This window comes from Lynx canadensis, chromosome C1, assembly GCF_007474595.2.
Source record: "Lynx canadensis isolate LIC74 chromosome C1, mLynCan4.pri.v2, whole genome shotgun sequence".
Lineage (NCBI taxonomy): Eukaryota > Metazoa > Chordata > Mammalia > Carnivora > Felidae > Lynx > Lynx canadensis.
The window spans coordinates 91,997,537-92,069,625 of NC_044310.1; the positions used below are offsets into that span (position 1 = coordinate 91,997,537).

General features: G+C 36.3%; 1 protein-coding gene across 1 annotated transcript; it reads right to left on the bottom strand.

The window, feature by feature from the left end:
* Positions 1-7,096: 7,096 nt before the first annotated feature.
* On the bottom strand, positions 7,097-50,839 carry LOC115519771 (calcium-binding mitochondrial carrier protein SCaMC-1-like). Its single transcript, XM_030323659.1, is given in 11 exon segments — positions 7,097-7,275; positions 8,445-8,595; positions 10,901-11,068; positions 13,817-13,924; positions 20,086-20,238; positions 23,105-23,263; positions 30,775-30,886; positions 32,141-32,184; positions 32,186-32,229; positions 38,430-38,556; positions 50,657-50,839. Coding segments are annotated over 11 exon segments (1,428 nt in total).
* Between the last annotated feature and the right edge of the window lie 21,250 nt (positions 50,840-72,089).

The window sequence follows — 72,089 nt, forward strand, 5'->3', positions numbered from 1 at the left end:
TAGAGTCAAAACTTAGTTATTTGTGATAAGTGAGCTCAGACTAACAATTTATTTCCCTCAGTCTTTGGGACATTTTAGGACCTCTGTCCAAACTAACTGCTGTCTTGATACATGAGAAGAAACAAAAGAAAAACAGGGGGCCCCTAAGCCAAGACTTAGACCTCAGCTGGAAAGAACCTTGCAGAAGCTGAAAGAGACACAAAGGTCAGGCTTGAATACTCTGCCGGCAGAGCAGTCCTGATGACACTGGGACCTTCAGAGTGCTCTGACTCCAGTACAGGTCTCCCCTGGGAACCCCAGACTCCTTCCTTGCTAGACAACAGCACACCAGGGGGAGACCACCTTTGTACATTATATAAATGATCTGGATTGTAACCAACATTACAGTTTCCTATTTTTGAAGTCTAAGCATATCTTACAAAGTCCACATGTATTCTCTCCAAACTGAATGGACTAATAAACTAAGGCTATTTATAATGGCTGTTCATATATTATGAAGCAGTTTCATATCCCTTATCTCATTTGGTTCTGACAACAATCTTGTAAATTAGGTTTACAAAACGCAATATTATTGTCCCCACTTTAAAAATACAGAAACTGAGACTCCAAGATTAACTGACCATCCACAAATTTCAAATACAATGAATGCTAAAGACAGAACTGGAGGTCTTTCTGAATCAAAGTACCCTTACTCTCTACCTTACCACAAACATACTATTTACCCTAAAAATTATAATACTCTCACATAAAGCTTGTGGTTTTTAGAATACTTTCACATCCATCGTCTCATTTGAGCTTCATAATAGCAGGCAATGGTCACACGGGAAAAGGATATGAGACCTTGGATCTAGATTGGGTAAAGGGCCAGAACTGTGACTTGTGCATAAAATTGTAAACCTCACAGGGCTGTATTTGAAGATGCAGAGACAGGTTCAACTTATACCTATCTCTCTCAGATAAAGTCAGAAGTTTAAGAGGAGAAAGAAAGGCTATCTGATTTTCTACAAGCACAGTAGGTCCCAGGTAGTTAGCTGAAGCACAGGACTGGTCTCTTCCCAGCTGCCAGAGCAGAGGGGAGATACATAGGCAGACTACTCCCTCATGTTGCACCACTCCCATGGTGGTACATGGTGAATAGCTGTCAGCTTAGAGAACTATTGTGTAAACGCTAAGACTTCTGTGGCTCTTTAGACACCTGGCTTAGCATAGTACCTGGCACATACATGTTGAACTATAAACCGAATGTGAGCCCTGGTGGGAGCCTGGTGTTATTGGGTAAAATATTTCAGTTGTTCTGCTAGTCATTCTGCCAGTCTGGACTCCTTTTGTTCTGGGGCACAATGAGACCACTCATACAAGGCCAATGATCACTTGACAACACGTAAGGTGGGATTAGAACATGGCAGAGATGGACACTCTAAGAACAGCTTCATGGAAAGTTCACTACTCCATTTCTATCAGTCCACTATGATCATCCTTAAGGATACCATTCCTATATGAAAAACGGAGGTAAAGAAGTGTGCACTGATTAGTGGATTCATTAGTTCCCTCTACAATTAAAGTGCTTTATTCAAGATTTTTTCTACACACCTGCAACAGATTAATTAATATCTGAAAATTTATCATTGAGAAAATTATACACTAATCTAGAAATGAGAGGAATAGAAATAGTCTGTTTCCTGAAATATTAGGAACCCTGAGAACCCACAGATGCTTGTTGGTTTTTGCAAAGATTATAACCAGCCTTCAGCATGTTATGATTAACATGCTGGGATTTTCTCAACTGCTCTCTCCAAAGTGAATAGATTAATAAACTGGTTTTTGAATATGCAGTCTGGGCAATAAGAATATCCAGAAGTTCTGCACTGCCCTCAGGAACACAGGGTTTGCATGCAGCTAGAGAAATGAGTGCTCTACAAGAGGCCTCTGGAGATCTGAGGGCTTACTGTTTTGCTCCAGTGGACTGCCAACTAAATTTCTGAAAGGCCTCTGTGATTTCTGGAGAATCCTTTACCTTTCTGTGTGAAGTCCAGAGATTTCTTGGGGTCAAAAATTCAATAGGCACTTAATCCCAAGTGTCTCCAGATCATCACTTCTGCTATGGTCCTTCTTTATCTTTAATTCATCACACTAAGTGTTTTCTAGAACCCACTCTAACCTATCCAAAAATCTTAGTTATATGGTGTAACATGCTACTAACCCTCTGGAGACCATGAATTTCACTAGTTTGTATCACAGTTCTGCAAGGTAACCCACAAAGGGTGTGATCTTTAAGCTCTAACGGTATCTGAAAAACTACGCAGAGGGTGCCTTGGTGTTAAATTGAATTTCTGACACCACAGATCTTATAATATTGTCCAGTTATTTCTCCTATGGCATTCAGACAGGGTCTCTGGTGTTTCTTCAAGATTAACTCCAACTCCCAAGTTTCAATGTTCAAGTAACATTATGATAACCACTTCTAAATAAAAGTTACCATTCAGACATCTCAGTACCTAAGAGCAGGCTTAGATCCAATCTCAGAAAATTGAGAGGCTGTACCCCAAGGACAGAGAGCTAAATTATCACTTTAAGATATTTTACAAAATATCCGTGACTTCTCCAAGGATCTGGCTGAAGGTAGGCCTTCATGTAGAATGGAGGCCCTGAAGGTCAGGGATGAGCACAATCTTTACCGAGAGAGGAAAGTGTTAGATCTGTTCAAGGCGCTTCTCTCTATAAACTTAATTTCCTCATTTGGAAATTGGGAAAATCTCAACCTTCTAACTCCAAATAGCCGAAGCAATCTTGAGAAAGAAGAACAAAGTTAGAGGCATCACACTCCCTGATTTCAAACTATATTACAAAGCTTTTATAATTAAAGCACTGTGATATTTGGCATAAAAACAGACATATAACGAAACAGATTAGACAGCCCAGAAATCAATCCATGCATATATGGTCAATTAACGTACAACACAGGAGCCAACAATATACAACAGGGAAAGGACAGTCTCTTCAGTAAATGGTGTTGGAGGGGTGCCTGAGTAGCTCAGTTGGTTAAGTATCCGATTTTGGTTCAGGTCATGATCTCACAGTTCATGGGTTCGAGCCCCACATCAGGCTCTGTGCTGACAGCTTAGAGCCTGGAGCCTACTTCAGATTCTGTGTCTCTGTCTCTCTCTGCCCCTCCCCCACTCATTCTGTTTCTGTCTCTCAAGAATAAATAAACAACATTAAAATTTTTAAAAATTAATAAATAAATGGTGTTGGAAAAACTAGACAGCTACATTCAAAAGAGTGAAATTGGACCACTACCTTACACCATACATAAAAATTAACTCAAACTGTATTAAAGACTTGAATGTAAGACCAGAAACCATAAAACAGAAGCAGTAAGCTCCCTGACACAGGTCTTGGCAATTATTTTTTTTAAACCTGACACCAAAAGCAAAACCAACAAAAGCGAAAACAAACAAGTAAGATTATATCAAACCACAAGTTTCTACACAGATACATGAAAAGATGGTCAACATTAATCATCATCAGGGAAACGCAAATCAAAACTACAATAAGATATCACTTCACACCTGTCAGAACGACTAAAATCAGTAACACAAGAAACAACAATACAAGGTGTTGATGGGGATAAGGAGAAAGGGGAACTTTCTTGCACTGTTGGTGGAAATGCAAACAGGTGTAGCCACTGTGGAAACCAGTATAGAGGTTCCTCAAAAACTTAAAAACAGAACTACCCTATGACCCAGCAGTAGCACTACCAGGTATTTACCCAAAGAATACAAAAATACTAATTCAAAGGGATACATGCACCCTGGTGTTTATAGCAGCATTATCTACAATAGCCAATGGAAATAGCCCAAGTGTCCACTGATTAATGAATGGATAAAGAAGATGTGGGTATATGTACACAATGAAATATTACTCAGCTGTAAAAAATGATAAAATCCTGCCATTTGCAACAATACAGATGGAGATGGAGAGTATTACGGTAAGTGAACGAAGTCAGAGAAAGACAAATACCATATGATTTCACTCATATGTGGAATTTAAGAAACAAAAGAACTGAGTAAAGGGGAAGAAGAGAGAGAGAGAGGGAAGAGACAAACCAAGAAACAGACTCTTAACTATAGAGAACAAACTGATGGTTACCAGAGGGGAGATAGGTAGGGGGATGGGTGAAATAGGTGATGGGGATTAAGGAATGCACTTGTGATGAGGACCAGGTGTTGCCTGTAAGTGCTGAATCACTAAATTGTACACCTGATATGGGAGGGGGTGGGGGGAGAGGGAAGCAAACCATGAGACTCTTAAATATAGATGAGGGCTGATGGAGGGAGGTGGGTTGGAGATGGGCTAGAGGGGTGATGGGTATTAAGGAGGGCACTTGTTATGATGAGCACTAGGTGTTGTACCTAAGTGATGAATCACTGAATTATTCTCCTGACACCAATATTGCCCTGTATATTAACTAGAATTTAAATAAAAATTTGAAAAAAAGAAAATAAATAAATAAAATAAAATAAATTGTACATTGAAACTAGTATTAAACTGTATGTTAACTAACTGGAATTTAAATAAAAACTTTAAAAAATTTTTTAAGTTTCTGCACAGCAAAGAAATCATCAACAAAAAGAAAAGACAACTTACATAATGTGAAAAAATAATTGTAAACCATGTATCTGATAATGGACTAATATCCAAAACATATAAAGAGGTCATACAACTCAACAAAATTAAAAAACTCCAATTAAAAAAGGGGCAGAAGATCTGAATAGACATTTTTCCAAAGAAGACATGCAGATGCCCAACAAGTATGTGAAAGATGCTCAACATCATTAATCATCAGGGAAATGTAAATCAAAACCACAATGAGATACCACCTCACACCTGTCAGAATGGCTAGTATCAAAAAGATAAGAGATAGCAAGTTTTGCTGAGGTTTGGAGAAAAGGGAACTATTATGCACTGTTAGTGGGACTGTAAATTGGTGTAACCTCTGTGGAAAGTTCCTCAAAAAATTAAAAGTATAACTGCCATATAATTTAGCAATTCCACTTCTGGCTATTTATCCAAATAAAACAAAAACACTAATTCAAAAAGATATATACTCCCCATGCTTATTGCAGCCTTATTTACAATAAATAAATATTGTAAATAAATATTGTAAATATTGTTCTATTTACATAAATTGAATAAAAATTTTAAAAAATAATCTCAACTTCCTGTTAGAATTAAGAGAACCTTTAAAAGTGTCCTGAAATAATTCCTGGCACATAGCAGGAACTTGATAAAATAAATTGTACTTTGACTTGTATACCTATTCTAAAGAAAAGCTTACTCAGAAGCCAGCATTTAATAATTATGGCTATGGGAAAAACCCTAATTGGTCTCACTGGCTCTATTATCTCCTCTTTCAATGGTTTCTTCTGTTGTCAAAGTTGCCTTCTTATACCAGAGCATGTCAGCATCACGTATAATTCAAAGCTCTCCATGACCCGTCACCAGCCTATAGCAGTAGCCTTATATTTCACTGTATCTTCCTATTCACCACACATTTCCAAATGACCAGGCTACTTGTGATTTCCCTAATGCTCCACAAACCCTCTCCCACAACCCCACCACCATTTCCATGTTACCACTCAAGCTATCTCATCGATTTGGAATGCTTTGTAAAAGTCTATCTACACAATTATCACCATTACTTGCTGTTCACACACCCTCCTGGACTTCAGATGAGATTTGCCTTCCTCCCCTCTGGTGATCTGTGGTTTTAGTTTAGCTAAAGTTTCACAATCCTCTCCTCTCTCCCACTCCTCAGCCACTCTTCCTTGTTCACAAGCTCCTACCTCTTCCCACCTTAACTGGGATAGGTCTGAGTAAAACAGTCCTCTCTTTGTTCTCATTCTACATCAATCTTCTCATGATTTATTTGGTTTCCCAGGTACCCTGATACCAGGAGACTGTGCCCAGGAGAAGGGATGAAAGTATTCTGGTCAGTGGAAAGTATAAAGTCCACTACACACTAATACTTTTGCATTGTGATACCTCTAGATCTCGTGAGTAATTTTAATTAATCTATCACCAAGGAACTGATCACCTTGACAAAATTAATAAAGTCAAATTTTGGAATCAGCAAGACCAGGTCTCCAAGCCTGGATCAGTCAGTCTAGTGAGGCAGTTCTTCATTCGAAGCTTGTTGTGGCCAACCGGCCCCTTGCCATTGTCTTGCCACACTCTCATTCAGTTTCAGCAGGGAACAGGATTCGTTGTTCCATAAAAGCAAGGAGAAGTATTCAGGATTTTCCAGGGTTGACTCAATCAACTCATAAGCTAAAATAAGAATTGCTTCAACAAGTATGAAATAATGGATTTAATCTTTAAAATTCTTCCTCTCAAATGTTTTTCAACCAGAAGGCAAAAAGAAAATTTGTCCAATGCCAACCGGTTCTCAATACTGACCTCCTTATAACAGCTGAAAATATCAAGAATAAAAATGAATGAAGAGTGTTTGTATTTACAAATAAAATAGCTGGAGAAATCAGAAATATGTTGTTGTGTTATTATTATTCCATCTACCATCTGATAGAAGGAACTATGAAGGAATTAGGAAACCAATGTTCCATTTTGGCTTAAAAAAGAGAAATAAACCATGATCATTTGCTGCAACATTAGTTCTAAATGCAGTGATTTTTGTTAAAGTGTATAAAATATTTTCAAGCTCAGATTTGCAAACAATTGTTTAAATAGAAAAAGGTTAACACAAGCTTCTACCAAATGTAGAACATATAAACATATAAATGTTAAAACCAAATACCATGGTATGTATACCCAAACCCAATAAAAACAAGTTTAAAGTTAGGATTCAATGGAGAGTAGTAGAAAACACAAATAGATTTCTGTGGATATTGAGGATTTTAAATTATTAAAGAACTTTACCAAAATGATTATTTAATTTATAGATTTTATAATAAAAAAATGTTTTAACAATTATTTGGTATATCTTTCCTTTTAGAAAAGGACAGATTTCTCTTTACCACCCAGGTATTATCTTACAATTAAGTGATTTTGGTTATGACAATAATTTGACATTTCACTTTTAAATTAATCCCATATGTTGTGTCACTTTTTCATAAGCTGCACAGCTGATGATTACTGCAGGAAGCACCTTTATGATGTTTGGGGTGAGACCCCTGAAAAATCCCTTTTTTCCTTCATTGTTATGTATCTCTTGAATGAGGTGAATCATAGAAGTTGTTGTTCCTTTTTCCTCCAGTGCTATAAATTGAAAAAAAAATCAGTGTAATTCAATATTTAGTCTTTATACATTAAGATAATCCAATGATTAATGAGAATTTACAGAAGCTAAAATTACTCTAGAATTTACACAAGCTAAAATATAACTCTCTCCCTACCTCTAGAATAGTCTTGTGCTATCCGGTACAGTAGACCCCAGAAACCTGTGTCTATTTAAACTTAAATTAATTAAAATTAATTAAAACTAAAAATCCAGTTTCTTAGTTGCATTAGCAATATTTCAAGTGCCTGACTAGTGGCTTTCATACTGGACAACACAGAGATAAAATATTTCTGTCACTGCAGAAAGTTCTTTTGGGCAGCACTTGAATGTCTTTCATAAGGGACCTCAACAAAGCATTTGGAATTGGGTATGACACAGTTTGATAGGGCAATGGATGGGTGATTGGATGGATAGAGAGATTCCCCACCTGGATTGCAATCTAAATTAAATCTGAAAATTTTACCAACAAGAGGAGAAAACAAATGTAAAAGAATATCACTTGCCACATGATTCCTTAAATTTACTGAGGAATATAAAAATAGAATTAGATAAGGTTTCTTTTTCTTTTCGTAAAGTGATAAAGGTATTTTCTTAAAATCTAAATTGCTAACATTTCACTTGAGAGGAAAAAACCAGACAACCTCCCTTCCACCCAATCTCTCCTTGCTAAGGGGATTATAACGCAAATGCAATTCCACAAATGTATTAGGTTCCTGATGCAGAATAAAACAATGATAGCAGAACTAGGGGAAAATTGCATGTTTGCATTGAGTAACTGTTGGCTTAATTTGAAGAAAAAAATGTTTTCTATTGTTAGGCACGGTACTTCCTAATTATAAACTCCTTAAGGAGATCATCGGTAACTAAAAGAAATGTGGGCAGTCCCAAACAGAACTTTGGAGAATAAAAAAAATCTAAAATTGACAAAGTCTCTACAATAAAAGAATAAATTCAAGACATGTGCCTTAAGAGTCTGCTTTTGATTTATCAATTCTTCAGTTTTTCTGCTTTTGAAATCACTAATTTCTACTCATTTAAAACAACCTCATTTTTTAAAACTGTTTTTAACTTAGTTTTTATTATTGCCTCATTAAAGTTATCTTAAATCACTTTTTAACTTATTACTCCATTAAAAAAAAAAACTCACCTTGAGCCTGCATGCGAGTTCTGACAAGGTTCAGAGGGAAGCTGGCTATCTGACCACAAGTGTGAGACAGTGCACTACATCCCAGCAAAATTATTATCCCAGGGTCTACAGAATTTGTTGCATAATGTTCTAGCCAATAATTCTTCAAAAGCTGACAGAGAAGAGAGTAGTAAATATCCTTTAACCATTATGCAAGACTAAGTACAAAAAAGCGTGCTGCTTGCTCAATTTCAATAAACATACTGGGTAGCTTCTCTTCTATAATGTTTAAGTTCATTTATTTATTTTGAGAGAGAGAGAGAGATCATGTGTGAGAGGGGAAGAAAGAGAGGGAGAGAGAGAGAATCCCAAGCAGGCTCCAAACTATCAGCACAGAGTCCCATGCAGGGGTAAAACTCACAAAACATGAGGTCATGACCTGAGCTGAAATCAAGAGTTAGACGCTTAACCAACGGAGCCACCCAGCCCCTTGAGTGGCTTCTTGATTTGAGAATTACACTGAGCATTTTCACTTAAACCCTTCAGAAACTTGACAAGTCAATACTGTCATCTCCATTTTATAAATTGTATAAATGAAGAACTAATTCAGAGAAACTAAGTTATCAAGTCACAACGCTGATAAATGGGAGGCAACCTTAATCACTTGGTTTTAGTAACTGTTCTTTCCAAAGTCTTTACAAAAGATCGTTCCTACTCCTTGTATAGAGGAGGCTATCCCTACTGTCCTATCATGGACAGGGCATACTGATGTTTTCAAATAAATGTATTCACACAACCTCAGTTTGAGTTTTCCTATGTTCTGTGTCTCTCTGCATGTGTCTTGCTTATTTTGTTTTTGTTTGTTTTGTTTTGTCTAATTGCTTTGGTTTGTAATGACATTCAAAGACCCAAGCAAAATTCTGAAGATTCTCAGAGGGATTAACAGAATAATGTAGAGAAGACTGCATAATCCACTCTAGGCTAACAAAACCACATTTTCTGAACTTTTAAGAAAGATCCTTTTTTCCAAATTTGCTTTTCCTTGAATAAAAGTGGCTAGAAAAGTTATTTTAAAATGGTGGGTTTTACTTTATTTTTTTTTAATGTTTATTTATTTTTGAGAGAGACGGAGACAGAATGTGAGTGGGTTGGGGCAGAAAGAGAGGAAGGCAAAGAATCTGAAGCAGGCTCCAGGCTCTGAGCTGTCAGCACAGAGGCTGACGCAGGGCTTGAACTCACAAGCTGTGAGATCATGACCTGAGCTGAAGTCGGACGCTCAACTGACTGAACCACACAGGTACCCCTAAAAACAGTGGGTTTTAAATATCACTAAGTGCTTTTAGAACTGTTCATTTATTAAAGGATAGCTTTACCATTATACTGAGGCAACTATTATGAAATGTATAATTTGATGCTTCTGACAAAAATACATTTCAAAATGTCTTTACTCAGTGCATTTATTAGTCATGCAACAATAAAAAGAGAAATATGCAATGTCAATCTGGCAAGAAAGCAAAAGATATTGAACTATAAAAATAAAAGGATGGAGGGAGCCCAACATAAACAGGAGCAATAAAGGCATTTTAATAAGACGCAAGACAACAAAGAAGAAAAGAAATACATGCTATCGTATTCAATACTTTAAGCTTCTATAAAAGGTATGTACATTTTTTTAATTGCTAAACAAAATTGGCTATCTTTTGTATGATGGTGGTACCACCTGCCAAAAATACCACTGGGCCTGTGGCTACAGAGCTGTCCTTCCTGCACTGAGAATGAATTGAAGTTCTGCTAGTCACTTACTCTCACCTGGTTCTTATGACCAAATGGTATATATTGTTAAGAGAGTCTATCTAAAACACATGTATGGTCATAAAAATGAAATGATTGGTTGGAAGGGGAATAACCTGGAACCCTACCTGATCAGCAAGCACTACACTATTAGGATATTTGGCCTGTCTCCATGCTGTCTGCCCCCCCGCTGCCCCCACTGGAGCCCCCTATTACTCCTTCCCTCGATTCTCATTTTCATAATGGGGCAGTAACATCTCAGCTTTCTCAATTTTAACTGTACATCAGATTCTTCTAGAGAGTAAAAAACCTAAACCCTAGGCCTCCCCCCAGAATAGTTATCAGAAGATCTTAGATGTAGCCCAAGAATCTTATTTTTTAAAGAGGTGATTCTGATATGCATCTAGAGTTGAGAACCAATATTTTATCAGCATTTAGGTCTATAATTATTATCACTGAAACCAAATTAACAAAGAAATACCAAACAAAAAGTTATTATTAGAATACAAGACAACTAATATATAAAATGAAAAGCAAGCCAAATAAAAGCATTCAATTCAACCAAACTTCTATCAGAAGCTATTCCATGTGAAGTCATTTATAATCTGATTTTTAGAATGAAGACTATTATTATACCAAATTTTCAAATCTAACACATAACGTTATAGTAATGAGAATAAATTCACCTCATAAACAGCCAAATCTATGCCTGCATAAGGTAGAATACCTAGAAAGTTAGGAATATAACCTTTGAAAAAGGTTCTAACACCTTCTTGTTTCAGAAGCTTCTTGCCACAATCAATAATCCCAGAATACTGTCCAGTTTCACCAAGAATCATTCTGGTCTTTAGAACCTAAATGTGAATAATATTATAAAAATATATTATATTCACTCAACTCATCTAGAAATTCAGTAAACTGTATTATATTACAGTGTATACTATCATAGAAATACAAAAAGAAAGCAATTTTAAATAATGATTTTAACCTCTCCCTAATTGACTATTTTTTTAATGTTTACTTATTTTTGATACAGAGGGACAGAGACAGTACATAAGTGGGGGAGGTGCAGAGAGACAGGGAGACAGAATCCCAAGCAGGCTCTGCGCTTATCTGCACAGAGCCCCATACAGAGTTTGAACTCATGAGTCATGAGATCATAACCTGAGCCAAAACCAAGAGTTGGATGCTTAACCAACTGAGCCACCCAGGTGCCCTGGCTATTTTTTTTAAATATTTATTTATTTACTTAAGAGAGGCAGGAAGGGCAGAGAGAGGGATAGTGAGAGAGAATCTCAAGTAGGTTTCATACTGTCCACACCGTCTGCTCAGAAACCTCACAAACCATGAGATCACAAACCATGAGATCTCACAAACCATGAGATCATGACCAAACCTGAAATAGAGTCAGATGCTTAATGGACTGAGCCACCCAGCCACCCCCTCTCTAACTGACTTTTAATTATAAACAGCTGACACAGTACAGAGTTTTTAAAAATCATTTAAATAGAAAAATACAATTAATCACTGTGGTTTTGATGGATAACATCTGCCCAAACCTCTTTAATGTGCTGTAAGGTAACATATTCTAAAACAAACTCGCTTGAGGTAACATTATTGCTTCAAAATAAAGCAACTGTAGACAAATTCCAAGTTTAACAAAAGTAAATGGTCATGTTAAAGTGAAGAACCAATATGGAAAAAAAAATTTTTTGGGTATACTTAAAATACATACTCTAAGAACTCTTGTAACAGTGAAGTGTATTAACTATAATTATTAGATATGACAGGCTCATTTTGTGCCCATAAAGTAATAACATAACAGGAGCTATGGGGCAATAGTAGGCTTCAGGAGTCTGTCTGTGATCAACATTCCTATGCAGTTCTCCTTATAGAACACTCCTGTTCTCTTAAATTCCATTAATTTAATGTAAGGGAGCTCCATATATACTTAGAGAAATGGCTTTCCAAAACAGCCAAGACAAAAAACAGCATAAACTTTTTCTTGATTGGGCAAATTGTGTTATCTTGTTGGAGCTGCCTCTGAGCCATGAGTTGGAAGGCTTTGCTTGAAGAAGTTCTCTGCAGGAGGCACACTTTGGATAATCCCATTCTGAAAACTCTCTGCCCTCTCCAGGGCAGTGAACTCACTCCTTTCTTACCCAAGTAAATCTTTTCTGTATGCTTCACTGGTAGGTTTTTTTCCCCACTCACTCTCTAAATTAAGGTCTTCTCCAAAGTTTTCTTCTCAGTGTAAAAAAAAAAGTAAAGAAAAGAAAAGAAAAGTAAAAAAAAGAAAAGAAAAGAAAAAAGCACCACACTCTACTTTTTTCTAAGTAATCTCATGGTTTTAACTAGCACTTCTTTGCAGATGACACATCAAGACTTGAAATCTCTCAAGTCTCAGTATCACATTTGCAACTGCCCGCTGAAAATCATAACCTGGTTGTCCAACAAAAACTCAAATATGTGGAAACCTGAACTCATCATCTCTCACCACCTGGGCCACTTCTACCACTCTCAAACTCCATTAGAGGTGTAACTCAGATGTAACTCTCCTAAACACTTAAGCACAGAACCCAGACAAAGCTTCACCTTCTTCCTTTCCCTCTCTCCTTCCTGCCACATCTCACACTGTCAGTTCTTGTGACAGCTCTAAAAGGACTCAGTTTCCTCCAGTCAATGTCATACTCCAAGCTTTTACCATCACTCCCCAAAAGATAGCAGTATCTTGTTTATCGTCATCTCATGTCTCCCTCACTCTAGAAAACTTTACCAAGATTATATTTCAGCTTCCAAAGTCTTTAATGGCTTCTTATTTTTTAAGAAATTAAAATTATATTTCTTACATTGCATTCAAGAGCCTTTCTGATCTGCCTCCAACCCATTATCCATGGTATTATCCAGTGTCCAGTCCAAACCTAAAAATCTGCTCCTTTGCCTCCATTCCTTTAAGTCATTATTTCCACCTAAAATGCTCTTCCTCATTATCTCTAAATGTCCAAAATTTAAGCCAAACTCACATATTCTATTTATGTCTTTCATGAAATCACTAACTGGAAATCATTTCTCCCCCCCCAAATTACCATAGTACTTCATATTGATCTCTCTTCTAGAATTCAAATTTTCTATTATGGATCATTGTTATTGATGTACATTTTTAGCTCCTCTTCTATTCTGACCAAATGACCAAATCATGATTATTGATGCACATTTTTATCTCCTCTTATAGACTGACTAAAATGCCTATCTGACTTATCTCTGGATCTAGAAAAATGCCTTAAACTTAGTGACTATGCAATACAAATTTGACATGATTAATGATTCAGTGATTCTATCAATCAAGCAAGCAATCAATGAAATTTTTTTCTTCTTGATACATGTATGTATCTTCTTGATAGGTCTACAACACTACCTTGATCCTAAATAAACAAAAGAAAACATTTACTAGGTCCAACTAACACTCACTAGTGTGAGATTTAAATCCTGTAGCTAGAAAGCTGTTTATTGTACAAAATCCTGATCAGGGATTCATTTACTTTAAAAAGTTATAATTTGCACTGAAAACATTACTTTACTTACAGTTTTATAATAATACATACCTCCATGGGGTAAATACAGGTCTGGGCAGTTGCACCAGCCAATGAGCCAGATACAAATCTCTCAGTAATTCCTATTTTAGCACCATCAAAACTAAGCCATTTTTTATACTGTATAAATAAAAGCATTGAAATATATAATATTACTGAAATGGAATATATATTGTTTCTAAGTTTATAATGTTAATTAGTAATATAAAATTATTTGAGAAAGTATTCCAGACACCTAACATTAGCATCTAGAGAAATACTTGGTTTTAATTTTTACACAATTAGTTGTCTAAAATAATAAGTAAGACTTCTCTATTTGGCCTCCTTTTTCCTTTTTCTTCCCCACAGAATGAGTTAGCAACATTAAATCACGTAAGCATATTAATGAATGTACTATTTCATAAAGGGCATGCAAATGACAAAAAGGGACAGAAATTGCATCTGTTACCTCTTTTTAGCCCCATGTCTTAGATATGCAAGGTACTTAATATTGCTTGGTTACTGGATAATCAAGAATAGTAACTTAACATGAGAGGCTCCTTTTGTTACAAGGAACAATGGTTTACTCTGGTTAGCTTAAACAGCAGGGAGGTTATTGCAATAACACATGTGGAAATAAGGAAAACAATAGCGTAAAGGTCAGGCTTCGCAGGAAGTAAAGTAAGTCAATTTCATGGAGACTGAAACTAAACTCATTTAGGATCCAAGACAGCCTTAGCAAACTGATTATCTTGTCACCTGTTAGGTAAGATGTCTTCCTGTTTGCTTTTCCTAGAGGTCTATCATCAATATAATTCAACTAACTCTGGTTCTCAAATCAGTAACTCCATCAGAAAGTGTGATTGATTTAGTGAAGGCAGAGACTGCTACATGTTCCCAGCACCTAGCACCTACCACCTTCTTCTTCCTTTTAGTAGCACAGCTGACTTAGTTGCCAACTACATTTCCCTCTTCTTTCTTGCAATTAGGTTGTGTGGCTAAGTGGCTAATTTTAACCAAAGAGATATGAGGAGAAGCTGAGTGTGCAAATTCTGACATCTTCTTCAAGTTGCCTGTCCTGGACACCTCTTTCCTCCACCTCAGGAATGGCAAAGATGGAAGCAACCTCTGAAGCCAGGCATTGAAGATGGCAGAGATGTGCTGTTAGCCACGGACCAATTGCCTCTATCTCATTTAAGTTGTTGTGTTTTGGAATCTGTTTGTTAAAACAGCTTAGAATGAACCTCAACAAGAATGGAAATTGGTTACTAGATGTAGGGTACTACCATAACTAAAACCTAAAATATGTGGCACTGGCTTTATTGTTAGGACACAGATATTACAGTCTAAGCAGATGATGATCTTTCTATGCTTTGTGGAAATGCTTGGTAAAGCGTCTGCTGTGATAATGTGGGAGGCAGACGGTGTGCTTTTTGAGCCTGAAGTTCTAGGAAAACTGATTGTAAAATCTCAGAATATTGGTCAGTGTTGCATGCTCCTTGCTGCTTTTGGCACAATCTATAAGATATGAGGTAATGTATCTCTCTGCTTTTTTGCTTTCCAAAGCCAGTTTGCAAGCAGAAATGGGAGGGAATGGAGCTCTGCTAAGGGAGTTTTCTTAGCCTGGCTTTGTATTCAAGAATGGTGGGTTTCCAAGTTGGAAAGGCCACCTGCTTCTGTACCCCAACAGAAGGAAATAAGATTGTCCTAAAGCACTTGCCTATCTGAAAAAAATCATATTAGGGGCTCTGTCATTTGATTTCAGTTTATTGTTTCAGTTCACATCAACATAGGCTACTATAAAAATGAGAGAGAAGGGGAATGACTAAGCACAGGAGCTAGAAAATAAAATATCAGAGAAGAGATTTTTGGATGTGGTTATGCTATGTGGTATTGACTGAAAACAAACAGAGAAGAAGTCTAAGAAACTTCTAAAACAATTGTATGCTAGAAAACCCATAAGCAAAGCCTACAAGACCCTATGTTCCATTGATCTCTAAAGCAATTCTCAGGCCCCCAAATGCAAGCAGGCAGACACCTGGCCGTGGCAGACACTTCCAGAGCTCTGCATCACATCTGGACAGTTCTGTACAGACTCACAGACTCACTTCACTGACAGAACACCATCAAAAACAAAAGCCTTTCATCTCTCTGTTTTGCTGCCTCAGGGCCTTCTCTGAAGCTGTAGGAGACTGTCCAGCCCAGAAGTCTGGGGAAGTTAAAGTCATAAGAGCAATCCTCATATAATATGGGATATAAACTGGCAGATAAATAGCTCAGCTCTCTTCTTTCAGGCAGATAATTCTGAGAACCATTCTGTATACTTCCTAGAAGTTCCCTCAGAATCAAGCCCCTATTTCCTATAGCTGAAACCTCATTTATGTACCCTTATATTGGCTTTTCTTCCTTCCATGTCTCACTGTCCCTGCTTCTTCACAAATAAGCTAGCTGTACCCAGACTCTGTTTGGGGGGAGAGGGGGAACCCAAATTAAAACAGTTGGTATTACTTCAAAAGTGGCCCTATGCACCAATTGAAAGCCAGAAATTGTCAGAGTAGATCAAAAAAACAAGACCCAACTATATGTTATCTATAAGAAATCCACTTTAAATATAAAGACACATACAAATTAAATGTGAATGGAGAAAAATATACCATGCTGACACCAACCAAAAGAAAGCGGGGTAACTATATTAATTTCAGACAGACCAAACTTCAGACCAAGGAAAGTTACCAGGGATAAAGAAGGGCATTACATAATAATAAAGGGGTTAATTATCTAAGAAGACAAAACAATCTTTAACACGTATGTGCCTTACAACAGAGGATCAAACTACATGAGGCCAAAACTGATTGAAGTGCAAAGAGTAGTAGATGAATCCACTATCACAGCTGGAGATTTCAATATCCTTTACTAGAAATGGGCAGATCCAGCAAAAAAAAAAAAAAAAAAAATCAGTAATGACATAACTGAACTCAACACCACCATCAATCAACTGTATATAACTGACATCCAGATTGTCTCATCCAAGAATAGCAGAGTACACATTCTTCTCAAGCTCACATGGAACATTCACCAATAAAGACCACATTCTGGGCCATTACACACACCTTAACAAATTTAAAAGAATGGGGATGCCTGGATAGCTCAGTTGGTTAAGCATCCGGTTAAGCGTCCAACTTCGGCTTAGGTCATGATCTCACAGCTTCTGAGTTCAAGCCCCCATGGGTCTCTGTGCTGACACCTCAGAGCTTGGAGCCTGCTTCGGATTCTATGTCTCCCTCTCCCACCTGAGATCTGTCTCTCTCTGTCTCTCTCTCTCAAAACTAAACATTAAAAACAAAAATTTTAAAGAATGGAAAGCATACAATGGCTGCTCTGAGATCACAGTGGAATAAAGTTAGAAATCAGTAACAGAAAAATTATTTTTAAAATATCTACCAAATTTACCAAAATATGTGGAGATTTAAAAACACACTTCTAAATAACACACAAGCCGAAAAGGAAACCTCAGGAGGAATTTTAAAGTATTTTGAACCAAATGAAAATAAAAACACAATTTATCAAAAGGAGTCGGAAGCAGTACTAGAGGGAAATTTATAGCATTGAATACATATATTAAAAAACAACAAAGACCTAAAAATCAATAATCTAAGTTTCCACCTTAGAAAACTAGAAAAAGAAGAGAAAATTAAATCCAAAGCAAGCATAAGAAAATATGTAATAAGAATTAGAACAGAAAGCAATGAAATTGAAAATAGGAAATCAATAGAGAAAATCAATAAAATCAAAAGCTGGTTCTTTGAAAAGTGGTCCTAGAAAGTAGACGTAGAGAGTGGATCATTCACCAGTTACTGGACAATTATGGGATCTTGGTTGGTAAATGGGATGATGATAATCTATGGTAACCTATGGCATTACAATTACTAAGATTCATAGTCATGGTGGGTTGGGATGAGATATTCATAGGCAGCAAAGCATTATATTATGCAGTTGCCCTAATACTTGAACAGCACGGGGAAAATTACAAGATTGTAGAGGTGGCTGGCTCTAATTCACTGTCTTAGAAACTTTGTTTTTTGGGGTTTTTGTTTGTTTTTTCTTATTTTCTTTTTCCTTCCAAGATTTTACTTAAATTCAAGTTAGCTAACATATAGTGTGGTATTATTTTCAGGTGTAGAGTTTAGTGATTCATCATGTCTTAGATCCTTTTTTTTTTTTTTTAATTATTTATTTTTGAGAGAGAGACAGAGAGAGACAGAGTGCAAGTGTGGGAGGGGCAGAGAGACAGGGCAACACAGAATCCAGCACAGAGCCTGATACGGGGCTCAAACCCACAAACCATGAGATCATGACCTGAGCTGAAGTCGGATGCTTAATCGTCTGAGCCACCCAGGCACCCCATGTCTTAGATACTTTGAAGGCAGATAATGTCAAGGTTAGATCAGCTGATTATCACCTTAAATCATATTATGAACACCGTAAGGCCTTCATATAAGCATTTAAAGAGAGTCTCATGGATAACTACAAATCAGGCCCAGGATATAAATGTAAAGGTAACAGTTACTAAGGAAACCATGTAGAGTCTCAAAAGGTCTCCTATGGTAAAGTGAAGACCCTCGCTGGGGAGGAGTAAGACCCTGACACATGGGATGGGGACATTTGGATGTATATGCCTAGAAAATGTAGTCTCTAGCACCCTCCAATTTGGCAAAAAGTTGCCTCCTTCCTAATTCTAGAGCAGAGAAGCTTCTCTTTGTCCAGAGGCAATGTAAAGGCCTCAAAAAGGCAGATACCTAACAAGAGGATGTTTGCTTTTCCCACAGTCTGTCCCACCTATGACTGCCTCTTACTGCCTTTCAACCAATAACTTATATAGGGTCAGTCCTCAGACAGCCCAAGGACCTGGCTACTATGGGCTGGAAGGAACCAAGGGAATGGTGTGAGAGTGGATCACAAGAGTACTGACCGGGGGGATATGAGAGGTGGGATGTAATGCTGGATAGAGAAGACTTTACTGATGTGGAACACTCTCTCATGACACAGGACTCCTAAAGCCGGTTGGAATATGCTACTGGGACTGCTCTTTAAAGCTTGGACACAACTACAGCTGGCAGCAAATGAGATAGAGATGTTAAAGTCTTGACAGATTGTTGAGGAAGGGGTCAGCAGACTCAGGAAGGTAGAAATATTACAATGAATTTTATCATGCCTGGAGAACCTACCAGTAGACTATGTTTTTAAGAGAAGAAGGGAGTCCTTGTTGAAAGACCCAAAGATGACTGTCTCAGTGTTGACAGCAGGGGACTATAGCTGCCATAGATTCCTCTGACAGATCTACAGAAAGTAAACAGAAAACCTTCGGGAAAGGATTCACCTTTCTAGATGTCATTAAGAATTTTCATGATTCATGGGAAGAGGTCAAAATATCAATTAATCAATTAATAGGAGTTTGGAAGAAGGGGCCCCAGACTTCAGTGCAGGAAGTAACTGCAGATGTGATGGAAACAGCAAGAAAACTAGAATCAGAAGTGGAGCCTGAAGATGGGACTGAACTGCTGTAATTTCATTAGAAAACTTTCACAGATAAAGTTTCTTCTGATAGAAGAACAAAAAAAGTGTTTCCTTGCGATGAAATCTACTCCTGGTGAAGATGCTGTGAAGTCTGTTAAAATGACAACAAAGGATTTAGACTATTATATAAAGTTAGTTGATAAAGCAGTGGCAAGTTTGACAGGATTGACTCTAATTTCGAAAAAAGTTCTACTGTGGGTAAAATGCTAATAAACAGCATCACATGCTACATAGAAAATGTTCATGAAAAGAAGAGTTCATCAATGGGGCAAACTTCATTGCTGTCTTATTTCAAGAAATTGCCACAGCCACCCCAACCTTCAGCAACCACCACCCTAATCAGTTAGTAACCATACCCATGAAAGCAAGACCTTCCATTTGCAAAAAGATTAGAACTCACTAAAAGTTCAGATGATGCTTATAAAGTACTTTTACTTAGAGTAAATACATAGTTGGGTTTTTTTTTTTATTTTTGTTTTAGATACAATGCTATTGCACACTAAATAGACCACATAACTTTCATATGCACTGGGAAACCAAAAACATATTTGACTCCCTTTATTGCAGTGATCCAGAACCAAACCCACAATATCTTCAAGGTATCATTTACACAATGATATCTACTGCTTGTGCACATGCCAGTTTTCTCTCTCATGAAAGTCTAAATTTTTTAATTAAATTTAAAACCTGATCTTTATCATAAAATTCCACAAGAAGTAACATTTTACCTGTTCATAGGCCCCAATCTTGAGTGTTGCCTCAGGTGCAATTTTAAAAACATTTACACCATTCCCCTGCCAAAGAGAATGAATTCCTCCTTCTTTTACCATCTGCTCAAACCCACCAATCAATCTCGGTCTCCTTGACTTTAAACTATGAACCTAGAAATGAACAGGAAATTTATTTTTTAATTGATTTTGTTGGTAATATGACAATGATGTTATTATTGCTAATAAAATAATGATACATAAATATAAATATCAATATCTATGATATTCAACACCATTTTCATTTTTGTTTGGAGACATATAAAATTGATATATTAATTCTTTTGTTTTACCAAATACATACTTTAATCTCATATATCAAAGAAAAGAACAACTTAAAGAAAACAGGAATGACTTACCAGAAAATTTTTACACACACAAAATGTGTTGCTGCTAATATATCACAAGATTATTAAAAAGTACACTGAAATATGCACTGAAAAAGGAATGGATGAGAATATGTCAAACTTTCAAAAGTGGATACTTCTGGGTAGCAAGGTATTGTGGGATGAACTGCGTCCCCCTAAAATTTATATGTTGAAGTCCTAATGCCCATTACCTCAGAATGTGACCTTATTTGAAGACAGAGTCTTTATACAGATAATCAAATTAAAGTAAGGTCTTAAAGTGGGCTCTAAAATCTAATATGATTAGGGGCGCCTGGGTGGCGCAGTCGGTTAAGCGTCTGACTTCAGCCAGGTCACGATCTTGCGGTCCGTGAGTTAGAGCCCCGCGTCAGGCTCTGAGCTGATGGCTCGGAGCCTGGAGCCTGTTTCCGATTCTGTGTCTCCCTCTCTCTGCCCCTCCCCCGTTCATGCTCTGTCTCTCTCTGTCCCAAAAATAAATAAAAACGTTGAAAAAAAAATTTTTAACTCTAATATGATTAGTATCCTTATAAAATGAGGAAATTTGGACAAGGAAATACGTAGAGAGGGAAGACAATGTGAAGAGACGCAGAGAAAAGACAGTCATCTCCAAGCCAAGGAGAAAGGCCTGGAATAGATCCTTTCCTCAGTGCCCTCAGAAGGTGCCAACACCTTGATCTCAGATTTCTAGCCTCCAAAACTGTGAGACAATAAAATTTGGTTGTGTAAGCCAGTCAGTATGTGATATTTTGTTACAGCATCCCTGGCAAACTAATACACAAGGATTACAGGTCATTTTAATGTCCCCCTTTATACTTTTCTTTATTTTCCCATTTTCCTAATGTTTTATTTTATAATAAGAAAAATGTTATTTTTAATAGAGTGAAAACTAAAACAGTAAAATACCCTCCTGGCTATGATATAAGAGAATAATAATGGGAGAGCAGGGTGAAATGGGTATTCTCACCTCCTATGGGAAGAAGTCTGGAAAAGAATTTAACACTAAGCCCGTGCACCCACACAGCTTTTTAAATGTTCAAATCATTACTTAATTTCTAGGAACTATTTCTAAATAAATAATCCTAAATATGATAAAAATATTCATAAATAATGATGTTAATCATTATGAACTATTATGAATTATAATTTTAAAAGAATTTTAAAACCACCTACATGTCCAAGAATAGAAAAAAAAAAACAAAAATAATAGGACATATCCACTTGAAATAATACAGTCATTAAAACCTGTATTTGAAGAATACACAAATATTTGAAATATTTGAAGAATATCTGAAATAACATGAAAACATGCTCACATTATCCTGTTCATTACAAGAACAAAAAACAGTATATAAATTATTCATATATACTGCTACTTAGTAAGAGGCATTCCTGCTATAGATGCAGAAGAGCTGGAGAAAGAAAGTGCAAATATGTTCAGGGTTGCATTGTGGATACAGATCTGAGTGTTCTCAACTTGGTTATTGTAAAAAAATGGGAGAAGGATATTCCTAGGCTGCTACTACTGTGCCTCATCACCTAGCACCCATAAGAGGTAGCAGGATCTGCAAACTTTTCATTCTGTCTGTAGAAGATGATGTCCCCCAACATGTTGTCAGAAAGCCCCTGAACAAAGAAGGCATGAAACCCAGGACCCAAGTGCCCGAGATTCAGCATCTCATTGTTCCACGTGTCCTGTAACACAAATGATGGCTCTGAAGAGATAGCATACTAAGAAAAATAAGGAAGAGGCCATAGACTATGGTAAACATTTGGCAAGAGAAGGAAGGAAGCCAAAGGAAAATAGCAGGAATAGATTGTCAGGAGATGGGAGCTATCCCCTCTGAGAGCTCCCAACGTGTACATCTGAGTCTGTCAGAAATAAGATTTTCTAAGAGTAACAAGTAAGATCATCCATCAACCAAAAAACACTATTCATAATCCATTACCAAATGTCACCAATGTTACCAAAAAAACAAAAGACAAAACAACATACAGTATGTAAGTTTAATTACAAATTTAAACTCACTAGACTGTGAATTATAAATTTTTATATCCTTGCAAAGAAAGTATTCTGCAAATATTAAATTTGAATTATGATAGTTAACAGACTAAACTATGCACTATTTTAAAACTATCATTGACAATCCTTACTGGGTAAAATAAAAATAATTTGACATTACCTCTAGTGAAGTATCAGCCACTAGTAAACTTTAAGTAACTTATTTTCCAGTTCTTAGAAATATGCTTAACACTTCATTAGTAGAATACAACCGTGTTATTATGTAGGTGCTAGAGTCTAAAGATAACCAATAAATAAGACTAGTGGTGTCTTATCACTTCTTTGGTAGATTTAGTTATATTTCTGGGGAAAAAAAAAACCTCTAACAAAGCGTTCTATTATTATTTCCAATAAAAACTAATTCAAATAGCACATAAGCATCTGTAAGAAAATTAAGAAATCTTTTAATATTGAAATAAGAAAATTTACATTTTCAGAAAAAGTAAAACTTTAATGGGAAATAGGATGAAATGTGTCAAAATATTTCCTTTTGAAAATTAAGGAGGGTTTTTCAAGTTATGTTAATGCTTAAGGGGTAAAGTGTGCAATCTACCTGCATCATGACTTTCAAGCGGTCAAAAGGTGCCGTGCATGTCCTTGCAACTGCCCCGGCTATACCTGCTGCCACCAAACGCCTCCACCAATCTCCAGAACGCTTCTCTTGCTCAGTAAATTCATCTGGAATAGATATACTCTCCCCTATGTCAATTATCTGATACGATATAAATATGAATTACATAATAAGGAAAAGTATAACCACTTGATAAATTAAAAAGATAACTTTTTACAAAGACCAAAAACCCAAAGATTTTTTTTTCATATCTCACTGCCTGTTAATGAAGACTGACAATTTTCTCAGCGCTTGTACTAGACCAAATGATTTTTAATAATACATTCACATATAGGTTTAAAATCTGTAAAATCAATTACCATTAGTTATTAATTTTAAATTATCAAACTATTTAATCTCTTCCATGAAAAATGTAAATAATCAGTGCAGTGACCACGTCCTAGTCACACACCACAGTGCCTGCCACACAATAGGTAAGGAATAAATGCTTAATTAAGTTTCTTTACTTTATTTAAAATTCTCTCAAATTCCACTGTGTACTTATCTAAGTCAGAATTCAAGAGCAGCATTTTATATGCTTTAATTTCTTTATTACTGACATCAATTCTTTCCTCAAACGACAATTTTCTTTTTAAAAATCTGAACTCTGACAAGTTTTGCATTTCACTTTCTTTTCAGTAATCATACATGCTTTTGCTAAGCTTATCCGTTTTTGCTAAATGTTGAGGCAGTGTGACTCTCTGGAAAGAGCATCACACTGGACTCAGGGGATCTAGGTTCCATTACTTGTCAATCATGGTGGACAAGTCACTTCTCTGGTTCTTAGTTTTCCCACCTCCAGTTTATTCATTCATTGAATGCCCCTTTCCAAACACCATTCCACCTCAAAACCATTGTACTTGATCTCCCCTCTACCTAGAACAATCCTCCTTCGCTCTTTCCACGAATTCTTCTCTAACACTTAGCACAATTTTAATTCGTTCATTTCTATCTATTGGTTGCTTCCTCCTTTAGAAATTAATCCTGATAAGAGCTGCAAACTAGTCTTTCTTGCTCACTGTTGTCAACCTTGCACCTTGGTCTATGGAGATAAGTGTGCTCAGTAAATAGGTGTTGAATTAATAAATTAACATGCCATGTGCTGGGCTGTGTATTCATAATATTATGGTTCAAAAGTTACTTTCTTCCCTCTGGGAGTTTATAGTATAATGAGAAAAATAGGAAAGGAAACAAGCAATTATAATACAGAGGAATAAGTACAATAATAAGGGTAGCAAAAAAAATGTCTTAAGAACATAATACAGTGGTGCCTGGGTAGCTCAGTCAGTTAAGTGTCCAACTTCAGCTCAGGTCATGATCTCACAGTTTGTGGGTTTAAGCCCCATGTTGGACTCTGTGCTGACAGCTCAGAGCCTGAAGCCTGCTTCAGATTCTGTGTCTCCACTCCCCTGCTCATACACACTCTCTCTCTCAAAATAAATAAATAAACATTAAAAAAATAACATAATATAGAGACACTGAATGGAGTATAGAATTTTTTTTGGCAGGGGGGAGAGATGAGTGGAACTGTCAGGGAACATTTTCCACACAAAGTGACTTAGAAGTAGCAAAGCAATATGAATCCAGGTATTCTGACCTCAAAGGTTAACTTCTTGTCTATCACACTCTACTATCTCCCTATAGAAGTAGGCATTAACCAAGGGAATGTTCTAGGCAAAGGAAATAATTTCTTCAAAGATACTGCATATTCTAAGAACTGCAAGACTGTATACAGGGATGGAAGGAGGATAAAGAAAAGCTCAAGACCTCAGAATAATGTTGACATTTCTGGCTTGGGCAACTAGGAAGTTAATGACACCATTCAGCGAAATGGAAAAAGAAGGTCTAGGGAACAGATGATGTTGTGTTTATGTTTGAGGTGTCTCAATTGATGTCCAATGAATGCTTGTACATGCAGAAGGAAGGTATGCTCTAGATGGAAGAGTAAGTGGGACCGCCTAGGAAAGAAAATGTACAGAATGAGACGTAAAGAAAGCTTAAAATAGAATATAGAAGAAAACATATAAGAAACAAACTGTGGAAGAAGATCCTCAAGAGATATGGAAAAGTAACAACAGAGAAGTGGGAAGAAAACCAGGAGAATGCAGTGTCAAGGAAGCCAGCTGAAGAGAACATTTAAAAAGAGAGGGTGGTAAGATCTAGAAAATATACATTGAACTAACATTTGGGAGACTGTCTTGGTAAAATAATTTTTATAAAGTGGTAAAAGCAAAGCCAGTTAGTTGAGAAGTAAATGGAAAGTATAGCCATGAAGACTGTAAAAAAGATAAGGTAGTTAGAGGGGACATCAGTAGGATTATACTTTTTTAAATGATACTTACTTAAATATGTTAAATGTTTAAATGCAGGATATTTAAATACAAAAAATAAAGGTGATAAGGAAGAGAATAAGGCCTCTGAATGGGTCAAAGATTAAAACAAAGGGGAAATCAAAACAGTATCTTGAGACAAATGAAAATGGAAACACAACATACCAAAACTTATGGCATGCAACGGAAGCAGTTCTTAGAGGGAAGTTCATAGTGATACAGGCCTACCTCAAGAAACAGGAAAAACCTCAATGTAAATTTATACCTTAAGGAACTAGAAAAAGAAAAACAAAGTAAGACAAAAGTTATAAGAAGGAAAGAAATAATAAAGACCATAGCAGAAATGAAGGAAATAGAGACCAAAAACAAAGCAAAAAAAAAAAAAAAAAAAAAATCACCAAAACTAATAGCTGGTTCTTTTGAAAAGATAAACAAAATTGGGAAACCTTTAGCTAAACTAAAAAAAGAGAGAAAACTCAAATAAAACCAGAAGCAAAAGAGGAGATAATATAAAGGATACCACAGAAATACAATGGGTCGTAAGACACTACTCTGCACAATTATACACCTATAAATTGCATAATCTAGCAGAAACGGATAAATCTCTAGGTACATACAATGTACCACACACGACTGAATCATGAAGAAAAAGAAAATGTGAACAGACCAATGAGAAAGCAGACTGAATCAGTAATCAAAAATCTCCCAACAAATAAAAGCCCACGATCAGATGGTATCCCTAGTGAATTCTACGAACATTTAAAGAAAAAGTACTACCATTTTCAAACTCTACTAAAAACCTGAAGAGTATAGAACCTTCCAAACTAATTTTTACAATACCAGCATTACCCTGATACCAAAGCCAGACAAGGACACTACAAAAAAAGAACACTATAGGCCAATATTCCTGATGAATATAAATTCAAAAATCTCAACAAAATATTAGCAAATAAAATTCAATAGCACATTAAAAGGATCATGATAAATGGGATTTATTTCTGGGATGCAAAGATGGTTCAACATATACAAATCAAAAAATGTGATATCACATTAATAGAATTAGGGATAAAAATCATATGATCATATCAATAGATGCAGAAAAAGCATTTCACAAAATTCAACATCCTTTCATGATTAAAAAAAAAACTATCAAAAAATTGGGTAGAGAATGAATATAACTCAACATATTAAAGACCATATATGACAAGCCCACAGCTAACATAATACTTGATGGTTAAAGGTTGAAAGCTTTTCCTTGAAGATCAGGAATGAGACAATGTTGACCATTCTTCCCACCAACCCTATTCAACACAGTACTGAAAAGTTCTAGCTATAGCAGTTGAGCAAGAAAGAGGAAAAAAAGGCATCCAAATCAGAAAGAAAGAAGTATAATTGTCTCTGCTGCAAATGACATGATCTTATATATAGAAAATCCCAAAGACTCCACAAAAAAACCTGTTAATCAATGAAATCAGTAAAATTGCAAGATACAAAATTAATATATAAAAATCAGCTGCATTTCTATACATTAACAACAAAATATATGAAAAAGAAATATAGAAAACAAACTCATTCATAATAGCATCAAAAACAATAAAATACTTAGGAACAAATTTAACCAAGGAAGTAAGAGACCTACAGATTGAGGACTAGATGACATTGATGAAATAAAATGAATATGTGGGGCGCCCGGGTGGCTCAGTGGGTTAAGGGTCCGACTTCGGCTCAGGTCATGATCTTGTGGTTTGTCAGTTAGAGCCCCACATCAGGCTCTGTACTGACAGCTCAGAGCCTGAAGCCTGCTTCCAATTCTGTGTCTCCCTCTCTCTCTGCCCCTCCCGTGTTCACGCTCTGTCTGTCAATAATAAATAAACATTAAAAAATTTAAAAAAACAAACTGAATATGACACAAATATATGGAAAGATATACCATGTTCATGGTTTGGAAGAACTAATATTGTTAAATGTCCATATACCCAAAGCCATCTATAGATTCAACACAATCCCTATCAAAATTCCAATTGCATTCTTCACAGAATAGGAAAAAAAATCCTAGAATGCATATGGAAACACAAACTCCAAATAGCCAAAGCAATCCTGAAAGAGAACAAAGCTAGAGGCATCATACTCTTTGATTTCAAGCAATACTACAAAGCTCATAATGAAAATGTATGCTACTGGCAGAAAAAGAGACACATAAACCAATGAAACAGAATTGAGAGCCCAGAAATAAATCCTTACATATAAATTCATATTTGACAAAGAAGTCAAGAATATTCAATGGGCAAGATAGCCTCTTCAATGTTTATTTATTTTTGAGACAGAGAGAGACAGAGCATGAACGGGGGAGGGGCAGAGAGAGAGGGAGACACAGAATCGGAAACAGGCTCCAGGCTCCGAGCCATCAGCCGGGAGCCTGACGCGGGGCTTGAACTCACGGACCGCGAGATCGTGATCTGGCTGAAGTCGGACGCCCAACCGACTGTGCCACCCAGGCGCCCCAAGATAGCCTCTTCAAAGAATGGTGTTGGCAAAACTAGATAATCACATGCAGCAAAATGAAATTGGACCTCTACCTTAAACCACTCAGAAAAATGAACTCAAAATGGATTAAAAACTTAAAATAAGTCCTCAAACTATAAAACTCCTTAAAGCAGAGAAGGAAAAATCTCCTTGACATGGGTACCATCAAGGACCTTTTGGATATGACACCAAGAGTATAAGTAACAAAAGCAAAAATTAATTAGTGGGTCTACATCAAACTTCAAAGTTTCTACACAGTAAAAGAAACAATCATATATCTTATTTAGGGTTAATATCCAAAATATATAAGGGACTCACACAACTCAATAACAAACAATCTAATGAAAAAAAAATGAGCAAAAGAACAAAACAGACATTTCTCAAAAAAAAAAAAAAGACCTATAAATGGCCAATGTGTATATGAAAAGATGGTCTACATCAGGGAAACACAAATCAAAATCACAATATTACCTCACACTTGTTAGAATGGCTACTACCTACAAAACAAGAGACAAGTGTCGGTGAGGATGTAGACAGAAGGGAACCTTTTCTGCAATGTCGGTGGGAATTTAATTGGTGCAGCCACTATGGAAATCAGTATGAGGCTCCTCAAAATATTAAAGACAGAACTATCATATAATCCAGAAATTCCACTTCTTGGTATAAAGCCAAAGAAAATGAAATCAGGATCTCAAAAAGATATCTGTACCTCCATGTTCATTGCAGCATTATTCACAATAGTGAAGTTACGTAAACAACCTAAGTGTAAGATATGATATATATATACATATACACAATAGATTATTACTCAGCCATTAGAAAGGAGAAAATCCTGCTATTTGCAACAATATAGATGGACTTTGAGGGCATTATGCTAAATATGAAATAAGTCAGATAGAGAAAGGCAAATACTGTATGGTCTCACTCATATACGGAATCTAAAAAAAGCCAAATTCATATAAACAGATAGTAGAATGGTGGTTGTTAGGGGCTGGGGAATTAGGGAAATGAGAAGATGTTGGTCAAAGGACAAAACCACCAGTTATGAGGCGAACAAATTCTGTGGGGATCTAATTACAGCATGGTGCTTATAGTTAATACTGTATTATATACTTGCAAGTTGCTATGAGTGTTCTCACTGCAAAAAAGAAATGATAATTATGTGAGGTAACAGAAGTGCTAACTAACTAACTAACCCTACTGTGGCAGTCATTTCACAATACATAAGTGTATCAAATATCATGTGGTACACCCTAACTTACACGATGTCAAATATCAATTATATCTCAACAAATCTTATAAGGATATAGATAATTCATAGAAAAGAACACGTGAATCTCTAGTATTTCTATGAAGAGATGTTTAAAATGGACTAAAATCAAAGAAGTGCACATTAAAAGAAGATACCACTTTATACCCAACAGAGTGGAAAGTATTAGAAAACTGGACAATACCAAGCAATATGTAGAGAAACAGGAACTTTCAGGCATTGCTGGTGGGAATGTAAGCTACCACAGCAAGTTATCCTGGGAAATAACATGGACATATTTTATAAAATTAAGACTGGATAACCTACTAAAATTTGCAAATGCATATTACTTCTGACTCAGAAATTCAGGTGAAATTCCCAAAGCTACAATAGAGGAAGGCATTTTGCTTGAAGTTGGAGAAAACTATTTCTTATCAGTTCCTATTACTAGGAAAATGGATAAAGAAGATGTGTTAAATGTATACCATGCAGTAGTTAGAAGCAATAAACTAGATGAATGCATAAAAACAAGGACAAATCTTAAAATCATAATATTGAGTGAACAAAGCAAAAAATCAGCTGTGGCCTTTAGCAGAATACTATCTATGTAAAATAAAAGCACACACATGAAACACTACATGATTCCTAAGATTATATACATATCCAAGACACAGAGGAAACATATTAGAATAAGTGCTTATCATAATAAGTAACCTTTACTGAAGACATGTATTACCTGCTCCGACCTTTTCTACATTTATTAACTAATGTACTAATTTAATTCTCAAAACTCTTACCATTATTATACCCAGTATATAATTGAGAAAACCCGAGGCACAGAGGGGTTATATAGCTAGTGGATGGCAGAAATGAAGTTCAAACCTAGGCATCTGACTCCAAAGCCTATGCTCTTGGCCCTCCCTTATATTGTCTATGGAGAGGAGGATTTGCAAATAGTATACCATGAATAAATGATTAACTTAACCCCCTGCATCAGAGATCTAAAAAAGAAAAAAAAATGTTTTCAATTATAAAACCTCATTTCCTCCTCACAACTGAGTCAAGTGCTTAAATTAAACAAATAGGTAGATTACACAGTTGATCCTTTCTGATTCTGAAATTTTGCATTTTAATGTTTGACTTTGCATTTCCTATGATAGAAACCTAACTGAATATATCATTTCTGTGAAAAGAATTAAAGTATATTATTTTTCCACTTTCCTAAGACAGTTAACTATATCGGAATAACTTATTCTCAATGCAAAGTAGGCCCTTGCAGCAGATAAGTTATCTACTTTAAGTTCTAGGTTTTACCAAACAAAGAAATTGTGGTAGCTGTGTTTGTACATATAATACTAACGCTCCTTGCTAAATTAGTAGAACACTATTAGGAGAGAATTTTGCTATTTTAGCCACTGAGGCTGGAAGTAGTATAGGGATTATGTGATCATAATAACAGCTATGGCATTTGTGACAAAATAAAAATATAGTAAAATACAAAGTAATCTTACGGTAGAGTGCTTCCAGAAATGAGCAATTTCATCAATATTTTTTTCAGGATGAAGTAAAAAGTAGTACTTCCATTCATCCCAGTCTATTGTCATTGTTCCATCACTATCGATGCTGAAATTGACAACAAAAATAGTGCTTATAACATTTATAATAAATCCTCTAAGAATAAGTACTAGTGTAAGAATACTCTGTTGGATATTTAAAAATTTGCTAAGACAGCAGATTTATGTTAGTTGTTCTTACATGGAGACAACCTAAGTGTCTACCAATGGATGAATGGATAAAGAAAATGTGGTATGTGTGTGTACACATACACACACGTGTGTGTGGAATATGGAATATCATTCAGCCATAAAAAAGAAGGAAATCTACCTATTTGAGACAACACCGATGGACCTTGAGGGAATTTTGCTAAGTTAAACAAGTCAGACAAGGACAAATACCGTATGATCTCACCTATAAGTGAAATATTAAAAATAATAATAATAATAAAAAAGCTCACAGATACAGAGAACAGATTAGGGTTGTACAAAGTGGGGGTTTAGGGAATGAGTGAAATGGGTGAAAGAGGCCAAAAGGTACAAACTTTAGTTATAAAATAGGTAAGTCATGGGAATGTAAGGTACAGAATAATAACTAGAATTAATAATCCTATACTGCATAATTTTGAAACTTGCTAAGAGAGTAAATCTTAAAAGTTCTCATTGTAGGAAAAAAAATTTTAACTATATATGGTGACAGATGCTAACTGGACTTACAGTGATGATCATTTCCCAATATATGCAAATATCAAAACATTACATTATATGCCTGAAACTAGTGTTTCATGTCAGTTACACCTCAGTAAAAAAATAAATAAGTTGAAGTTTTAACTACAAAAAGTATTCTTATCAGAAAAAATAATAGTAGTAAATAAGAGGGTAGGAGGAAACTTTTGGAAGGGATGGATAGATTTATGACACAGATGTGGTAATGATTTCCTAGGTGTTCACTTATCTCCAAACTCACCAAGTTGTGTATATTAATTATGTACAGTATTTTGTATGTCAAAAAAAATTAAAAAGAAACGTGTTAAGTCAATTGCTTAAGAGAATTACATCTGTTCTTTGAACTAGAAGCAGGAAGGATTTTATCCTAGGGACTTTGTGAAGTGTAAACACTTCATGATTTAGTCAACAGCATTCTCACAGTTCAATAAATTTCTCAGGGACTCTTCTTATAACACTGTCAATAAAAGCTGATGTTATAAAGGCAGGCAGGCAGGAAATGAGGGAGGCAGGGAGGAAGGAAGGCGCTACATATATAGCAATTAGTTTCTAACATGGAACTAAATAAAAACTGTTAAAAATAAGGATGAGGACTGACCTTTGTAGAATTTTTTTTGCCTGAGCTTCAGAAATATTCATACCCCCGTGATTTCAAAGCAGCAATTATTTCTGAAGTTTCTATTATTCCTTTAAAAAGTGAAAAAATGTCAAATTAAAGTATCTGAAAAGATAAGGCAATATACTTAGAACATAATAGTCTTTAAAAAGTCCATGTTTTTTAGGCCTATAATTCCATATTCACAACACAAAGCTTAAAAGCTCTGAAAACTAAAAGACTTCTTGTATATTTGTGATCAAAATTCATTTGGTAGTCAATTATTTATGATTCTATATAATTATTCATTTGTTTCATTGAAGAAATACTCACATATATAATTGCACAGTGGTACCCCAGATCTCACTTGTAGTATCACATAATATATCATACAGGCACTGTATTGCTTGTCTAAAACCCAAATTCTAAATTTCTAAACACATCTGACCTTAAGGATTTCCAGTAAGAGACTGTAGATCTACAACAGATTTACATTATGATACCTAGTTGGAAAAAATTTAAAAGCTAACTCTGAAGATCTGATTCAGGCACATGAAAATAAGGCCACCCGACATTTTATAAGGTAAATTAAAAAAATAATAACATACCTAAATTATAATACAACACAAAATCTTTTTTTAAGGTGCATTTTTTAAAGTTTATTTCCTTTTGAGAGAGAGAATGAGAGCAGGGGAGGGGCAGAGAGAGAGAGGGGGATAGAGAATCCTAAGCAGGCTCCATGCTGTCAGCACAAAGCCCAACATGTGGCTTGATCCCACATACCACAAGACCATGACCTGAGCTGAAACCAAGAGTCAGACATTTACCCAACTGAGCCACCCAGACACCCCCAACACAAATTCTTTTTAACACAACCATATCCTATGTTATAACTCAAATCAACTGATATATTGAATACAAGCCTACTATGCATCTCAATCTCATGCTGCAGGATGTTATAAAGGAAAAATTAAGTATTCCATTTTCTCCTCAAACTCTAAAACACATAACTCATCATGGCACTATCCAAGTCCAAAGAATCTTTGATTCCTCCTCTGTGTAAAACAAAGAGTTGAGGATACTCAGTCTTTTAAAATATGAGGACTGGGGCGCCTGGGTGGCGCAGTCGGTTAAGTGTCCGACTTCAGCCAGGTCACGATCTCACGGTCCGTGAGTTTGAGCCCCGCGTCAGGCTCTGGGCTGATGGCTCAGAGCCTGGAGCCTGTTTCCGATTCTGTGTCTCCCTCTCTCTCTGCCCCTCCACCGTTCATGCTCTGTCTCTCTCTGTCCCAAAAATAAATAAACGTTGAAAAAAAATTTTTTAAATATGAGGACATTTCCGTATTAAAAAAATCAACTTAATGTCACCTAGTTGAAAATATGTAACATCAAAAATATATGAATTCAGTCACATCTTTAGTTCATATTTTATGAGCCATAGCTGCATCTGTATACATTTATAAATAGTACACATATGTATGAGATATATTATTTATTTAGCCTATAGATAAAGCCCAGTATTCATGCATAGAATTTCAGACTCTTTGCAATCATTCCAAGGCCCCTAGTGTTCCAAGCTTCACAGGGTGGAATTTACTGATCTATTCCTCAGCCTAGAAATCAAACTTTTCTTCAACTGGGAAAACTGAATCCTCTGCCTTATATCCCATTACAATCTCTGAACACTATGCTCATTAATTCAATAGTTTAAAAAATATATTTTGAAAGCGTACTATTAAAATCACTATGCTAAATGTGAGAGAAGCCAGAGATTAATAAAACAACAACCCCTGAGAAGCTTGCCAGCTTGTATGGATGAACTACTTATTTCAAAATTATATCACACTGTGCCAAATGTATGTTATAGGATAGTTATAAATAAAGTGTAATGGAGGCATAAATAAAGGAGTGAAAAACAAAAGTCACAAATGAAGTACAATAAAGGATAAACAAGATACCACCAAAGAAACAAAAAAGCATTTCAGCAAGAGATACAGTATGAGCACGGTACACTTACTTGTTTAACAAAGATTGATTTGAGGACTTACATACAGTACTAGAAAGCAGGATAATAGCTACTTTAGTGGGTGATAGTGATTTGGCAGGGATATAAAAGGGCTGCTTCTGAGATACTACTAATATTTTGCTTCTTAATCTGGATGCTGTTTTCATGTTGTGTGTTTGCCTCGGGAAAATTTGTAGAGCTTTTAACTTAGAATGTGTGCACATTGATGTATATGTTTTATGTCAGTGAAATTTCCCCCCAAAAGTAGTAAGTTAGGGTCAAACTTGAAAAGCCATATTAACCAGTTCTGACCTTGACTGACAATTTCCTAATTTTGCCTTTGTTCAAACTACTTACTCTCTTTGCTCAAGAAACCCTTTCTTTTCCATTCTATTTATATATTGATCCAGCACAAATCTGAAGTGTCCCTTGGCACAATTAAGCTCTCCTTACATCGCTTCTAGAGAAATGATCATAGTCTGTCTTCTGTATGTTTATTCTTAATTCACCCCAAATGGTGTGCTTCTGAAGACCTTTGTTCACACAGTTCCTAGTGCAATAACTCACATATAGTGCTCAAAAACTGTTTGCTTCATTTAACTAAAATACATTAAGTAATTTTTACCCTGAAGAAGCTAAAAATCCAAGCTAAGATGTAGAAAAAATTAGGTAATGTGTTCCAGAATATAATCAAGGCATATGACCTGAAAAAGAGATTCAAAGTTGTCTTTAATTATATGCAGCAAGCATATAATGGACTTGAAATAAATTCAATGGAATAACAATAGTTAGATGGATGGAGAGGAGGAACACAACCATTCCAGCATTGCAATTCGAGGGAGAAATACAAAATATTCCATTCCCGTACCAGTGATTTATTGCTAAGTAACAAACTATTCCAAAATTTAGTGGTTTAAAAAGGATATATTTGACTATGAGTATGCAATCTGAGCTTGATTCAACTCATTGGTTCTTCTGCTTGTGTTGCCTGGGCCACTCCTGTGAATTCAATCATCTGGAGGTTCAACTACAGCTAGAAATCCAAGATGGCTTCACTCATATCTATTACCTCAGATGGAAATGTAAAATAATTGATTACTAAATGAGCATTTCTCTCCATGCGATCTCTCCAACTGGGTAGCTAAGACCTCTTTTCTGGCGGCTCAGGATGTTCAAGAAAGAGTATTCCAAGAGGACAAGTTCCAATGTACAAATACTTATTAAGCCTTGCTAATGTGCTAATGGCTGAAGCAAGTCAAATGGCCAAACACAGGTCTGTGTGGTATATGGCTACACCAAGGCATAAGTGCTGGGAGATGTGGTTCACTGGGAAAGCCAATGGAAGGCAAAATTATTTAACCTTCCTTAGCCTCAGTGTTCTCATCTGTGAAAAACAGCTGCTACAAAGACTTGTGTAAGACAAAAATAAGATATAGAAGATAAAGTCCAATAAATGTTAATTTCTTTCCCACCATTTCCTCAGCCTCCAAAAAACTCCATCTAAAAAATAATCTTAATGATAAAATTATGTTCAATAATTACTTCATTCACATTTTTACAATAGCATTCCATGGACATTTTGGCTGAACAACTGAGCAGGAGCTCAGATACTACTTGGTGAACAAAGTTAAATAGATGAGATTACACTGGGGTTTGAGCACTTCCTGCTAATGAGTTTGATAGTACAGCAGCCCACATGCATCCTCTTGCCTCCACTGATTGGCATAAGGCCTGGAAAGCCTCCTGGGGGACAGAAAGCAGGTGGTAAACATTGAATCCGGTATACTATTAATGTTTAACAAATATAATGTGTGATGAGCTGGGAGAGTCCCATCAGGAACAATGATGTCAGGAAGGAAAAGCGTGGGAAGGTATGATGCAGTGAGCCAGATCCAGTAATAGAATTCAGAAGGAAATGTCAGCTCCAGGGTCAATGATACACACCTGACAGCAGAAACTACCCTATCTCAGCCAATCTGGAAGCATTTGTACACTCTGGAAGAAAGTGACTGCATATTCACATGAATCGAGAAAGCTGTACTTTGAGGCCCAAAACATTCTGGTATTGTCAGACACTTGATAAAGCATTACAGAAGGGAGGAGTTTCCTGGGGCTGCCGTAACAAAGTGCCACAATCTGGGTAGTTTAGAACAATAGGAATTTACTGTTTCACAATTCTGGAGGCCAGAAGTCTGGTCGTTTCACATCATCTTCCTCTGTGCACATGTGCCTCTGTGTCCACGATTCCCCTTGATGTGACACCAGTCATATTAGATATTGGGAATTACCCTAATGACATAATTTTAACTTGATTACTTCTGTAAAGAACTGTTTCCAAATAAGGTCACAGTCTGAGGTACAGGAGGCTAGGACTTCAACGTATCTTTTTTAAGCTGCACACCCCTCAACCCATAACAGAGGATGTGCTCCCTTTTTCACACACAAAAAGCATGCTGGCCAAAGTAAACGGGCTGAGCTCTGCAAGGTGGTCACTGAAGCGGCAACAATGATGACACAGGGAGCAGGCAGCTCCGCCAGACCTGGTGCTCCTGCAGGGCTCCTGGGGCCTGAGCTCTGCAGGCCAGGTGGGCAGTAGCCCTGGTGCCCACAGCAGAGCCTCACACCAACTGTTGCAGCTCAGGTGTTCGAGACACGTGAAGCCCGTGAGAACTGGGACTGTGGCTCTCAGGACTTTGGGGGCTGACTCCTGGCAGTTTGACTAGACAAGGCAGAAATTAAAAGATCTATATTGCCAATCACTATATTACTTTCGGATACCCATCTTTCCTCAGAAAAAGTATTCTCTATTATTACCAAGAGCTACAAGCAGTGATTTACAGCTTTACCAGAGATAGTGATAGCATTATATTTTACTAATGGCATTCTAATTTCGCTGATTATCTGACACGGTGGATTTTCAGCTTACAAATGATGATCATGGCGGTAAGCAGTAGTAAGAGAGTGAAATTCCAGAATAGCACAAGAACAGAACTACTGGTCCAAGATCAGCAGCAACCGATGACCACGTCTAATTTACATAAATTAGTAAGTGGTACCTTTAAAGCTTCTGGGTACTATTTCAGTAGCAGAACCCAGAAAGGCCTAAACTTCTTTCTGGAAAGTGAATGGAAGCATAGAGCGCTGTAGTATGGATATCACAGGTCACTAAGCCTGTGACATTCAGGTTACATTTTATTTTACCCAAGAATCTTTCAGTACAATCCTTTAAATAGCTTTTCTGGTACAGTTAGAATTTTTCAATTAACAAAAACTAGATTTCACAAAACTTAAAAAATCAATACATATGTTTCTTAAATAGCATATAATTAGGTTCTAATTACCTGTGGTGGATTAGCCACATATGGATGCAGAAATGGTACTCTACTTTTACCTATAGTCTTTCTGATTTAAAGGTTTGTAACAAAATATACCTTTTCTCTGTAAATCAGCATGGATATTGATTGCAGCACTATGAATAAAAGATTGGAAACATTCTAAATGTCTAACAACATAGGAATGATTCATCTACTCATGAATAGAATATTTCAGTCATTAAAAACTATGTGAAGAATACCAAATGAAATGAAAACGCTTACATTGTAACATTCAGAGAAAAAAATAGGACACCAAACTATATATACAGCGTGACTACAATTTCATTTAAAGAAAGAAAGAGAAACAAAGACAGAAACAGAAATAAAAAGTCTAGAGGGAAATATAAAAATATATCAAGGGACACCTGGGTGGCTCAGTCAGCTGTGTCCGACTCCTCATTTCAACTCAGGTCACAATCCCACAGTCTCAGGATCGAACCCCACATCAGGCTCTGTGCTGTGTGTAGAGCCTGCTTGAGATTCTCTCTCTCCCTCTCCCTATGTCCCTCCCCATTGCTTGCACACACATGAGCGTGCTCTCTCTCTCAGGTAAAAACAAACAACTACATATTTATTTGTGTGTGTGTGTGTGTGTGTGTGTGTGTGTGTGTGTGTTAAACCTGACATCTACACAGCAGAGTTACAAGTAACTGTTACTTTATTTTAGGATCTTTTCTGTGTTATCTAACTTTCCTGCAACCAAAATATTTTCAAAATCACACAAAAATTATAACACTAATAAATATAGTTTATATATTATTTTTAGAAATAAAAAATTACTGCTAGACAAGTAATAGAAATAACTGAATCTTTGATGACAGGAGTAAGTAAAAGCTAGTAAAAAAAATCCCTTTAATACTGACAATTATTATTCATGTTAAGCTAATTGTGAATAAAACACAAACACACACACCATCATTATTTTTGTCCAGGCTATTAAATGCCAGCCTCATTTTTATCTCATGGTCTTTAAGGTACTGCATAAATTCTTCAAAGTCCAATCCTGAATCATCATTGGTATTTCCAGCTTCAAAAATGTGCTACAAAAAAGTAGAAACTCATCTCAGAGATGTATTACAAATAAAGCCACTGTAGCATGCTAACATTGACACATTTCATACTAATTATCATTTTCATCAGCATCCATTGTCCTAGTTTTTCAGTCACAGCTACAAGGCTAAGTACATTTGTGATTTTTAAACTTGTGCAATACTAGAGTCAACAGCCACCATGTCATTCCAAATAATTCTGAATCTTATAAGTTGGTAAGTATTTATGAGAGGTAAACAATGAATGCCAAGTACCTTGAGGGAAGAAAGGTACTGAGATACATAGTCTGCCATCAGAGACCTCACACTCTATTAACCAGATGAGATAAAATACTTAAAATTTTAGTATGACTCACAGCTTAATGGTTTGAGACTGAGCCTTATGGAGTAAGAGTGTATGTTCGAATCTCACTAGGTTGTTACAGTTTTTTAAATAAAAAATTAATAATCATAATTCTTAAATATACATCATATGTATTTCCAACAGACTCCTACCTCAAAGAGATAGGCCATGTCTTGTTCATCTTTGTACCATCCATGCCTAGCATAAGGTATGGCATACTAAGGCTCTTAATCCATATTTATTGAATTAAAAAATACTGTGAGGGGTGCCTGGGTGGCTCAGTCGGTTAAGCATCCGACTTTGGCTCAGGTCATGATCTCGCGGTGTGTGAGTTCGAGCTCCACGTCGGGCTCTGTGCTGACAGCTCAGAGCCTGGAGCCTGTTTCAGATTCTGTGTCTCCCTCTCTCTCTGACCCTCCCCCGTTCATGCTGTCTCTCCCTGTCTCAAAAATAAATAAACATTAAAAAAAATTTTTTTTTTTAAATACTGTGAGCTGGACACTGGTCTAGGTGCTAGGGTTAAAAGATAAGAAGATGTAGTGCCTTCCCTGAAGAAAGTTACAGACCACTCACATAACCAAAGAGAATATTTCAGGTGTTATACTGGGAATGTATTCAAGGTATAGTAGAGTTGGGGGGGGCGGGATTCAGGAGAGGAAGACTGTATGAGCTGAGACTTGCAGAAAAAAAAAAAAAAAACCAGGCATTAGCTGAGCAGACAAATGTGAAAAAACATCCCAAGAATACGTCACAGTGTCTGCAAACAGGCAGAACACATGTTAATTAGAAAAAACACATTAATAACGATAGTGATAACAACAGCTAATATTTATGGAGCACTTACTTCTAAGCACCTTATACATATAAACTCATTTAATCTTCATAACAACCCTACATTGTTCCAATGTGCTAAGGATAAAATGCAAGGGAGAAAAGTAGGAGACACCATAAGCACAGGGAGATCGTGAGAGAACTTACGTGCCACAAAAAGGATTTCAAATGAATTCTATAGTTAGTATTTCCAAATGAATGGAATACATGTGGTGCTTATGTTGAAGTAGTATTAAGTAACACTAAATCACAGTGTGAGAAAATTATTCTCATTTCAATTATCTTTCAGTCCTTCTGGTAACATCATGGGCAACATTTCAGTTTTGTGCTAATATTCCTGAATACTTGCCAACTTAAAAAAAAGGGAGGATAAGTAACAGGATAATTTTATCAAATAATACAATATTTAGCCAGCAATTCACAACACTAATTTGTTTTTATTTTAGGCTTAATTTTATTTTTTATTTTTTTTAATGTTTATTTATTTATTTTGAGAGAAAAAGAAAGCACAAACTGGGGAGGGGCAGACAGAGAGAGGGGGAGAGAGAGAATCCCAAGCAGGATCTGTGCTATTAGCACGGAGCACATAGGACTTGATCCCACAAACCATGAGATCATGACCTGGGCTAAAATTAAGAGTGGATGCTTAACCAACTGAGCCACCCAGGCGACCTGTATTTTATGCTTACTTTTAATCAACTAGCTTTCTGTTTATGGTAGTATTACAAAATTTTATTTTAAAGTAAATTTCTTGACATATAAATGAATCCACTCTTAAAATAATTAGAGTACAGTCAGTTCTTGATTATAGCAAACTCATGAAGTTGGGAAATACTGATATAAATAATGGTTCTCTGCTGACAAATTTGGGGGTTTTTTAAAAAAATTTTGAGTGTAGTTGACACACAACATTACATCAGTTGCAGGTATACAACATAGTGATTTGATAACTTTATATGTTATGCTGTACTCACCAAAGACTAACTACCATCTATTGCCATACAATGCTAGTACAATACAATTGACTATATTCTCTACATTGTGACTTTTATTCCCAAGACTTCTTCATTCCATAACTAGAAGCCTGTATCTCCCACTCCTTTTTTTTTCCTACTGATGAATTTTGAGCAAAGAAGTGACATGATGGGTGTTAGAAAAAGGTTACTCCAGTGATAAACTTTGGTGAGAAGGAGAGAGAAAATATTAAAAATAGAAAGAACAATAAGAGGGTTATTACAAAAATCCAGAAGAGAAATGAATCTCCGAACTAGGGGGAAGGTGGTAGGAATGGCAATGCGGAGCAAAATATAAAAGATCTTTAGCAAGTGGGAGGTAACTTGATCACTGACACAATATAGAAGGTAAGGGAAAGAGAGGAATCTAGAACTCTGAAGGTGTTATTTGGGTTGCCATGTGTATAGGGAGGGTCTTACTCTAACAGTCATCAGGTTTGCGAGAAAAAGAGTTTGGGGCATTCTGCGTTAAGGAATAGGCAAAGAAGCAAAGAGATAACGCAAGACTGAGTTCTAGAGTTTAAGCTTCAGTGACTATAAAATGGTGAGAACCCCAAAATAGGAAGTTGGAAGGAACACTGTGATGAGGGGGCAGTCAGGAAAACATGTTGACTTCGAAGTGCTAGTGAGGTATCTTCAAAACGTCTAGCAGACAGTAGACAGTATTTGCAGATCCTCACATACAGGTCTTGGAGATGTGAACTTCAACAACATCAGTAGAGGAACAGGGCAGAAGCTATGGGAGTAGATAAAATCACTGAGAGATATCGAGAATGAGAAAAGGGCTGGTGTTGACCCTGGTAATACCTACCCTTGAGGAAGTGGTTTTTTAGACATTTATGTCATCTTCAAAAATTTTGCCACAACAAAATAAGTGATAATCTTTTCCTTAATATATTTCACTTAATTGATATACTTTTTAAAAACCAACTATTTTTAAAATAAACTTTGTATCACTACCATAACTAGAAAAGCAGTTTAAGTTGCCAGAAATTAAAAGTAACTACAAATAAAAATTCACCCAACCAAAAAAATGGACAAAAGATTTAAACAGACAATTCAGCAAAGAATATGAAAGAAAGGTTATAACCACATAAAAAGATGCTCAGAAACATCAGTCATTAATGAAATGCAAATTAAAAACACAGTAAGACAGCACCACTCATCCACTAGAATGGCTATAGTCAAAAAAGTCAAGTACTGACAAGGATGTAGAGAAATTGGAATCATCACTGATGGTGGGAATATAAAATGGTATAGCCACTTTGCAAAACCATGGCAGTTTCTCAAAAAGTTAAACATATACTTAGCAAATAACCCAGCAATTCCACTCCTACGCATCTAACCAAGAGAGATTAAAGCAGCTATACAAAAACTTAAGCACATATATTCATGGCAGTATAATTCCCAATAGCTAAAAACTGGATACAATCCAAACGCCCATCAACAAAATCGGACAACCAAGAATCACCACCAGCATGGAAAAAGCACCATACTCTGTAAGTGGAAGAACTACTCCTGAGAAAACCATTAGTAGTGGAGATATGTACAAGATTTGAGGGAATATTATATCCATTAGGAAAAACAAAAACCAACGGTTCTTATAAGTAAAAAATTATAGTAATAAATTATTCAGCAATGTTTTATCAACAAAATGCACATAGCTGAACAGCTGAAGACTAAGCCAAGAAGGTCTCCTAGAATGCAATGCAGAAAGAGAGAGGTGAAAAGGATAAAAAAAGTAGAATTGGGAGAAAGATCCAAGAGATCCAAGAGATATAATATTCACCTGCCAAAATGGATAGAAGCAAAAAAGACAGAAATAACAAGTGTTGGGATGGATGTAGAGAAAAAGGAACTTTTGTGCACTGTTGATGGAAATGTAAATTGGTGCAGATGCTATGGAAAACAGTATGGAATTTCCTCAAAAATTACAAATAGAACATACCATATGATCCAATAACTGAACTACTGGGTATTTGCCTCCCCTCAAATGAAAACACTCATTTGAAAAGATATACACCTCCCTATGTCTACTGCAGCATTATTTACAATAGCCATGATACAGAAACAATCCAAGTGTGCACTGACAGATGAATGGGTAAAGATGTGGTAGATATAGACAATCAACATTACTGTCATAAAAAAGGATGAGATCATGCCATCTGTGACAACATGGATGACCCTAGAGGGTATTATGCTAAGTGAAATAAGTCAGACAGGGAATGAATTAATACCATTCGATTTCCACTTATAAGTGGAATCTAAGAAACCAAACAAACAAACAAAAAGCAGAATCAGACCTACAAATACAGAGAACTGATGGTTGCCAGAGGGGACAGAGGTAGGAAGATGGGCAAAATGGGTGGAGAGTGAAAGATAAAGGCTTCTAGTGATGAAATAAATAAGTCACAGGAATAAAAGGTACAGCATAGGGAATACAGTCAATGGTACTGTAATAATAGCATTGTATGGTAATAGATGGTAGCTACACTTGTGGTGAGCATAGCATAACATATACAGAAGTTGAATCATATGCTGTACACCTGAAACTAATGTAACATTGTATGTCAACTATACTAAAATAAATAATTTTTTAAAAGGGAATGTCAGGGACACCTGGGTGGCTGAGTCGTTTAAGTGTCCGACTCTTGATTTCTGCTCAGGTCATAATCTCACAGTTTGTGAGATGGAGCCCCGTGTTGGGATCTACACTGTCATCAGCACAGAGTCTGCTTAGGATTCTCTCTCCCTCTCTCTCTGCCCTTCCCCTGGTCATCTGTGCTCTCTCTCTCAAAATAAATAAATATTTTTTAAGGGGAATGTCAATTTATATTCTCATCAAAAATATTACAGTGTTCCTACTTCCCCACATTATGACAAATACTAAATACTATCAAACTTTTCAAATGTTTGCCAATCTCACTGATAAGGAATGAAGGGAAAAAGAAAAGAAGGGAGAGAGAAAGGGCACCTGGGTGGCTCAGTCAGTTGAACAGTCAACACTGATTTCAGCTCAGGTAATATCCCAGAGTCATGGGATCAGGCCCCACGTTGGGATTCTCTCTTGAGACTCTCTTTCTCTCCCTCTGCCCCTCCTCCCTGCTCATACTCTCTCTCTAAAATTAAAAAATAAATCTTTAAAAAAAATGAAGGGAAAAAGGAAGGAAAGAAATATTAAATTATATTTTTGTTTCAATTTGCATTATTAATGAAATTAAACACCAAGTTTGTTGGCTTAAATATTATTTCCCATATCTGAACCTAACAATCTGTGCTGGTAGAAACTGGATACAAATCACTAAGGGACACAAGAAGATTAAAAATTACTACTGACATTACATTAACTATTTAGAATCAAACTCAGACAAAAGAAACCAAAAAACAGAAGACTGATTACATATAAAAGAAAAGGGAAAAAAAGTACAGGTCAAAAAACATTGCAAGTAAAAATTAACCTCTGCTATTGAGACCAGATGGCATGATAAAATGATTTATCATTTTAAATTATTAACATGCTGGTTGTCTCACTGAATTGGAAATATTTTTTTTTTACTTACCTATTGTTGCTGACCATGTAGGGAAACAAGCACTCTCATTTATGGCAGTAAATGAGACAATCTACTTAGATAATAGTACAATCTAACTACATAATAATTTTGCAGTATGTATTAAGATCCTTATTCAGGGGCGCCTGGGTGGCTCAGTCGGTTGAGCGTCCGACTTCAGCTCAGGTCACGATCTCACGGTTCGTGAGTTCGAGCCCCACGTCAGGCTCTGGGCTGATGGCTCAGAGCCTGGAGCCTGCTTCCGATTCTGTGTCTCCCTCTCTCTCTGCCCCTCCCCCATTCATGCTCTGTCTCTGTCTCAAAAATAAATAAACATTAAAAAAAATTAAAAAAAAAAGATCCTTATTCATACCTTTTGACCCTGAAATTACTCACCTAGAATTTTATTCTAAGGAAGATGAAAATATAAGGGGAAAAAAATTGCACACATCATTTACACTGCAGGAAAGTTTGCTAAAATGATGCTTTGTTCTCATAAGAGGATAGCTAAGTCTTTATACCTTTAAGAAGTGATGGGGGGTAGTTATAATTTATGTCTTTCTTTGATTCCTTATCTATATAATACTGACATTAATTTTAAAGAGGTGAAATACTCTCTTATCATCATATGGCATAACATCTATGCACTGCTAAGTGAAACAAAACACATTTCAACTAGATTTTTCCTCTACTTTATTTAATATTGGAAAACTTACTAGAAATCCAAAACATCTAGAAATGTGAATATAAATTGGCAAAATTACCATTATTTATCATTATAAAGTTCTCTAATTTTTAAATTTCATAATAAAACCTAGGATATCACAGCCAAATTTTAAAGTTCCTCCCTAAATTTTTCCATACTTTATAAATGTATGCTTGATATATTTATAATACTGAAAGAAAACAATACTATATAAGATTGAAAAATCTCTTCCATCTATTCACTTTCCTGAAATTTTTAGTCCTTCTCTACCAATTTCACTTATTCCTCTTCCATTCCCTTTGCAGGACAAGTCTTCCAAAGCAATTTACAATTTCTTATTGGAACGTTTGTTTAATGAAGCTCCAAGATGTATATATCTTGCTCCTTTGGAAAGCAAGCCAACTTGTAGTATTCCTAAGATGTTATATTGTGTGTACAGCATGGAATTCAAACAGGCATTGAGGTTATTGGTAGACATATCAGAAAATAACTTCTCCTTCAGAACCTTTTAAACACTTTTATACCAGAATCATTACATAGCATTTTCTACCAACTGGCTTCAAAGACTAATTTTTCCTCTTTTGCCAATAAAGACATTTTTTCCTACTACAGTTAAATTTATAGAAATTATTCCAATTATTGCATAAGTTTTTTGCCATACTTCATTTGCATTCCATCATTAATCACACCTCCTCACTCAATACATTTTAATTGTACATTAAAATCAATTTAAAGTCATATGCCAATTTCAAGAAAAAATGTAGGAACCATATGCTTTCCTATGCATGACATTTGCTAGTAAGTCACAAAACAACTGGAGGCTAAAATGAAGAAAGTTTTTGAAGTAGTACAAGGAAAGCTCACAGTGAAGGACAACAGTTTTATTTTTATAAAGCATATAAAAATGCAGAAATATGTTTTTAAAAATAAGAGTTTGCTCATTTTCCCAAGGGTCAATGAGGTTCATTTCTCCAGGTGATTTGCTTATGTAAATCCTGAGAATTCAAATGAGAATCAGAATTTTGCTTTTTTTTTTTAAACACAGGGCTTGAACTCTCGACCCTGAGATCAAGACCTGAGCTGAGATCAAGAGTCGGACATTTAACCCAGTGAACCACACAGATGTCCCTAGAATCAGAATTTTGAAACTTAGAACTCTCTTGTTTTTTATACATGAGAAAACACAAGTTTAAAATGAAATGGAAAATGTAAACTACCTAAGGCAGTACTTAACACATGGTAAATAATCAATAAACAGTTCTGTCACTCTTCTGCTTGCCTTGTCAATGGTCAAATGACTAGCCAGTGGCTTATCTGTATGGTTTGTAACATTACTGGACAAGAGGTAGCCTAATTCAATATTTTATATCAAGTATGCCATTTCACAAAGTTGTGGGTAAACTTTTCAATTCACCTATTTTTAATTAAAGTCAGTGTGTATGTATATGCCCTGTGGGCTCAGTCGGGACCACTGCCTGGGAGAGAGCCGCTCATATCATTGGGCCTTCTCAGACACTCCCAGCCATACTCTCATTCTAGTGTTTCAGAATCTCCCACATTCCTAGTTAAATCTGTAGAAATGGAAATCTTTTTTGCTCATTTTCACCACCCTCCAACCCTATGTATATAAATTAGTGCAAAAACAGCTAACATCTGCTAAATGACAATTATGTGTCCTCGCTGTGCTAAAATAAAGCCTTACCCAGTTTAATCCTAACAGCTACCCTATAAGGTGAGTTCTAGTCCTATTAGGAAAATTTACCCAAGTGGGGCCCAGAGAGTGAGATGCTGAAGTGTTGTGAGGTGAAGGTCACTGGACATATATAGCCAAGGAAGTAGGAAGCCTGGATGTTGTATGGATCATATGCAGAAGTGGATGAGGATGTCACTCAGGATGATATAAAGATCTGCAGTAGAGATGGAGACCACGAGCAGGTGGTAAGTCTTCAGTGACCAAGAGGTTTATACAGAAGTTCAGTGAGTAGCAAAGAATAAAATGGTTAGGTCAGAGGGTGATGGCATGGACCTCAATGAAGCAGGTAATTAGAAAGGAGAAAGAGGAGGGACTTCAGCCCTGAGAGGGCTGCAAGGAGGCTCCTCAGAGGAGAGCTGCTTCAGTAAGAAGCAAGGCTCTACGAAGAGGTTTAAGTGCTGAGAAAGGTTGTTAACCACAGAATAAAAGTTCCAGAGGTGACAGAGGGTTCAGGGAGAAGGAAAGCTTTCTTCCTGCTACTTTACTATTCTTCCTTAAAGAATAAGAGCACTGATATAGATCAAAAACAATTAGGCCCAGTGCTAAAACAGGGGAGTTTTGCTGGGAGGAGTAAAAGGATTATAACTCCAACAAATGCACATTTCTTTCTGCTTGGTAAACTCCAAACCGGTTTTCTAGGCCCTGTCCCCCACCCTTCCCCTTAGAAGGTCCTGTAGGAAACAGGGTGGAGTCCAGAGGAAAAGAGACAGGACTGTGGCAGCTTAAATCTGCCTATAATCTAGGTAAGTATTTCTTATCCTGAAATCCATAAACTCCTACAGGTCTGAGTATCTTTTGTGAGAATTTCCTAATTTTGTGTTTTCCTTTTAAAGATAATCTGAAGACAAATAGCATAAGCAACCAGACAGCCACCTTATAACTAAGGCCTAATATTTATTTCATTGCCCCTGTGTAATCCAGTAATCAAGCATCAAAATGATACCACTTTGTTGAAGGCTAATGAAAAACAAAAAACAAAAAACAGAGGTTCACCTCATAGGCAATAATGTATTTTTTGTTAAGTAAAATCCAGTGACATCAGAGCCCACATATATATAACAGTTTTCACAGTATTCATACAAAAAAAGAAAGTGGGGGAGAACTGGGCAAACACGTGATAATTTCAGAATGTTTAACTCAAACAAATGTACCTATCAGTAGAATATTCATAAGAAAATGGAAATTTAGTTTTAGCCAAACACTATTAGTTGTCTCATTAAATAAATGTTATTAATTAGAATTTTGGTGGTTTTTATAATCTTTAATTTACATACCTGTTAGGATCTATGGTTGTATAAGAGCTATAAGCATAATGATTTTATACTTTCTTTATATTTATAAATATATCTAAGTAACATGACAAAAATGATTTAACTCAATCCTTAGGAGTACAAGAATTGTTTTTCTTTAAAAGATAATATATAGGCCTATATTTTCAAGTTTTGAGATCCACTAGTCTGGATTGTGTTCAAGGCAACAAGACCAAGACTCACCTGTAGTTCAGCACAACTTCCCTCATCACAGAAGGGAATAAGATGGGGATTTAGGACCAAAGCCCCAGGTAAAGTGTAATCTGTGTTGTATACCTTCTACCTCTATAACATGTATCACTAGCAGAGGAAGGTGGTAAAGCATTGAGCAATTCAGGATCCTAGCCCTCTCACTTTCCTCAGAGACACAACCAACAACAAGGTACATGCATACATGGAATTACTCAAGGTTAGAAATTTCCTCCATTGTGACAAACCCCACAGTTAAATTCAGTCTTCATCTTACAAGATCTCTCAGCAGATATCTCAGTTCTATATAATAACTACCTCCTTGAAATACTTGACTCAAATTGGCTCCCAAGAGACCTTACTCTTCTGATTTCCCTTCTACTTCATTAACTGCTTCCTTTTAGTCTCCTATGTTGGCTCTGTCCTGACCTCAAAATGTTGCAATGATTCACAACTCAGTCCTCAGACCAACTCAGTCCTCAGACCCCTCTACCTAGGGGATTTCACCCAATAAAAAGCTTTACCGATACAATGCTGATGATGTACATCTCTAACCCTTGAGATTTAGATTTATCTAAATTTAGATTTAGATTATCTCCTTGAGATTTAGACTCAAATACAAAACTACTACTTGCTATATCCACCTGGATGTCTCTAAGGAACCTCAAATGTCCAAACCAAGAACTCTCGATAATCACTCACCCCACTTCACTACTCTCCAATTCTGCCTGATCTTAGCAAATGGCACCACCAACCAACCAGTTGTTCAAACCAAAATTCCTGGAATCATTCTTGAATTCTTCCTTTACCTCACACTCCAGATCGAATTAATCAATTTGTCCTGTCAGCACTATTTTCCAAATGTTTCTCTGCAGTAGATGCTGTGGTGCATTGCCCACATTCTCAGGACTGACAGTAGCTGGGAGTACTGGTGACTGACAGTTCTCAGTTGAGCTCCTCCTTCATGCTTCTCTAGGCTGAAAAGACTCACCTTGCCTAAAGTCACTCCCTGGACGCAGCCAATGTTCAATAAGTAGGGGAGGGGGCATAAGAGACAGGGGTAGGTAATAAAGCCCTGGTGCTCTTGCCTCAAGGAAGGACAACTCTTAAAGAACTACCCCAGATGCAAAGCTCCTTTTGAATTGTCTGAAGCTTCTGTTGCAATTCTATCACAGCTCAACTTCCCCCTCTGTCCAATCCTGCTGTCCAATCCTGATATAGTGACAGAAAATAAGTGGTTTTCTTCCAAGTGACAGGTTGGAGATGATACCTTTTGAGAATGAGATACCATTCTCTATGACATAGTGCATACCTTAAATCAGTACTCATGCTAATATACCTATATCCCTACCATTCCTCTCTGATTCCTACCCTACTCTCTCAGGTTTCTTCTCTGATATCCCTTCTCAAGTAAGCAGGAGCCAGAGATACTTGATAGGCTGAGGTCCAGTGTCGTGGAGTTCTGGACTAAGTAGAAGGAAGTAAAGCAGAGCAGGAAGACAGAGGTATGACATAAAGAGATAATAATCAAATCAGAGCAATTGGTTCTGGAGCACAGACCCTTAAGGAATTTCCTGACCCATGGGAATATTCTGGACTTCTAACACACATCTCACCAAAGAGCTGAAACAAGTGGGGAGATAATCTGAGGACTGGTTAGCACTAATAGAGGGGAAACATGATTGTTTTCTCTTGGTATTTTGAAACTTTCACCTCACCAGTATTTAAATAATCAAGACTGGTCCAGAGAAGGAAGACATCCCTAATCTAGGCAAGGCACTAAGTCAGTCAGCTGAAGCGTAAACCCACGGATCTAGGTCTGATTTCCCCCCAAGACATTTGGTGTCGATTTAAGAATGAGAAGAGGGACGCCCGGATGGTTCAGTCGGTTAAGCAACGCAACGCTGGGATTCTCTCTCTCCCTCTCTCTCTGCCCCGGCCTCGCAAAATAAATAAACTTTAAGACAAAGAGAGAGCAGCTCTGGGGACCTATCTGCTCTTGTCTTTTATGCAAGACCCTGAAGCGTGAACCTAGGCTGTGAACATCCTGGGAAAGGAGAAAGTCTCTTCTACGAATTCACAAAGGCTAACACAGCCCCTGAAATTCTGTGTGGGTAAGTAAATGTTGAGTCACTAGACACCCACTCAGCATCTCCCAAAAAGTCCAGGAGAAGGCTCTGGTCATTGTGGAAAGTGACTGTTGTAAGGAGGCCGAGAACGTGTTTAGCTGGGCTGGGCTCCGTTATTCTGCGTTGCGGGTGAGAGGGGGCGCTCACGGAAGAGAATCCCACCCTTCCAACATGGTTCTTGGAAAGAAGCTTTGCAAAGAGCAAGTGTGACTTTAATCTCCGCCCAACGTCTCCCACACTCCCGGTGCCACGTTCCCTTGGTCACTCACCTCCTCCGAGTTCTGGCCGGACGATAAGCCCCAGTTTTTCAGCCCCTCCTGGAGCTCGACGATGTTCACCAACCCGTCCCCGTCGCTGTCCAGGTCTTGGAAAAGGATCTCGTACCTTAAGTCATCTTCGTCTTTCTGGCAGGCCACCCCCGGCAGCACGAAGCCCCGAAGCCAGCGCAGCATGGCCCAGGCGGGAAGGCGGGGGCCGTTCGGCCGCCTCTCCTCCCGGCCGGATGAGGGCGACCCGCCCGACCCGCCCCCACCCCCACTTCCGGCTGCGCCACCTGCCGCCGCCTCGACGACGCCCGCCTGCGTGGGGCCTCGGAGACAACTGCTCGACGGGGCCTCCGGGGCGAGCACGCCCACACCGCTGGGCTCTCGGGCGCCGCTGGGAGCAAGTTCGGAGGACCGCCTCGTGGGAAACCGGGCCCAGGCGCCTCGCGAGGGTCGCTACGCCCCAAAAGTTGCAGGTTGAGGCACCAAACGTGGCGGCAACCTGCACCCAGGACCTCCCTGGGCCCACGAGCGACCCGGGTGCCCAGGAAAGTTTAAACAGAAGCAGAGAGGGCGCGCGTTCCCCTGGCGGCGTCGAAAGGGCTTCCGGGTGTTTCCCTGCGCAAACTGAGCGGCTCCTCAGGTGAGTGCTCCGACCTGCGCCTCGCCTCTGACGGGAGCATCTCGTGCCCCCGCGCCACCTCTCCTTCTGGGGGCGTCTGAAGAGGGCAGCCCTCCCAGAGGGGCCTCCACCCTTGGTTCCAGTCTCCCTCCTCCCAGCCCACTCCCAGGGATCTTGGGGTTGCTTCCGGGAGCCCCCTCTTCCTCACCTCCAGCTTTCTTCTAGACCACCCCCCCACCCCGGCAGCCTTGCAGCCTCGCAGCCTCGCCGCAGCCCCCACCACCTACCTCTACAGAACTCCCTTCTCACAGAAGCCGAAGGACACTTTCAAATCCTTGTCCTATTTAATGCTGGTCCTGTTCAGACACTGCTGACCACACCCTTTTCCTTTGTCTTGTGGGACGCCACACATTTCTGCCCCTCCTCAGCCTCTTTTACAGGCTCCTAAAAAGGAGCCTGAGATCTTCTAAAATTGAGGCACTAGACAATGGCAGTAGACAGGGTTGAGGGATTATGTAAAAACCGAGTTCATTGCATTGTGCATTGCATAATTCATTGCGCTGAAGCTTTGTGTCCTCAATCTCTAGTCACATCTTTTGAAAGTCAGTGGTACAGTCTAACGACAGGCCCAGACCAGTGTTTTAAAAAGTAATTTTTCATGTAAAATCCTAAATCTTGGACCACAGAATAAAGTTCACTTATTTCTTTAGATAATGCTATTAGATATACTTTACGATGTCATTTATTTCATATAAATTTTATACTATTTTGTTAAATGCTAGATAAAAATAAGAACATTGGGGCGCCCGGGTGGCTCAATGGGTTGAGCGTCCAACTTTGGCTCAGGTCATGATCTCACAGTTCTCAAGCCCCGCATGGGGCTCTGTGCTGACAGCTCAGACCCTGGGGACTGCTTCAGATTCTGTGCCTCCCTCTCTCTCTCTGTCCCATCCCCACTCATGCTCTGTCTCTCTCTGTCTTAAAAATAAATAAGACATTAAAAAAAATATAAAAAAAAAAACAAAACAATATTGGACCTGCTAACATAGAAGCTCACCATCTAGTGTGCTCTGGGTCTGTAAACAAATAAAGTCAACTTAAGTGCTATAATAAAAATGTGACCAAATGTCATGAAATATGTATTATTTAAATGACATTAAATAGGTTATTTAAATGACATGTATTATTTAAATATGTATTATTTAAATGACATTAAATAGGTTTTAGGAATTAATAATAAACAGAAAGCTATTTATACAACTTATACAAAATATTGTAAGTGCTGACATTTATAAATATGAAAGACTTCTTTAAAAGATCATTAACTGTCAAAAGCAAATATACTAATATATTGTGAAGCTTATAACATGTAAAAGTAAAATGTATGACAGCAATTGTAAAAAGGATGGGAGAGAGGACATGGAAGTCTACTGCTAATAAGTTCTTGCATTATATGTGAAGTAGTATACATTTAAAAATGTATGTGGGAAGGGGGACCTGAGTGGCTCAGTCAGTTAAGCATCCAGCTCTTGTTTTAGGCTCAGGTCATGATCTCACGGTTCCTGGATTGGAGCGCCATATGGGGCTCCACACTATCCATGCATTGCCTGCTTGGAATTCTCTCTTGCTCCCTCTCTCTGTCTCTCTCTCTCTCTCTCTCTCTCTCTCCCTCAGAATGCTTTTTTTTTTAACTTTAAAAAGTAAAATAAAATAGTATAAAAATGTATGCAGGAAACCCCAAGGCAATCATTAAAAAAAAAACAAACATGGAATTGTAGCTAATAAAACAATAAAAAGAGATAAAATAGAACTAAAAAGTACTGTATTAGTCCAAAAGAATGTAAGAGGAAAAGAGAAAAAAGAACAGTTGGTACAAACAAAACAAATAAGATACCCTTAAAGTTAACTGATATATAATTACATTAAACATAATATTCTATACACTCCAAGTAAAAGGCAGAACAAGCAAGACCTGTATATACACTTTTTACAAAAGTGTAATATAATATACATATAGGCTTAAAGTAAAAGGGTAGATAAGGAAATCCCATGTAAACATTAATTATGAGGAAGCTGGCATAGCTATATTAATATCAGCCAAGGAAGACTTCAAGACAAGGAAGATATTTTATAATGTTAGGAGGATTGTTTCAAGATGGCATAACAACCATAATGTGTATGCGCCTAATAACAAACCTTTAAAACATATGAAGCAAAAATGGATAGACTGCAAAGAGAAATAGATCCACAATTGGAGTCAGAAATGTCAATAGCCTTCTCACAGCCGTTGATAAAATAGGAAACAAAGTCAATAATGGTATAAAGACTTAAATAACATGATTGACTAATTGATATTAATAGAGCAATATACCCAGCAACAGCAGAATACCCATTATTTTTACCTGCACGTGTAGAGTTTGCTAACAAAGACCATATGTCAACAGATTTGACAGCCTAGATAAAACGAGAACATTCCTTCAAAAACATATTATGAAAGTTGACAAGAGAATAAATAGTAAATCTGAATAGCCATCTACATAAAACTAACATGAACATTCATACTTAATGGTGAAAGACTAAATATTTTCTCCCATTAAGATAGGAAATAAGGCAAGAATGACCATTCTTACCCCTTCTAGTCAGTATTGTACTAGATGTCTTAGCGAGTGCAATAAGAAAAGAAAAAGGAAAAGCATACATATTGGAAAGAGGCAAGTCAAACTTTATTTGTTCTCAGATGACATGATCATTTACATAAAAAAATCCTAACGAATCTACAAAAAAAGCTACTTGTATTGATAAGTGAATTTAGCAAGGTTGCCAGATACAAGGTCAATATAAAAAGAGGAAGTAAGACAGCTTCCTTTTGCTGTTTCAGCTGGCAGGCAGGGTTATGAATAATAGGGGTTAGACCAGTTTTTGTGCCTGGACTCAGCATTCCAATACTTACTAATTTCACTCATGTCTTGGAGCCGATTTGATGGTGGTGGTAGCTATACCCACTTTCTGATCTCTGAATTGCAGCTATGTTCAATTCATTAGTCTAGTTCAGGGATCATCTTTATTTTTTCTACATAGGACCAGATAGTAAATATTTGAGGCTTTATAGACCACATATGGTCTCTGTTCATTATTTTTTGTTTGTTTTTACTGCACTAACCATGAAAGGAAACTGAGAAATTGGGCCTCATCAACCTTTAAAACATCTGTTCATCAAAAGACACAATTAAGATACTTGATATTCAATTCCCAGACTGAAAAAGTTATTCGTAATACATATAGCTAACAAATGACTCCTATACAGAATTTTTAAGAACTCCTACAAATCAGTAAGAAAAAGGGAAACAATCAAATTAAAAGTTTAGCAATTAGAAAAAGACTTGAACAGGCATTTCACAAGAAAGAATATCTGATGGCTTCTTAATTTATGTGTTAACAATGGTGGGGTTTTTTAACTGGATTCAAGTTAACTTAAAACAGGCTTTTGCTATGTTTTTAACTCTTGAAAGTCTGTGGTTATGATAAATCTTAAATAGTAACTTATTGCCCTAATAACAGATTGACTTCTCTGTTTTCTGAAATGTAAAGTACTTGTTCAAGCTTCTTTGTTTCTTTAATAATTCAGAAGAGACCTTTGGAAGTTCCTCCATCCTTTCTTCATAAAGATATAAAAATCTCTAACATGATAGAATATTTATTAAAATAAGTTTAAGAATCTATTTACCATTTGAGGGGCGCCTGGGTGGCGCAGTCGGTTAAGCGTCTGACTTCAGCCAGGTCACGATCTCGCGGTCCGTGAGTTCAAGCCCCGCGTCAGGCTCTGGGCTGATGGCTCAGAGCCTGGAGCCTGTTTCCGATTCTGTGTCTCCCTCTCTCTCTGCCCCTCCCCCGTTCATGCTCTGTCTCTCTCTGTCCCAAAAATAAATAAACGTTGAAAAAAAAAAAAAATTAAAAAAAAAAAAAAAAAAAAAATCTATTTACCATTTGAATTAACTGCCCACCAGAAGATTAAATAAATATACTTACTTACATTTATGTATGTGATGGAATACCACATAGGAGTAAACATGAATGAAATAGTTATGTCAATAAATGTAACAGTGTTAAATTAAAAGCAAGCTTTAGAAGATATATACAAAATATAGTTATGAAAAATATTTGTGAATATACTTACATAGAAAAAATTTTAAATGTGCATAAGAATGAAACACACCAGTGGTGCCTGGGTGGCTCGGTTGGTTAAGCGTCTGACTTCAGCTCAGATCATGATCTTACAATTCGGTACGTGAGTTTGTCTGGTTCTGTGCTGACAATCAGAGCCTGGAGCCTGCTTCAGATTCTTTGTTTCCTTCTTTCTATGCTTCTCCCCCACTCATCCTCTGTCTCTCAAAAATAAATAAACATTAAAAAAAAATTAACAATGAAACACACCAACTTCAGGATAAAGATTACTTCTCAGGAGGGAAGAAAAGGAAAGGTAGTGTTTGAAACACAAAGGTAGTATCTGAAGTCAAACAGTATGGGGAGTGCATACCTGATTTATTTCTTTGTGAAATGCTACATATTTAATTTTTAAATATATTTATATATCTGTATATGTATATATGTTTAATGACATATATAAAGACAGAACCAGTTTACTCTTTTTTTAGTCAAACTGACAAAAACTGGTCATGGAAACATTTAATAAATGATAGAGATTAATTCAGTTTTAATTGTTCCCTTCCCAAATATCCATGTTTTTATATTACTTTCAGAAATGATCCACAATTTAAAATGATGTTTGAGGGGTTCCTGGGTGGCTCAGCTAATTAAGCATCGGACTCTTGATTTCAGCTCAGGTCATGATCTCAGTTTGTGGGTTTGAGCCCGTGTTGGGCTCTGTGCTGATGCTGAGGGGCCTCCTTGGGATTCTCTCTCTTTCCCTCTCTGTTTGCCCCTTCCCTGCTGGCACACTTGCTCTCTCTTTCTCAAAATAAATAAATTTTAAAAAACTTAAAAAAAAACCTAACATAAAATGATGTTTGGGTACAAGTGTCCAGGACAAAGAAAGTAAGCCAAAATTCTACTATTTAACAGAGACCTAGTCCTAAAATTCAAGGAAATTCATAGACGCAAGTCAAGATTTCTGAGGGCTTTGTAGCTATGGTATTCTTTAATTAATTGACAGGTTTGGAGGTGTTTCTAATTTATCTTATTAGGAATAAGAGAAAGAGGAGTTATCTTCTATATATTAATTAGGAAGACAGCACGTGTGTTATATAACACCTGTCACATTGTGGGTACTTGAATATTTAACTACAATTAACATTTTACATCTCTATCTACACCTCTCCTACAACTCTGATGCTTAAAAAAATTGTGATTATACGTGTGTATATATGTATGTGTGTGTGTATCATGTTTATGCATGTGTGTGTGTGTGTATGGCAGGTTGGTATATAAATACATATATATATTTAAATATTTATTGTCTTTATGATTGAGTGGAATAAAACACATGACTGCCTGTGGAGCATTTATTGTGCAGAGAGGAGAGTTTAAAATTGTTTCCCCTTACTCCCTTAGCTTATTAGAAGCTTATTCAAGGATTTGTTGAATCCTAGGAAAGGTAGAGCCACACATCTAATTCACAGGCCCTTTTCTCCATTACTGCTTCTTCCCTCCACAGACAACTTGGCCCGTAGGATCAAACCTATTTGGATTAGACTTTTCATATCCGTATATAAACTTTGATATATTAATTGAATTGTATATATAAATAGTTCTGTCTTTATTAACAAACAAAATAAATGGAAAATACATAAACTCACAGGTTAGAGTCACAACATTTCTCCAAATCTAGGAGTATTCAAAGCACATAACAACAATTCCAATTTACATACCACACTGCTATTCATAAATTGTCTTCTAAAACATAGAGAAAAAAAATAGATGGCAGAAGACTTTAAATGGGTTCAATGGATCTGATCCACTGAAGCATTTAAAGTATTTTGCCAGTATGTAGTTATTCTAAATCAATACCTGATCTTTATAATCTGTAGAATTATTGAGGGGTCTAGCTTGCCATTTATTTTTCCCTCTCTATTTTGGAATAAAAGTTTATGTAAAAAAAATAATTTCTAATTGTTTTTAATAACAAAGAATGGTAACATACTAATTTTACATGAGGCATTTGCTTTATTTTAATCTCTTTTTGTGTGATCTTTAGAAGTTGAGTTATAAATTAATTAGAATCCTTCTATTAATGAATCCTACTAAGAAAAAAATAGGACTCCAACTAGAAATTTGGCTTGGTTTTGTCACTCAAACTTATGTTAGTTGTATATTCATATTATTGTGAATTTTAGGAAATTTAACTTAACAATTTAATTCCATCATTAATAGTTTAAGTACCCTACCCTAAGGATCCTATCTTTATCCTATCTTAAGGAAATTAAATTCAGCTAATTTCACAGTGAATTAAATCATGCCATTTAACAAGAGAGAAAAAGACTAGATGAATTATTCTTTTGAGTTTCAACATTTTTTACAGTGAGCTCAAATTTTCACTAAAAAAACTTGGTAAGTAAGACATAACTCCAAATAGTAGAGTAACTGAAAACTCCATAATTTATAAAATGGCAGAAATATCTGTGTCCTAAAAAACACTTGAAACGAAAGCTGGTCCAATCCAGTTACTCGTTGTTGTCTATAATATAAATTATATAATTTGTTTTATTTTATTTATTTTATTTTTAGGTTTTCAAACTGGTTTATCATGTCTCTCCTTTTTTGAATTAAAGAATTCATAAATTTTTATTGAAGTATAATTTATATGTAACATTGTATGAGTTAAAGGTATACAACATGTTGATTTGATACATTTATATATTGCAATATGATTACCACTGTATTATTACCTAACACCTCTATCACATCATATAATTATCACTTCTTTTTTGTGATGAGTACAAGCAAAATCTAGTCTCTTAGAAACTTTGAAGTTTATAATACAACATTGTTGACTATAATCTCTGTAAGAGATTGAGTCTTCAACATAAATTATATAATTTATATCTCATTAAATCACAATTTTAGAGCCAATACAATTTTTAAATGCTTATTTATTTATTTTGAGAGAGGTGGGGGAGGAGGGGCAGAGAGAGAGGGAGAGAGAGAGAATCCCAAGCAGGTTCCAGTTCAGCACAGAGAATGATGGGGCTCAATCTCATGACCATGAGATCGTGACCTGAGCTGAAATTAAAAGTCAGATGTCTGACTGAGCCACCCAGATACCCATACAATTTTTAAAATGTAGTTTTATATATATATATATATATATATATATATATATACACAATCTTAAATATCTTTGACCTATTCTCTCTCAACATAGATTGAAAAGATAGAGGCAAATTTGCAACATGGGTGGACCCATGTGTATTATGCTAAGTGAAATAAGTCAGATAGAGAAAGACAAATACCATCTGATTTCTCTATATGTGGAATCTGGAAAACAAATGAATAGGCAAATAAACAAAAAGCAGAAACAGACCCATAAATACAGAGAATAAACTGATGGCAGCCAGTGGGGAGATGGTGAGTGGATGGGCAAAATGGTTGGTAGGGAGCAGTAGATATAGGCTTCCAGTTATGGAATGAATAAGTCACAGGAATAAAAGGTACAGTATAGGGAATATAGTCAACGATATTGTAATAGCATCGTGTGGTAATAGATGGTAGCTACACTTGTGGTAAGCATAATATAACAGTGTATGTCAACTCTACATCAACAAAAAATAAATTAGGATGATGAGATCTAGGCCCATGTCAGGCTCTGCACTGAGCGTGGAGCCTGCTTACGATTCTCTCTCCCTCTCCCTCTACTCCTCTCCTACTCACGCTTTCTTTTTCTCAAAAATTAAGAATTAAAAATTAATTTTGGGGGACGACTGGGTGGCTCAGTCGGTTAAGCATCGGACTTTGGCTCAGGTCATGATCTCGAGGCTTATGAGTTCAAGCCCCATGTGGGGCTCTGTGCTGGCAGCTTGGAGCCTGGAGCCTGCTTCAGAGTCTGTCTCTGGCTGTCTCTGCCCTTCCCCCACTTGCATGCATGTGAGGTCTCTCTCTCTCTCTCTCTCTCTCTCTCTCTCTCTCTCTCTCTCAAATATAAATAAACATTTAAAAATTTTTAATTAAAAATAAAATTTTAAATAATTTTTTTTTTTGAGAGAGAGAGAGAGAGTGCACATGTGCGTGAGCAGGGGAGAGAGGCAGAGAGAGGGAGGGGGAGAGAGAGAGTCTCAAGCAGTCTCTATGCTCAGCCCAATGTGGGGCTCCATCCCACAACCCTGGGATCATGACCTGAGCCCAATTTAAGAGTCCGATGCTCAACCATCTGAGCCACCCAGGCCCTCCTTAATTTTTTAAAAAGAGGCAAAATATAAAAATTTCCAAAGGGAAAATAAGAATACTATTCATCCTTCATATAAGTTTAAGATTTCAAAGCAAAGTTCTAATCAGCCTTTATTTATTCTTAAAGAATGGAGTTTAAAAGCACAGTTATAAAGGATAGAAAAATATATATATAAACTCATTAGTATAAAAGATAGAAAAAATATAGGAACACTTTTTTTTAACAGATTTAAAAACAAGGGTTCTCAATTTTTTGTCTTTGTTCACATTAGTGACTTTCTTGCAATTTTTGGCAATGTTAAGAACTAAGAGTAAGTTAAAAAGGTCTGTATCCACAAATGAGAGTGCTCAGGAAGTGAACAATAAGTCACCAGTATTCCATTAACAACACTGGTAGGAGGCTGCAGTGTTCTGATGCCATGTAATTTTGTTTAAGATGTTACTACTGTTGTGTTTACTTAGACAAATAAAAGGGGTTCAAACACCACTGTTTCGCTCTTACATTTATAATTCTAAATGTGTAGGTTTTCTTTTAATGCTTTCAGATTTAAAATATGTATGCAAGGCAACATTAGGTTTTTAAAATAGAAAATGCTGAAAAACTTCAAAATATTCCAATTTTGTTCTCTAACATAACAATTTATTAGGTTAAAAATATAATTAGGTTATATTAGCTAATAGAAATTGCATTTTAACCCACTTTAATACAAATTCCTGGTGAGTTTCATTAAAATTTAGAGAAGCTTAAATAGATTTTATGAATATTAAAGATTTTGGTTCATAAAGAACTTAATAAACTGTAATTCTGGCTTACAAAAAAAATTAGAATTCAGTAAGTCTGATTTGTATGTTTATCTATTTGGAGGATGGGTATAGCATCTTTTCATGCAGACCTCTAGCAATTTAAGAAGAAAGCCAAGACATTTCCATGCTTATAAATAAATGTACATAAAGTGGCAGTTCATGATTTCATTTCTACTCTATTTTCAAGAGTGGTTTTATTGTTTCATAAACCATACAGTTTATGCATACTGAAGGAAGCAGCTTTAAGAAATTTGGAGTCATGCCTCTGAAAAATATTATCACTCCACTGCTTTTATAAATTTGATTAAAGACACCAATCATATTTAGCTGTGGGACTCCCATTATGCCTAGAAAATGAAAGAGAAGGAAAAAGCCTAATTCATTTGATATTTGGCTTTTTTCAAACAGTAACTAAAGTAAAACATGTTAAAACAGATAATAAAATATAGTTACTAAAATTCTTTCACAAGCAGTCCCAAGGGAACATCTCTGGTTCACCATAGTATATAATCAGGGACTCTATTGGAACTATTTGATGTTCATCTCTATTTAATTTTCTTTACTTTAGGAACAAATTCTGTCCACTAGTGGTGAATTTCTTTATAATTATTGTAAACATAATTTTTAAAACTACTTAGACATATATAGGTACCTTTATGCAACATCTTATGTCTTAAGAAACTCAAACTCAGAAACAAATTCAAATATGTTTCATTCACTATTTCTTTTCTCAGGGAATGGCTCCACCATTCACCTAGCTGTTGAAACTGGAAACCTGAATGGCATCCATAATATTTCCTTCGTCTTACATATCCAAACCATTACCCATCAGTTTTACTGATATCTCTCAAATCCATGCATTTACCTACAAGTCCACTGCCATGCCTCCATTCTCCCAACTACCTAGACTGTGTAACAGCCTTTTACCATAATCACCACTTTCATTTTCTTCTCCATAACTTTAACCAGAGAGAACTTTTAATAATGCAACTCTGATTATGTTACTCTTCTGTTTCAATAATTCCCCATTAGACTTAATTATAGTAAGGTCTGGCCTCTGCTTCCTCCTGCCACCTCACTTGTACTATTCCCCTGCTTTCTGCACTGTAGTCATATGGGCCACTTTTCAGTTTCTCAGATGTCCCCAACTTCTTCCCTCTTAAGCTAGTTGATATGTTTTTCCCTTTGCCTGAAAGTCACTCCCCCAACCTTGGCTATTTAACCCCATCTCAGCCTTCAGTTCTCATTTCAAGCAACACTTCCCCAAGAAAGTCTTCCAGAACTGCCTAAGCTCCTCCTGTGATATAGTATTTAGAGAAGTCCACTTTTCCTTTGTAGCTCTCATCACAGTTTATGTATTTATGTAAATATTTAATTAATAACTATCTTCCCTACTGGACTACCAGTTCCATGAGAGCAGGGACCAATGTCTTTTTGCTTACTCAAACCCCACATGCTCAGATCATTGCATAGTGCCTGGCAACATTCTCAAATTCTTAAGCTAATCCCTAATCACTATATCATGTTCCCAAAATTGACATAGCTAAACTGAGTACAAAGCAGTAGAGAATTGAAAAGTTTCTGTTACTATTTATTTTAATCTAAACTTCCTCCCTCCATCCTTCCCCATTCAAAATAAAATAATTCCTTTGAAATTTAGATAAATTCCCTTGAAATTTTAGAAAATATTTACTCACCATGCAACTTCTTGGAGAATGTTCTATTACTACGTTCATTTTTTTTTTTTTGCCTTTTATTTTTTGGTAGAAGCTAGTAACATTGCTCTTAATTTCTATAATTTTATAAAAGAATGTGGAACATGCTTACTTTTTTTTCTAATGTTGAACCTACATTCCCCATTGATTGCCCCCACCTCATTATTGTGAAAATTGTAAACTACAGAAAGAATAGTACAATGAACATTTTTATACTCACTACCTAGTTTCAAATTTTGACATTTTGCTATACTTAGTTTTTGGTTTTTTTCCTCTTTTCTCTATACTTACGTATAATTATGTGTTTACATATGTGTGTGAATGTATGCACTCTAAAGGTAATTACAAACACCATGAACCTTGCAGCCTTAAATATGTCAACATATCCTAAAAATAAGGAGATTAATCTATGTAATGCAAATCATAATTGTGCCTTAAAAAATTAAAAATAATTCTCTATCTTACCATATACCTCCTTATTAAAATTAAAATTGCCCAGTTGTCCCAAAAATGTCACTTAGAGGTTTTTTTTTTTTTTTTACAAACTAAAATCTAAACAAAATTTACTCATTGTACTAGTTTTGTTACTTTAGTTTCCTAATCAGGACTACTACCAGTCATTCCCCCACAACCACCATTTTTTCTGTGACAATGGCTGTTTGAATAGCCCAGGCCAATTGTCTTATAGAATAGCCTACATTCTATATTTGTCTGGTTGATTCTTAATAGTATCATTAAACGTGTCCCTTGATCCCCTATATTTCCTTTAGGTCTAAAAGCATTCCCAGATGCCACTAAAACATTTTGGGCAAGAGTACTTCATAGCAGATGCTATGCACTACATTTTACATTACATCAAGAGGCACATTACGTCTGAAGTTTTTTTTTAACTTTATTTTACTGTTACTAATACTGAATTTGGTCAATTGGTTGCAATAGTGACCACCCATTCTCTCCATCGTAATCATATGTTTTCCTCTTTGCAGTTAGCGAGAAATCTGATGGATGATACTTTGGCATCATGTGACCCTCTTATTTCCCGACTCCCTTTAACTCAATAGCTTCAATATCTGCTGATGATTCTAGGGCTCAGGTAACTGATTTTGAAATATCACTATCCTATGTACTAAAAGGAGAAATAGGGGTACCTAAGTGGCTCAGTCTGTTAAGCATCCTACATCAGCTCAGGTTATGATCTCACAGTTCATGGATTCAAGCCCCGCATCAGGCTCTGTGCTGACAACTCAGAGCCTGGAGCCTGCTTCTGATTCTGTGTCTCCCTCTCTCTCTGTCCTTTCCCCACTTGCTCTCTCTCTCTCTCTCTCTCTCTCTCTCAAAAATAAATAAACATTAAAAAATTTTAAAGGAAAAATAGTTGACTACAGATTTGAAGGCAAGGGAAGGATAAGTGACCATGAGACATCATTTTAAAAAAACAAAAGAAGAGTTCAGAAATAAATGTGGAGATGCCAAAAGAACAAAAAAGGATTTTCATTTTTTGTTATGGCAGAGTAGTTTGTGTCACACTAATCCTACAAATAAAAATAACTATTAAAATATGAAAAAAAGCATATGAAGCTATTGTTTGAGAGTAATCAACGCAAGCAAAACTAGGATCTCTGAGAGAAAGAAAGTACAGAGGTAAACACTACATTTCACTCTGTTTGTTTATTGTTTTTGTTTTGTTTTGTTTTGTTTTGTTTTGTTTTACCTTAGGCCATTTGACAATTTTCAGCATGAGAGAATAGGATCCAAGCAGAAAAGAGTAGTGTTACTGAACTGAGGACAGACATTGGAATTTAAAGATACCAATTTGCTGGATACTTGAGCAAAATCCTGAAATGGAGGTAATATTAGTGAAGTGAGTCCAAAAGTCTCTGTGAAATTTTCCCTTGAGGCATTGCCATCTCTAAAACTACACCAAATGAGATTTCAAGAACACCAGAAGAAAAGAGCAGGTGGAAGACTAACAATCTAGAAAAGATTTTAGCAATAACACAACGCTTGATCATCAAGGTTGGAGTTCAAGCCCAAGAAGGTAAGGTAACCACTTAAGCTTTCAAATAATACAAAAGCTTAGGCTTTCAGATAATACTCATAAAAGCTTACTGTCTAGGGGTAAGGACCATACTCTAAGAGTTAGTACCTTGGATAGAGGCCAAAGCTGAAATACATCATTCTTAACAAATCTAAAACCAACCTTCAATAGATTTAGGTTGCTCTGCCTATAGAGTAACTACCTACCAGAAGAAAGGTTAGCCCTGTTTGTATAAAAATAACATCATCCAGAGTCTACAGTTTTTCATACAAAATGCTCATCTTTCCATCTAAAATAATGAAGCATGGTGAAAAAAAACCAGGAGCAAATAACTGAAACCTAGAGAGAAAAATAGACAACAAAACAGGTATTCATACATTAAATTTAAAATAATTGTGATTGGGGCGCCTGGGTGGCGCAGTCGGTTAAGCGTCCGACTTCAGCCAGGTCACAATCTCGCGGTCCGTGAGTTCGAGCCCCGCGTCGGGCTCTGGGCTGATGGCTCAGAGCCTGGAGCCTGTTTCCGATTCTGTGTCTCCCTCTCTCTCTGCCCCTCCCCCGTTCATGCTCTGTCTCTCTCTGTCCCAAAAATAAATAAACGTTGAAAAAAAAAAAAGTTTAAAATAATTGTGATTAATATATTTAAAGAAATTAGAGAAAAATATGGAGACTTTCACAAGACACCTAGAATCTGTTTTTTTCTAAGAATAAAAATGTAAAGTCAAACTGAAAAAAATACTAAAGTTAAGACATCAATGTATGGGTTCAACAGCAAGTTAGATAAAACATATGATTAGTGAACTCTAGAAGGCAGATGCAGTAAGAAAAAAACATCCAGATTGAAGCTTGGGGGCGGGGGGGGGAAGGAACATAAAATAGAGAAAACAACATAATAGGTAAATAGGACATGAAGAAAAGATCTAACATACATGTAAATGGAATGTCAGAAGAAGAGAGAAACAATGGGACACAGCAGTATTTGAAGAAATTTTGGCTGGGAAGTTTCCCAAAAATGACAAAAGCCATCAAACCACAGATTTTAAAACCAGGAGAAGGAAAAGCAGAAAGCAAACCTTTTAGGTACATTCAAACTGCCTAAATTCAAAGACAGAAAGAAAAATCTTAAAAAGCATGGGGGTTTGGGGGGGGGGGGAGACAATACCTTAAGACAGCACAATAAAACTGTTGGCTAACTTTTCAACAAAAATTGTATAACTCATAGGACACTGAAATAATAGCTTTTACTGTGCCATAAAAAGAAACAAAAGCTGAGAGAATCTTGCTAGTAGACCTTCCGCTGAAGAAAGAATCCTAAAGGGAATTATTTAACTAGAGAAATAATAATCCCAAGTTGAAAGCAAGGAAATTCTGGAAGTAAAACAAACAAAAAGAATAAAGTATAACTTAACATTGATTTTAAAAACAATAATGTCTTGTGGGGTTTAAAATACATGCTAAAATAAAATATATGGCAATAGTAGCACAAAAGGGGGTGCAATGTGAATGAAGTAAAACTGTCGTATTAGAAACTAGTAAAGAGGGGCATCTGGGTGGCTCAGTCAGTTAGTTAAGCATCTGACTCTTGATTTTGGCTCAGGTCATGATCTCACAGTTCATGAGTTTGAATCCCGCATCAGGCTCTGCGCTGAGTGTGGAACCTGCTTGGGATTCTCTCTCTCTCTGTCTCTGTCTGCTCCTTCCTGCTCTCAAAGTAAATAAATAAACTTGAAAAATTAAATTAAAAAAAGAAATTGGGAAAGAAGGAAAGAAATTGGTAAAAATACTAATTTAAGGTAGGCTGTAATTATCAAAGGATTCACATTGGAATCTAAAGGGTAACAAAAGAAAAATATATAACTAATGAGCTAATAAAGGAGAAATAATGAAATAATGAATATACCTAATTAATTCAAAAGGAGACTCCCCCAAAAAAGAGAGAAAGGAAAATTAAAAATGTAATGGGGGGGGCACCCGGGTGGCTCAGTCGATTAAATGTCCGACTTCGCCTTGGGTCATGATCTCGCAGTCTGTGAGTTTGAGCCCCGCGTCGGGCTCTGTGCTGACAGCTCAGAGCCTGGAGCCTGCTTCTGATTCTGTGTCTCCCTCTCTCTCTGCCCCTCCCCCGCTCACGCTCTGTCTCTGTGTCTCTCAAAAATAAACAAACATTTAAAAAAAAAAATCTCTTGTTCTAAAAAAAAAATGTAATAGCAAGTAGCACTTTAATAAGTGGTCTCCACTTAAATGCAATTATACGTCAGGATGCCTGGCTGGCTCAGTCACTTAACCGTCTGACTCTTGATCAGCTCAAGTTATGATCTCACAGTTCATGTGTTCAAGCCCTGCGTTGGGCTCCATGCTGTCAGCACCCAGCCTGCTTGGGATTCTCTGTCTCCCTCTGTCTCTGTCCCTCCCCTGCTTGCACTCTCCAAATAAATTTAAAAATGCAACTGCAACAGTACTTTATAAATGTACTAGGGGCACCTGGGTGGCTCAAGTTGGTTAAGCATCCAACTTCAGCCTCAGGTCATGATCTCATGGTTCATGGGTTCAAGCCCCACATCAGGCTCTGTACTAACAACTCAGAGCCTGGAGCCTGCTTCAAATTATGTGTCTCCCTCTCTCCCTACCCCTCTCCTGTTCACACTCTGTCTCTCTGTCTCTCAAAAGTGAATAAACATTTTTAAAAATTTAAAAATATAAACATGCAAAATGTTAATTAAAAGACAACATAATCACACTAGATTTTTTAAAAAAGATCCAACTATATGCTTTTCAGAATGGACACACTATATATAAGGACACATAAAGATTGAAAGTAAAAAGATGCTTTAAAAATTATATCAAAAAAAAAAAAAAAAAAAAAAAAAATTATATCAAGCAAACATGAACCAAAAGAAAGCTATTGTAACTACATTAATATCAGACAAAGTAGACATTTTTTTCATTTTCTTTTTTTTTTTTTTAAGTTCTTTTTGATAGAGAGAGTACAAGCAGGGGAGGAGCAGAGAGGGAGGGAGAGATAGAATCCCAAGCAGGCTCTATGCTGTCAGTGAGGAGCCTGATGCAGGGCTCCATTCCACAAACCATGAGATCATCACCTGACCCAAAATCAAGAAGCATATGCTTAACCAGCTGAGCAACCAGGCACCCCAGACAAAGTGGACATTTTAAGGCAAAAAAAAAAAAAAATTACTAGCAATAAAGAGGCTACATTTCATAAGAAAAGGGTCAATACTAAATTTTAATACACATAACAATATAGCTTCAAATATAGAAAACAAAAGTTGACCAAATTAAAGGACAGATGGAGAAATCCACAATCCTGGTTAGAGATTTAAACACAGCTCTGTCAATAACCAATAGAAAAAGCAGACAAAAAAATCAATAAGTATATAAAATACTTGAACAACATTTAACTAATTTACTTTAAAGAACACATATATAGAATACTAAATACAATTTCAAAATTCGCTTTGTTGTCAAGTATACAGTGAACAGTTATCAAAATTGACCATATCTGGGCCAGTAAGACAGGTCTCAATAAATTTCACATAATAGAATCATATAAAGTACATTCTTTTTCTGCAGTGCAATTAGAAGTTCAATATCAGAAAGATCACTGGAAAATCCACAAATGTGTGTAAATTAAGCAATATATTTCTAAGTAACCAATGAGTCAAAAAGAAATCACAACGGAAATTTGGATGATATTTTGAAATGAGTAATAATGAAAATATTATGAATTTATGGGATATAAGTAAAGCATTACTTAGAGAAATATTCAGAAACTGAGTTGGTATATTAAAAAAGAAAAAATATTTAAAATAGATTCTCTTAACCAGAGGCCAGCAAACTTTTGCTGTAATGGGCCAGAAAGTAAATATTTTAGGCTTTGTGGGCCATATGGTCTCTAGTAACTACTCAGCTCTACCATTGTAGCATGAAAGTAGCCATAGTCAATACATAAATAAATAGAAGTGACTCTGTTCCAAATATATTTTACTTACACACATGGGAGGTGGGTAAGATTTGGCCTGCAAGCCAGTTTGCCAACTCCTAATCTAAACTTTGAACCCAAGAAACTAAACAACAACAAAATAAGATAAAAATAATAAAGAACAGAAACCAAAGAAATAGAAAACAAATGTAAAATAGAGAAAAATCAACAAATCAAAAGATTAACAAAATTGATAAACCCCCAAGAAACTAAGAAAAAGAAGAGAAAAATAACAAATTGCTAATATCAGAAAATAAAAAGGAGACCTCATTGTGAAACCTACAGTCATTATTAAAGGCATATTAAAAGGACACTATTAATGACTTTAAGCTATAAAGTTTAGGGGCACCTGGGTGGCTCAGTTGGTTAAGCATCTGACTTCAGCTCAGGTCATGATCTCACACTCTGTGAGTTCGAGCCCCACATCAGGCTCTGTGCTGACAGCTCAGAACCTAGAGCCTGCTTCAGATTCTGTGTCTCCCTCTCTCTCTGCACCTCCTCTGCTCATGCTCTGTCTCTCTCTGTCTCAAAAATAAAAAAAAAACATTTAAAAATTTAAAAAGCTATAAAGTTTAAACATGTAAATGAAATGGACAGATACTTTTAAAAACACAATACTTCAAACCTGACAGAAGAAGAAATGGGAAACCTGAAGATTCCACACCTTATAAAGAACTCAAATCTGTTACTAAAATATAGAAAGAAAGAAAAAAACCTTCCATCAAAACTATCCAGGCAAAATTGGCTTCTCTAATAAATTCTCCTAAATATTTCAGGAAAAAATAATTCTAGTTGTACACAAATTCTTCCAAAGACTAAGAAAAGAGGGAACATTTTCTAAGTATCTTTATGGAGCCAATGTAACCTTAATACCAAAGCCTGACAAGAACATTGCAGGAAAGAAAATTACAACCAAAAGTTCTCATGAATATAAAAATCCAATCAAAATATTATCAATCAAATATAACATTATACAAAGTGGTAATGTAACATGATCAAGTTAAGTTTGTCCCATGATTTCAAGGTTGTTTTAACATTTGAAAATCATTCATTCACAGAAAAAAAAGGAGAAAAATCATGGTAATATTTTGATGCAGAAAAAGCATTTAATAAAAATCCAATACCCGCAACAATTTCTTACTCAACACATCTCCAGAGGCAAGGGAAACAAAAGCAAAAATGAACTATTGGGACCTCATCAAAATAAAAATCTTCTGTACAGCGAAGAAAACGATCAGCAAAACTAAAAGGCAACCGACAGAATAGAAGATATTTGCAAATGACAGATAAAGGGTTAATATCCAAAACTTACAAAGAACTTATCAAACTCAACACCCAAAAAACAATCCAGTGAATAAATGGGCAAAAGACATGAATAGACACTTCTCCAAGAAAGACATCCACATGGTCAACCGACACATGAAAAAATGCTCAACATCACTCATCATCAGGGAAATACAAGTCAAAACCACAATGAGATACCACCTTACACCTGTCAGAATGGCTAACATTAACAACTCAGGCAACAACAGATGTTGGCAAGGATGCAGGAAAGAGGATCTCTTTTGCATTGTTGGTGGCAATGCAAGCTGGTGCAGCCACTCTGGAAAACAGTATGGAGGTTCCTCAAAAAACTGAAAATAGAACTACCCTACGACCCAGCAATTGCACTACTAGGCATTTATCCACAGGATACAGGTGTGCTGTTTCGAAGGGACCCATGCACCTCCATGTTTATAGCAGCACTATCAACAATAGCCAAAGTATGGAAAGAGCCCAAATGTCCATCGATGGATGAATGGATAAAGAAGTTGTGGTATGTATATATATATATATATATATATATATATATATATATATGTATATATATATATGTGTGTGTGTGTGTGTGTGTATATATACATACACACACACACACACACACACACACAATGGAGTATTGCTCGAAAATCAAAAAGAATGAAATCTTGCCATTTGCAACTATGTGGATGGAACTGGAGGGTATTATGCTAAGTGAAATTAGTCAGAGAAAGACAAATATCATATGACTTCACTCTTATGAGGACTTTAAGAGACAAAACAGATGAACATAAGGGAAGAGAAACAAAAATAATATAAAAACAGAGAGGGGGACAAAACAGAAGAGACTCATAAATATGGAGAATAAACTGAGGGTTACTGGAGGGGTTGTGGGAGGGGGGATGGGCTAAATGGGTAAGGGGCATTAAGGAATCTGCTCCTGAAATCATTGTTTCACTATATGCTAACTAATTTGGATGTAAATTTTTAAAAATAAAAAATAAAATAAAAAAAATCCAATACCTATCCATGATTTAAAAAATACTTTCAGCAAACAAGGAATAGAAGAGAACTTCCTTAATATCACAAAGGGTGAGATTCCAAAAACCTACAGCAACATCATACTCAATGGTAAAATACTGGAACAATCTGAGTAGGAATGAAATAAAGATGTCTACTCTTACCATTATCATTAAAGCATTGTAGTGAAGGTCCTAACCAGTGCAATGAGGCAAGAAAAGGGGGTAAAAGGTATAAAAGCTGGAAAGGAAGAAACCAAACTATTGCTAATCTCAGAAGCCATGGATGTGTATATATAAAATCAAAAAGAAAAAAATTGGCAGATAAATTATTATTGCATACATTTAGCAAGGTTCCCAGGTATAAGACCAATCTGGAACCAACTGTATTTCTAAAAGCTGACAAAAACAAACACTTAGCAAATGAATTTTGTATAATGTTCCACTTACAATACTACAAAAAAGTATCAAATACCTAGGAATACACCTAACAAATGATATACTTGACCTCTACACTGAAAAATACAAAATATTACTACAAGAAATTAAATAAGACCTACGTAAATGAAGGGACATACTCTGTTCATGGTTTTCTAAGATGTAAATTATTCTAATTTGATATATAGGTTCAAAATAATCTTAAAATCTCAGCAGGACTTTTTGTGTGGTAATTAACAAGATGGTTTTAAAATTCATGTAAAAATTCAAAGAGCCAAGAATTACCAAAACAATACTAAAGAGCAACAAGACTTGAAGGACTTATAATACTTGATATGAAGACTTCTTACAAAGCTACAATAATTAAGACAGTATACTTACTAGTATAAGGACTAACAAGTAGTCCGATGAACTGTGCTGAATCCATATCTATATGAGAAAAAATAAATGAATTTTGACCCCTACCTGTAACTATAAATACACACAAACTATCCTAAGTAGGTTGTAGATCTAAATATGAAAAAATGAGACAATAAATTTTCTCAAAGGAAAGAGAAACATTTTGTGATCTTGGGGTGGGCAAAGATTTTTAAGCAGAACACCAAAAGATAAGATTGGTTATTTGGACTTCATTAAAATTAAGAACTTCTGTTCATCAAAAGATCCATTAAAAGAGTGACAATACAAGCCACAAACTTGTATTGTTTGCAATATACAAATTTGACAAAGGACTTGCATCTAGAATATGTTAAGAAATCCTACAAATCAGGGGGAAAAAACGAATTTTTCAGTGGGCAAAACTCTTGATCAAACACCTTTTGGAAGGACATACCCAGATGGTAAAATAAGTATTAAAGGTGTTCAACATTATTAATCATTGAGAAATGTAAATTAAAGCCAGTGAGATTTTATTGCACAACTATCAGAATGTCTAAATTAAAAGACTGACAATAACCAGTATTAACAAAGATGTAGAGCAAATGGAACTCTTATACATTGCTATTATAGTATAAATTGGAAAACTAATTTGGCAGTATCTAAAACAATATGCATTACCCTATAACTCAACATTTCTTCTCCTGGTGTGCATATACACATCAGAGAGGGATA